General features: G+C 40.6%; 2 pseudogenes; both read left to right on the forward strand.

The window, feature by feature from the left end:
- Positions 1 to 47,852: 47,852 nt before the first annotated feature.
- Positions 47,853 to 50,524, forward strand: LOC147003236 (E3 ubiquitin-protein ligase RBBP6 pseudogene; annotated as a pseudogene).
- A 7,547-nt stretch (positions 50,525 to 58,071) lies between these two features.
- LOC147003237 (E3 ubiquitin-protein ligase RBBP6 pseudogene) lies at positions 58,072 to 60,743 on the forward strand (annotated as a pseudogene).
- Positions 60,744 to 60,948: the final 205 nt, after the last annotated feature.

The following is a 60,948-nucleotide window of genomic DNA, read 5'->3' on the forward strand; positions in this document are numbered from 1 at the left end:
GAAGCAATCCCTCTAAAATCAGGGACTAGACAAGGCTGTCCACTTTCTCCATACCTATTCAACATTGTACTTGAAGTCCTAGCCAGAGCAATTCGACAACAAAAGGAGATCAAAGGGATACAAATTGGAAAAGATGAAGTCAAAATATCACTTTTTGCAGATGATATGATAGTATATATAAGTGACCCTAAAAATTCCACCAGAGAACTCCTAAGCCTGATAAACAGCTTCGGTGAAGTAGCTGGATATAAAATTAACTCAAACAAATCAATGGCCTTTCTCTACACAAAGAATAAACAGGCTGAGAAAGAAATTAGGGAAACAACACCCTTCTCAATAGTCACAAATAATATAAAATATCTTGGCGTGACTCTAACTAAGGAAGTGAAAGATCTGTATAATAAAAACTTCAAGTCTCTGAAGAAAGAAATTATAGAAGATCTCAGAAGATGGAAAGATCTCCCATGCTCATGGATTGGCAGGATCAACATTGTAAAAATGGCTATCTTGCCAAAAGCAATCTACAGATTCAATGCAATCCCCATCAAAATTCCAACTCAATTCTTCAACGAATTAGAAAGTGCAATCTGCAAATTCATCTGGAATAACAAAAAACCTAGGATAGCAAAAACTCTTCTCAAGGATAAAAGAACCTCTGGTGGAATCACCATGCCGGACCTAAAGCTCTACTACAGAGCAATTGTGATAAAAACTGCATGGTACTGGTATAGTGACAGACAAATAGACCAATGGAATAGAATTGAAGACCCAGAAATGAACCCACACACCTATGGTCACTTGATCTTCGACAAGGGAGCTAAAAACATCCAGTGGAAGAAAGACAGCATTTTCAACAAATGGTGCTGGCACAACTGGTTGTTAACATGTAGAAGAATGCGAATCAATCCATTCCTCTCTCCTTGTACTAAGGTCAAGTCTAAGTGGATCAAGGAACTTCACATAAAACCAGAGACACTGAAACTTATAGAGGAGAAAGTGGGGAAAAGCCTTGAAGATATGGGCACAGGGGAAAAATTCCTGAATAGAACAGTAATGGCTTGTGCTGTAAGATCGAGAATTGACAAGTGGGACCTCATGAAACTACAAAGCTTCTGCAAGGCTAAAGACACCATCAATAAGACAAAAAAACCACCAACAGATTGGGAAAGGATCTTCACCTATCCTAAATCAGATAAGGGACTAATATCCAATATATATAAAGAACTCAAGAAGGTGGACTCCAGAAAGTCAAATAACCCCATTAAAAAATGGGGCTCAGAACTGAACAAAGAATTCTCACCTGAGGAATACCGAATGGCAGAGAAGCACCTGAAAAAATGTTCAACATCCTTAATCATCAGGGAAATGCAAATCAAAACAACCCTGAGATTTCACCTCACACCAGTCAGAATGGCTAAGATAAAAAATTCAGGTGACAGCAGATGCTGGCGAGGATGTGGAGAAAGAGGAACACTCCTCCATTGTTGGTGGGATTGCAAGCTTGTACAACCACTCTGGAAATCAGTCTGGCGGTTCCTCAGAAAATTGGACATAGTACTACCGGAGGATCCAGCAATACCTCTCCTGGGCATATATCCAGAAGATGTCCCAACCGGTAAAAAGGACACATGCTCCACTATGTTCATAGCAGCCCTATTTATAATAGCCAGAAGCTGGAAAGAACCCAGATGTCCCTCAACAGAGGAATGGATACAGAAATTATGGTACATTTACACAATGGAGTACTACTCAGCTATTAAAAAGAATGAATTTATGAAATTCCTAGCCAAATGGATGGACCTGGAGGGCATCATCTTGAGTGAAGTAACACAATCACAAAAGAACTCACACAATATGTATTCATTGATAAGTGGATATTAGCCCAAAACTTAGGATACCCAAGATATAAGATACAATTTGATAAACGCATGAAACTCAAGAAGAATGAAGACCAAAGTGTGGACACTGTGCACCTTCTTAGAATTGGGAACAAAACACCCAGGGAAGGAGTTACAGAGACAAAGTTCGTAGCTGTGATGAAAGGATGGACCATTTAGAGACTGCTGTATCCAGGGATCCGTCCCATAATCAGCTTCTAAACGCTGACACCATTGCATACACTAGCAAGATTTTGCTGAAAGGACCCAAATATAGCTGTCTCTTGTGAGATGATGCCGGGGCCTAGCAAACACAGGAGTGGATGTTCACAGTCAGCTATTGGATGTATCACAGGGCTCCCAATGGAGAAGCTAGAGAAAGTACCCAAGGAGCTAAAGGGATCTGCAACCCTATTGTTGGAACAACATAATGTACTAACCAGAACCCTGGAGCTCTTGTCTCTAGCTGCATATGTATCGAAAGATGGCCTAGTCGGCCATCAATGGAAAGAGAGGCCCATTGGACTTGCAAACTTTATATGCCCCAATATAGGGGAATGCCAGGGCCAAAAGAATGGGAATGGGTGGGTAGGGAAGTGGGGGGCGCTATGGGGGACTTTTGGGATAGTATTGGAAATGTAATTGAGGAAAATATGTAATAAAAAAAAAATTAAAAAAAAAAAAAAAAAAAACAGAAAAGTGGAGCAAACACTACAGAAGATGAAAACAACATACAGCCGGGCGTGGTGGCACATGCCTTTAATCCCAGCACTTGGGAGGCAGAGGCAGGCAGATTTCTGAGTTTGAAGCCAGCCTGGTCTACAAAGTGAGTGCCAGGACAGCCAGGGCTACACAGAGAAACCCTGTCTCGAAAAACCAAAAAAAAAAAAAAAAAAAAGAAAGAAAAAAAAAGAAAACAACATGCACTGAAGCAGAAAGTCTCAACCTTCCTAATTCTGTGACCCTTTAATTCAGTTCTTGTGTTGTGGTGACCCCCCCAACCATTAAATTATTTTTTTCCTACTTGATAACTATAATTTTGCTACTGATGAGAATCATAATGTAAATAAATGTATTGTTCAATGGTCGTAGGAGAGTCCTGTGAAGGGATTGTTTGACCATTGGTTGAGATCCAGTGCTCTAAAGACTTATCCAGATTAATATTGCTGGGATGCTTCTCATCATTTTACATTTAGATGATTAGGACTAGAAATTAATTGTTGTTGTTAGATGTGTGTGTGTGCTTGCAAGCATGTGGGAGGGAGGTGCATGCATGCATACGTGTGTGCCACAGGCTAGATTCCACCAGACTACTGGAGCCAGAGTTATAGGCAATTGTGAGACACCTAAATAGATTCCTGGAGTCAAACTCAGGTCTTCTGCAAGGTAGTACCATCTCTTAACCACTGAGTCACATCTCCAGCCCCTGAAAATAAGATTTGAAGTTACTACTTTAACTATAGTACTTTCTGGAAATTTCCCTAAGCTTCACCTCTTCTGAAGTGACAGTGACCAATAACACAACTGTCAATAATTGTGCTATTGAGGGCTAGGCAGATTTCTGAATGACACCTTCCAAAATGTGGCTGTCCATGTAGGCTGCATGTGAGCAGCAGGAGCCGGGAGAAAAGGGGAAGAGCAACGAACGTGAAATTAACCAGAAAGCCTACACCAGTCAGTCAGTCAGTCAGTCAGTCAGTCAGGTCTGATTATTCATACAGGAGGAGCTCAGGGCTCTTCAGTCCCATGAGTTAAATGGGGTCACTGGCAAACAGAATAGCTTCTTTATTCATGGACACAAATCAGAAACAAGAAAGTGCTGCAGATGGCTCTAGAGATGAGCTGGCACTAGAGACAGGCAGATATCTTAACATAAATCTTTTCCACCATAGTAGACTGCAAGAAGGTCTAACTTCCAAGCATCACCTATAAGTTACATGTCTTCGCAGTGGAGGCCAGCACTTCTCATGTCCAATGGCATAGATGCCTGGGATCAGAAAGAAATCTCTATCACTTGTGAAGGCCTACTTGTTAATGGACAGAAAGAGAACATGATCAGCACAAATTTTAAAAGTTCTCAGTGAAATGTACTGATGTGCAAATAGGGAGACTACAGGAGATGTCATCTGAGATCTCTTTTGTATAGCAAAGAGAATATTTTTATTAATATTTATTTATATCTGTTTACTGCATGTGGCATGGCATATTGATGGTAAACCAAGTCTCAAGAGACAGGGAAACTAATATGGCCCTTTGCTTTTGACCTTCCCCTGTTTTTTCTTGGTCTTTTGAGACAGCATCTCATATAGCTTATGCTAGCTCTACCTTTAGTCTTCTTGCCTCCAACAACAGCCAGCTAATGTTTCAAATGTGTACCACCACAACCAGCTGACGTTAAGTTGTTCCCCTGCTTTGTAGTAATTATCTTACCAATGACAGCTTCTTTGTGAAAGGGGGCAGGGGGGCTTTGTTCTAGATGGGAGTTCCACAGCACAGAATAAAGGATAAGAACATCAGGTACCTTTAGGTCCCAATATCTTACTGCTTTACCAAATATTACTGGGGAATGGTAGTTTTATTTACAAATTTGACATAATAGTGAATCTCCTTGGAAGACTCTGCCACTGAACAAGTGATGTCTAAATCAGGTTAAACCATGGGCTTGTCTGTACAGAATTGTCTTGACTGAGCTAATTGAATAGGAAGCGTGAATTCCCCACATTTGTGTCCTAGACTATACAAGTATACAGAGGGGTTGAATATTAGTAAGCATACACACATTCATTTTTCTCTCTCCTCTTAACTATGGACATGATGCAGCCAGAAGCTTTAAAGACCCAGCCATGACTTCATTGTACTGGGTTATTATCTGCAATGCTTTATTAGCATTGTGTGTCATGTGTAATGATCAAGTCACTGCTGTGGATCTTTCAGCCTTCTGACCATGAATAGTAATCAGAAACTTTGAGCTGAAGTGAATCTCCTTGCCCCCTCCCCACTTTCCCTTTATCAAGATATTTTATCACAGCAACAGGCATGAAGCTAAATACTTCTTAAAGAACTTTGTCTATTATGCAAGGATCTGTAAAATGGACATTATCTCACAGTATTGCTGTGAGGGTTAGATAATTCATCCTATGTTAAGAGCTCAAAATGATTCCCAGCTAGCATTGCTTTTAATGTACAAGATCTAATAGCTTATACATTCATAGATTATGAGCACGTACTTGGGAGTAAACCACTGCAGTGCACATGAGCTACAATAACATTCCTCCCCCTGCCATCAGCCTAACTTAATCTGATAAATTCAACAAGGTTGTGCAATTTTAACAGCTAACATAAATAAAATAACTACTGGAGAAAAAGCAAAAGATGCTGAATAATCAGGCTTAATAAAGCAAATGAATGACACTTGTGGTATTATTATTAATAGCCTGACAGAGTGGATAAACACTGCAGGTTGCAGAAGATTTACATGCCACATCAAAGCAGGCAGCTAGGGGACTGATGCGCACATTTACCCATGTGATCCTGAGCTTTAGTCTATTGACCTCAAGGTGGATAATTTTAAATCTCAATAAGCAAATTTAGCCAGTGCCATCAGTTATCCAAATTGTGTCTAATTGTTTTAAGAACACTAGATGACAGTTCTTAGATCCTCCAAAACTATCATGCTTATGCAGAGTGATCCCTCTGAGCAGTTTTAAGCACAGTCAGATTATTTGTTAGAAAGAATTTGGGGTGTTCCTCTTTCTCCACATACTCATCAGCATCTGCTGTCACCTGACTTTTGGATCTTAGCCATTCTAACTGGGGTGAGGTGGAATCTCAGGGTTGTTTTGCTTTGCATTTTTCTGGTGACTAAGGATGTTCAATATTTTGTTAGGTGCTTCCCAGCCATTCAGTATTCCTCTGTTGAGAGTTCTTTCTTTAGCTCTGTACCCCATTTTAAAAATAAGGTTATTTGGTTCTCTGGAGTCTAACTTCTTGAGTTCTTTGTATATATTGGACATTAGCCCTCTATGGGATTTAGGATTGGTAAAGATCTTGTGATTACAAGCTGGTACACCCATTCTGGAAATCAGCTTGGCAGTTCCTCAGAAAATTGGACATAGTACTACCAGAGGACCCAGCCATACCACTCCTGGGCATATACCCAGAAGATGCTCCAACATGAAATAAGGACACATGCTCCACCATGTTCATAGCAACCGTATTTATAATAGCCAGAGCTGAAAAGAACTCAGATGTCACACAACAGAGGAATCGATACAGAAAATTTGGTATATTTACACAATGGAGTACTACATAGTTATTAGAAATAATGAATTTATGAAATTCTTAGGCAACTGGATGGATCTGGAGGATATCATCCTGAGTGAGATAACCAAATCACAAAAGAACACACATGATATGCACTCACTGATAAGTGAATATTAGCCCAGAAACTCAGAATACCCATAATACAATTTGCAAAACACATGAAACTCAAGAAGAAGGAAGATTAAAGTGTGGATACTTTGATCCTTTTTAGAAGGGAGAACAAAAATGGAAGTAGTTACAGATACAAAGTGTGGAGCAGAGACTGAAGGAAAGGCCATCCAGAGACTGTCCCACCTGGGGATCCATCCCATATACAACCACCAAACCCAGACACTGTTGTGGATGCCAACAAGTGCTTGCTGACAGGAGCCTGACATAGCTGTCTCCTGTGAGGCTCTGTCAGTGCCTGACAAATACAGAAGTGGATGCTCACAGTCACCTATTAGATGGAGCTCAAGGTCTCTAATGAAGGAACTAGAAAAAGTACTCAAGGAGCTGAAGGGTTTTGTAACCTGTAGGAGGAACAGTAATATGAACTAACCAGTACCCCCAGAGCTCCCAGGGACTAAACCACTGTACTGCCTAATTTTGTGTCAACTTGACACAGCTGGAGTTATCACAGAGAAAGGAGCTTCAGTTGAGGAAATGCCTCCATGAGATCCAGCTGTAAGGCATTTTCTCAATTAGTGATCGAGGGGGAAAGGCCCCTTGTGGGTGGGACCATCTCTGGGCTGGTAGTCTTGGGTTCTAATAAGAGAGCAGGCTAAGCAAGCCAGTAAAGAACATCCCTCCATGGCCTCTGCATCAGCTCCTGCTTTCTTATCTGTTTGAGTTCCAGTCCTGACATCCTTGGTGATGAACAGCAGTATGGAAGTGTAAGCCAAATAAACCCTTTCCTCCCCAATTGCTTCTTGGTCATGATGTTTGTGCAGGAATAGAAACCCTAAGACAACCACCAACCAAAGAAAACACATGGTGAGACTCATGACTCCAGCTGCAAATGTAGCAGAGTGTGTAGTCTGTCATCAACGGGAGGAGAGGCCCTTGGTCCTGTGAAGGGTCTATGCCCCAGTATAGGCCAGGAAGGTGGAGTGGGTGGGTTGGGGAGCAGGGAGAGTGCGGAGGAGGAGCCAGGAAAGGGGATAACATTTGATGTGTAAATAAAGAAAATATCTAATTTAAAAATTGGGGGGCCTTCTTTACAGATTTTCTTAATAAGGAACCCCAGGGTTACTTCACTGAGCTCTGCAGAAGCTCTGGTGTACTTTCAACCAAAGAGTCCCTGCTGAAGCAGAAAGAGATTAAATCCAGTTTGTTGACCTTTTTGAGTTCTGTGAACTGTATATCCAAGTGAGGATACCTCAGTCCCACTTGGAAGAGAGAAGAAAGCAACCACAAGTAGGGAAGGAGGATGGGACCTGGGAGGGAAAGTTGAAGGGGGCTGGTGGAGGGGGAACCTGATCTGGTATTGGGTGAGGGAAAAGAAATGAAGCCCTGAGGGCTGGCAGAAAGAATGCAAACAGGCAACCCCAGGAGATAGGAGGTTGGAGGGTGGGGTACTCTAGAATGCACTAGAAACCTAAGATGTAAGAGACTCAGGACTCAAAAAGGAGGAGCCCTAAATGAAATTCCAGACAGTAGGGAGATTGAATTTATAGAGCCTAACTCCAGCAGGAATACAGGGCATCAAATGAGGGAGGGGGGACATCCCACAATCACAGCTCTGACACATAATTGTTCCTGTCTGAAAAAATTACAGGGATGGAAATTAAGAGGATCCTAAGGAAAAGAAGGTCCAGCAACAGGCCCAAATAGGGATCCAACTCAAGGAAAAGTCCCAAGGCCTGACACTATTACTGAGGCTATGGAGCACTCATAAAAAGGGACCCATCATGACTGCCCTCCAAAAGACCCAACAAGCAGTCGAAAGAGTCAGATGCAGACATTTGTACCCAACCAATGGACAGAAGCAGCTGACACATGTTGTTGAATTAGGGAAGGCTGAAAGAAGCTGAGAAGGGTGACCCTGTAGGAGGACAAGCAGACTCAATTAACCTGGACTCCCAAGATCTCTCAAACACTGAACCACCAAACAGATAGCATATACCAGCTGATATGATGCCCCCAAAACACATGTAATAGAGGACTTCCAGGTCTGTGTTCATTCAGAGATGATGTACCTAACCCTCGAGAGACTGGAGGCCCCAGGGAGTTTAGAGGTCATGTGGCATGGGGGGGGATGGGGACATACACATGGAGACAGGGGAGTAGAGAGGAGGTATGGAATGTGGAACAGTCAGAGGGTGGATAGCAGAGAGGAATAAAATATGGAGTGTAAAAAATAAATAATTCATAAAAAAGAAAAAGAAAAAAGAAAAAGATTTAAATCCTTATACCATAGCCCACTAGCAGTGCAACTTCCATCCAGTCTGCCAACTTGAGGTCAGCTATGATTCAATATATAACATAGGCAGGCCTACTGAAAGATTGACAGCAGTGACTCCATCATTGTGTGTGGCACACAAGTGCTGATAAAACACACTGCAGATCATAAAGCTGCACAATGGAAACAACCTTAAAATTATATCCTGTGTGCAGAATAAATACTACTCCCCTTTTAATATTGGACTCCTCTTTTCTGTTTCCATGGATATTCTCAATATTTCTTCCTGTTCCTCCTTTACTTATAGGAGAATGATTCTGTGATTTAAATTGTTGAAATGCAGCATTCTAGTCTAGTGGTTCAATTCCACTGCATTCCATTCTTACATGATGGAGCAGCTCTAAAAGAGAAAGTACAATCTCTGTGGAAACTCTCAGTGTCGCAGAGCAGAAAAGTGGAGGAACCTTGGCCTCATGCCACACTCAATTTTATAGTGGGCTTCCTTTCATCTGTAATCTGTCGTTATTGTCTTTTCTCTTGTTCTACAAAGTGCTTTTCCATTTCCTTGCTGTAACTCTCAGGCATTTTTTTTGTTTGTTTGCTGGTTTTGTTTACAAATACCAAAGTGGAAATCCAGTGTACCCATTAGTGAATTATTTGGATTTGTATAATTGATCCATTAAGAACCATGGACACAAAGTAGTGTGGGGGCATCCCAGGCTTCATGATGGTAGGAGAATGTGCAGATCACATGTGTGCCCTTTCCAGCTCTGGACTCCATGGTATCCTATGCCTGGGAGAAAATTCATACAATAAATGGGAGTAGGGTAGGGTGGGGAGGCAGACAAGAACTGGCACAAGGAAGCCAGGTGCTTAGGATTTTAAACATGTGTTAATTGTCTAGTCCCATTACCCCAAAACATAAACACAGTATCAAAACAGTTAAGAAAAAAAACGTCTTATTAAGATATGTATTCCAGGGCTGGAGAGATGGCTCAGTACTTGAGAGTGCTTGCTGCTCTTTCTGAATACTATTTTCATTTCCAAATCCAAGCTGAGCAGTTCAAAACTGCCTGTAGCTACTCCTAAAGGAAGCCAATGCCCTCTTCTGGTCTACTGTGGGAACTCACACATGCATGGCATACACACGCACACACACACACACACACACACACACAAAGAGGTGTGCATGCACACATGCATGCAAGCTGCTAAAAGTATTACAAATTATTTTTTTTAATACAGATTTCTGGACTGGAGAGATGGCTCAGCAGTAAAGAGCACTGAGTATTCTTCCAGAGGTCCTGAGTACAATTCCCAGCAACCACATGGTGGCTTGTAACCATCTGTAATGGGATCTGATGCCCTCTCCTGGTCTCTCTGAAGACAGTGACAGTGTACTCACATACATGAAATAAATAAATAAATAAGTCTTTTAAAATAATAGAGGTACCTGGCTAGAGAGAACACTCAGTCTGATAAACTGCTTCCCTCATACAAGCTTGAGAACCTGAGTCTGAGCCTCAGCATCCATATATTAACATGTATAGGTGTGTGTCTCTAGAGTGAGCTCTAAGAAGTCTGAGCAAGGTACGTTCTTGTGGCTGTTTGTCCACCCAATTAGTACATCCTGCTGGATAGGTACAAGTGGAAGCCACTGTTTCAGAAAATAAGGTGGAGACTGAAAATACATTGACCTCTCATGTACATCTTTCTGTGCAGGTGTGTGCACATGCACATGCACACACACACACACACACACAGAGAGAGAGAGAGAGAGAGAGAGAGACAGAGACAGAGACAGAGACAGAGACAGAGAGACAGAAAGAGAGAGAGAGAGAGAGAGAGAGAGAGAGAGAGAGAGAGAGAGAGAGAGCTACATAAAGAACAGCTTTGTAGGCCAGGTGTGATAGTACATGCCTATAATCCCGGAGGAGGAAGAAGCAGGAGGAAGACCACCAGCCTGGGCTACATAGCAAGATCTCCATTGATCAACAAAGAAGCAAAACAAAAAGTGTTATTTCAGTGATCTGGTATAATGAACTCTGGTTTGGAAACCCCTAACCTAGCTTTTCCTATTTATCTAAAGCTTGGGCTCTACCAAGAAGTCCCTCATCCCACTTGTTAGTTTCAGAGAGAGCGGCCTCACTACCAGGAGAAGCATGTGGTCCTATGTTCATGAATGTGGACCCTAGGCCAGACTGCCTCCTCCTCCTCCTTGTTCCTATTCCTGGCTCTCCTAGTAACAATCTATTGTTTTATTGCTTTACTCCCATTCTCTCTCTCTCTCTCTCTCTCTCTCTCTCTCTCTCTCTCTCTCTCTCTCTCTCTGTGTGTGTGTGTGTGTGTGTGTGTGTGTGTGTGCTTATCTGATCGTCTTTACATTTCATGCAAAGCCCAAAGAGGCAGAACTCTGTCTGCCCCCCCCCCCCACTGTAATCTCTTAAGAATGCTTCTTATACTCCAGTCCCTAAGTGGCAGATACCACAGTCTTTAGTGACCAGTTACAGACTCTGCATGAAATTGGCAATCTAAAAGTTTCAGGGATTGCTACACCCTGAGGGGACAAGAGGGTAGTCAGAGCTCTGATCTCAAGACTACTCAGGAAGCTTACTGCGCTGGCTGCCCTTCTCTGTCAAGCTCCATTTCCCACCCTCTCTTATCTCCAAGAAACCTTTGTGTTAGCCATGCCTTTTCATAACTGTCTTCCAGCTTAAGTTGTCTAGGATTACAAAGTCAGTCTGTCCTTGGAAAATAATAAATTAAAATTATTAGTAACAAAGACAACCAAAAACAGGTCTCTGATTTAACTCTTTTATGATTCAGAACAAAAAAATAGAAATATTTAGACAATATTCCATCAGCAACAGTCCTCTCACCGGGACTGTACATACAAAGGGAGTTCCAAGAAAGCCTTCTCTAACATGTGACTAGGAAGAAAGAGACTTCATTAAAAATGGATCCCTGCTAACCCAGTGGCCCATTTTAAGTAGTTTAAGGTTGGAGGACAGTTCTGAATTCTTACTCAGCTCTGTGTTATCTCTTGAGTCCCCTGTACTTTGACATAGGATTTGAGCCTTGGCTGTTTAATCTGTGGTGAAGGCTTTCCAGTGGCAGAACACACAGTGAAGACTGCAAATATTCCACCATCTATAGAAGACGGGGAAGACAGCACAGCAAAATTCCTGCACATGTTGGGATTCATGTGGAAGGGAACCAACCCTCCCATGTCCTGTGGCTAGCTGTATATGTGAGAAAGTTGTAGCATCCACACTCAGAAGGTAAAACCAGAAAGAAAAATGAGTTCACTGGGATAGACAGAGAGTGCTTGTTCCCTGAAGGAATGAATTACCATGACATCTCTTCATATTCTCCTTTACATGTCTCTGGTGATCAATGGAAACACAGCCTACTTACTGCCGCTTTTCTTAATTCACTGAGCAGATTCAAGGTCATTGCTGAGCTTATGGGAAATATTTATGTTTACTGACAAGACAGCACTGAATAACTTCTTTACCAGACAGTGCTTGAACTCTTTAGAAATAGCTTCATGTTGGGCATCAGGGCTGGGGTGCTAAGCCTCATTAACAGAGTCAGGAATTGTTCTGGCAGTTCAGTGAAACAGTGAGATCTAAAGCATGGTGGGCATGGGCCCTGCTGAGCGAACAGCAAGCGGGACCAATGGAGCTTTATGCAAGAAATCCTTTTGTAAAATTGAAGGTACAAGAAAGGAGCAATCTGGCCTTTCAGCACAGGCCTTCAAATGGGGTTGGAAGTCAGAGGAAGTCGAGGGAAGAAGGCTCATTATAAAAATCTATACCCCTTGGGTGATGTTTCTATACACAACATCAGATGCATACAAAATTTAATTAAATGTGTTATCTCACCTCTAGCTATTTTTACACTAAATTCAAACTGCAGTAGGACAGGAAAAATTGTAGAATCAATTTAGAGGTGTTCTGCACTGAAGTGTGTGTTATGTAATGCTAACTATCAGTAACAGGCTGGCCCAGAAAACTCTTGTCATATAGTGTCGCTTATGGGTGGTACAGGCTTCAGGAAGCTGAAAGGCAGGTTGGGTTACTAGAGATCATCAGCTAGAAAGTGATAACAGTGTCCATGCCACAGGTAAGGAGAGGTCCTAAGGTTGGGTGAAGTGTCATAACAAAACACCATCACAAAAATATCCTTGGTCTTACTCTTTCTACACATGAAAATGTAGGGTCCATACCTACGTTGAGCTGTGCAGCATGTTATTGCTGTAAAAAACCTTCCTTAGCAAGTTGTTTTTCCCCTGTAATGCACAATAATTTTTATTTAAGAATTTCAAGGCTGGGAATGTAGCTCTGTTGTAGCATGTATAAGTCCCTGGGTTCAGTAGCCAGCATTACAGGTAGTAGGACCTGAGATCTCTGGAGAGAAGCTAAATACTGCATGAACTTGGCTCTTGGAGTCCAGGTGCTTATCACTAGTCTTTTCTCATAAGATGCTCAAATAATTACAATGAAGTGGAAATGGAATGATAAAAGGAAGGAAAGAATGGAGGGAGAGAGGGGAAGAGAGAAGGAAGCAGGCTGGGAGAGAGGGAGGCAGACATATTAGCACATTGAGATCTCGAATCAGCATCAGAAAGATGTAGGAGTCAGTGGAGTTTGAAGAGGCATCTAGATTCATGAGCCTGTAGACGAGGAGAAGCAACAGCACGAATAACATAGTTACTTGGCTACTGAGCATGACCATGAAAAAGATTGAGGAAAAGTCATTCTAGAGCCTGTCATAGCCATTGTAAGAGCACATCACTCCTCAGAATGGGACGAGCCCCACCTGTGAGTGAAACTAAGACTGTGAAAGAAGAATGACACTTTTAACAAGGACACATAGGATAAGAACCAAGTCCAAGGATGGTTCATAATTCTATTCTATTAATGAATATCCTGTAGATACACATCTCTCTTCCTTCTCTAGTATTTGAGAAAACATCACTTTCTCAATAAAGTTCCCTGAACTTTAGAAGCTTCTACTATTTAAAATATCCTCAATATAAGTCAAGTGTAAGAGAACTTACCTAAAAGGCACTCATCTGGTCAAAAGATCTGGTGTTTTGAAATATGTAGATATTTCCCCTAATCCAATGATTAAAAAAAAAAAAAAAGCTAACTTAAAAATGGTCAAAATTTGAATAAACGTGCCTTTAAAGAAACTATGTCAATGTTTAAGATGTGAGGATGCTAAGTATTCTTCTTACAATTAAATGTAGAAAACTACTTTCTAGGCTGTCTGCACCGAGTCAATAAATAATGTAAAGCATTTTTTTTGGTGCCGGTGCGCATGTAATATAGTCTACATATGTTCTCCTGTGTGTAAGCAAGTGCACATGTATATACATGTGTATGAGTTCACATTGAGGTCAGAGATGGATACCAGGTATCTTTCCTGGTTGTTCTCCGCTTATCTTTTATATCTTTTGAAATAGATTCTTTAGCTGAACCCAGTGATTAGGGATTGGCTAGCCTACCTGTCCATCCAACTCCTGGGAGTCAACTACTCCCTTCCAGTGCTGTGATTACAGAAGTATGCTACCACTCCCAGGTATTTAACTTGTGTTGGGGATTCACTGAATCAAGTCCCTTCCCTTAGGTGGCAGGCTCTTGGCTTACTAAGCCATTTCCCAGCTTCAATGCCAACAATTGACCAGACATAGAAATGAGTGTCATTTTCATATTTGCTATGTAATATACTAAATTTTGAAAAGCTCTGTGTGTGGTGGTGGTGGTGATTGTTCTAAAAACTTAAAAAATAAGCATCCTTTCTGTAAGAAATGAATCTGTACGTCAGTCACTGGTTGTTGTGTCCATAATTGCTAAATACTGGGGAAAATATCCATTAAGTATAGAATGATAAGCATGTACTGATTAGTCTGTGTGAATATATATTATCCAGTAACACAGTGAACCATTGACCCAATGATGCAGCTACATCTCAAAAGCATAGCACCACACAGATCAAGACTACTGTTTCTGTTTGTTATCTCACTTACATAAGACCCTAGCAGGTACACAGGGGTAAAGCATCACAAAGATGTTTGTCTGAGAAGAGGGAGAAGGAGAAGTCTGGGAGGAAGATTATGTCTAGGACATTTTGAAGAGACAGACAGTGCTTACTGTGTTGTACCCATAGTTTAATGGAGGAGGGGTTTTTGTGTGAGGGTTGAACTTTACCAATATTCTACTTAAATCTTTCTATTTTTCAAGTATCAATCCCATTCTTACAGAACATGGATTGGAAAGTAAACAGGAAACAAACTAAGGAAAAAATATATTAAGTAGTAAGTTTATTATTTGCCATCATTACTGAGTGGTAGAATGATGGTTTAAATTATTGTCTAGCCGGTGTTTGAAACATTGCATGTGGCTTTGGTTGTGGGATTTGTATAGCATCTCAGTTAACACCAGTCATTTCTCTGCTACTGTTTATGGCAATGCTGCCTGCCTGCCTGACATGCCAGGTATCTACCTATTTGAAGGTTTTTTTTTGTTGTTGTTGTTGTTTTTTTTTTTTACAATATTTACCATTAGTTTGTTTCAAATGCAGAATTCAGAATGCAAAACCATCTTTGGTGCTGATCACAAGAATAAATATTTGCAGGTCTTTGAGGAAAATGAAGCCATATTCAACATACACCAAGTATCAGCCCCTTTTCTGTTAAAGAAACAGCTTCATTTATCCACAATTAAAAGTTGTCAGTAAAAGACTCTCTAGTTAACAACATGTGGCAGGTACTATTTGGGATCTTGAAAGAGAAATAGACGTGTTAATGAATTCTGATAAATACAGAAGCTATTAGCTGCCAGCTTTTGTACATTGAGATGCGTGAGGAGCTAAGAGCCTGGAGGTAAGGACAGTTGTGTCAGCTCCAAGTTGGGAACTCTGTAAATCTATCCAACTCTCCTCCATGCTGTTAGTCTGATGACAACTGTAGTTTAAGGGATAATGAGAGAAAGTTTGCCTTTTGTGCTGACTTGGACTTGTTAACTTTGCCTTGACTCTTGGTCCCACTGTATAGGCCTGCAATAGTGAGAGAAATGTAAACACATTAATGCTTCCCCCTAAGCAAGGAAAAGAGCTACACAAAAGCAATAAGCAAGAAAAAGGCCATGGATAGATTAGATGGACGACCACTGGGGAGGAACTGAGGGCACGATTTGTATCAATTCAATTTGTAACAGAGACCAATAGAGAGTTGAAGGTCAGCCTCTGGATTCAATCCCCTATGCAGGTACAGGTAGTTTGGGTGTGAGCTCCCTGGCCACTTAACCTTTCATGTCTAAAATACCTCATTTATAAAATGATGCTAATAATATCCCTAGCTCCTTGTGGTAAATGAAAATAAATTATACAACTTATCGTTCTTTTATTTAAAACTCACACATAGGTAGATATGATAGCCTGCCTTCTTCACTCTCCCAAAGTGTGGGTTCATTTAATCTATCTACTATCATCTACTTATGTATTTATCTAATTCTTTGAGATTTTCATACATGTTTGGATCATATACTCTGTGTTTTCCCAACTCTTCCAAGATCCACCCCCTTTCTATGCCTACCCAACTTTATGTCAATTTTTTTTTCTCCAAGACTAGTTTGTGGTCTTGATGGACACCATCTTGGATGTGTGGCCTTCTGCTAGAGTCCAGTGGCTAACAATTGCTCCTCTCTCCATGCTGGAATCTCATCTGGCTTCATCTTTACATGTATTTTGTGCATGTTTGTGCTGACACTGTGAGTTCCTGTGTGCAGCAGCCCTACTGATCCCAGAAGGTGCTGTTCCTTTGTCATCATCAGGCTCCCCGGCTCTCATAGTACTTCTATCTCCTCTTCTGCAATAAATCTTGATCCTTAGGAAGAGGCTTTCATTTAATCTTGTGGAAGCTTTTAAACTCTTAAATAGTGTCTGACACAAAATGATCAGTAAATAGAACATTTGTTATCCATGTATTTCTTATTTGCATTTTAAGAGGGTCTCCTATAGCCCAGGTTGGTCTCAAGCTCACAGTAGAGCAAGAAATGACCTTGAACTTCTCATCTTTCTGGCTCTATCTCAGGATTACAGGTGTGGGCCATTACAGGTGTGGGCCACCATGGTTAGCAAATATTCTTTTCTGACTGTTATGGTATTAGAAATTGAATTTTAAATTTTATATTATGAGTGTTTTGCTTGCATATATATTTGTGCACCAACTGTATGCCTGATGCCTTCGAAGAGCAGAAGTATCAGAGCCTCAGGCACTTGAGCTACAGATGGTTGTAAATCACCATTTGGGTGCTGGGAATTCAACCTGGTTCCTCTGGGAGAGCAGCCAATGTTCTTAACCACTGAAGCACCTCTTCAGCCCTCATGGCTTTCACCTTTCCATTTAGAATGCAATAAAGTGATTTCAAGTTCACAGAAAGTCTCAGCAAAAGAAAAAATATTTTCTCAAGGTCTCTGCCCCTAAACTTGTGCATCATTGGTACCCACACCAAGGTACATATCAAGATGGTTTTCAGATATGATTTTGACATACATTTCTCTCCAGTCTGTGTATTATCTATTCTCTTCTCAATATTTTCTTTTCCTTTCTTTCCTATTTCTTTTTTCTTCCTCCCTTCCTTCCTCTCTCCCTCCCTTCCTCCCTCCATCCCTTCCTTTTTTCTTCCTTCCCCCTCTCCCTTTCTTTCTTTCTTTCTTTCTTTCTTTCTTTCTTTCTTTCTTTCTTTCTTTCTTTCTTTCTGCCTGTCTGCCATTCTGTCTTTGTTTCCCCTTACATTTTTTTTCAAAGTAAAACCTCTCAACTATAATTACGTTCAGATATTGATTATTATTGGGGAGCAGCTCTTGATGTCACATCTAAAATGTCATACCCATCCCATTGCCACTCAAGCTTGCTCTTGTTATCTGTGGATTGTATAGTTTCTCACTGTGTATTTAGAACTGTGATTCTGCTTTTGTGGAGTGTAAAGTCTGTGTTCAGAATTGTCTCTTCTTCACCTTGATATTGAACTGCTTTGGATCCCTGAGAGAAATGGGTTTAGTTCTCCAGTGAAGATCTTGTCGGGCTGCCTGTGCATGTTCACTCTCACAACCTTGCTTACTTTCCAGTAGGGCATGTAGTTGGGCAGGCATGGTGGCATGACAGTAGTTCTCTGTCTTCTGTCTTTTCCATATCATGCTGGTTATACTCTCTTATTCTTTCCATCTAAATTTAAAACCATCCAGTTTATAACCACAGAATACCTTGCTGAGGATTTCCTAGGACATCACTGAACCTGTAGATCATGATACACTAGCATCAAAAACACTGTGTAGCCACTCAATGCTGTAGCATGTCTCCTTGGATTCAGTTCTCAACTCTTTCCTTCAGACTATTGTATTATTTCTCATGTAGATCTTATAACCCAATATCTAAAAGATTTGACCCTAATATTTTAGTTTCTAAAGATTTATTTATTTATTATATGTAAGTACACTGTAGCTGTCTTCAGACACTCCAGAAGAGGGAGCCAGATCTTGTTACAGATGGTTGTGAGCCACCATGTGGTTGAACTCTGGACCTTTGGAAGAGCAGTCAGGTGCTCTTATCCACTGAGCCATCTCTCCAGCCCCCCCTTTTTAAAAATATTTATTCATTTATTATATGTAAGTACACTGTAGCTGTCTTCAGACACTCCAGAAGAGAGTATCAGATTTCGTTACAGATGGTTATGAGCTACCATGTGGTTGCTGGGATTTGAACTCAGGACCTTTGGAAGAGCAGTCAGCAATCTTAACCACTGAGCCATCTCACCAGCAATATTTTAGTTTCTAAAGTACAATACAATTATACTCTTAGCTTCAAATTCTACTTGTTGGTTTTTTATTATATACAAAAGCAGCTGACATATGCATAATAACCTTGCTCCCTGTGACTTTGTTAAGTTGATTATTGGTTCTTAAATTGTTGATTCTTTTGGGTTTATGACATGGTCTATTAATTCACAACAAACAGAGCTTTTGTGTATGTATGTGTGTAATTTATGTGCTAAACATATTCATGCATGTTTTGTTAATTCCGACCGTAGTTCCTAGACTGTAAGATTGATCAAAGAGGCTGGTGAGAAAGAACAGTTCTAAATGGTCTTATCTAGAAGCTTCTAGATTCTCAGAATATTAAGTGATGCTAGCTGTGGGGTTTCACTTGGGTTCCTTATCAAGTTGAAGAATTACTCTCCTTTCCAAAGTCTACAGAGTCTACCACCAATAGATGTCAAAGTTTGCTTTAGTGTGTCTCTGTGTGTCTGTATGTGTATGTGTGTGCATACAAGTAGTGTGTGTGTGTGTGTGTGTGTGTGTGTGTAGGGTGTGGGGCTGTGAGTAGTCACATACTTATATGATATTTCTGTTTTAGGCTTTTTCTATTTTATATACTGAATACACAAGTTAACAGATGACATGTAATAATATACAGTGTCAATAATGCAGAGATTATATACAATAATAATAATCTACAAATATATAGGGCCACAGTGAAAGCTATCATAGGACACATGTAGACTTAAAAATGAACTTTGAGTGTGCTTGCTAGAATCTTTAGCAAATGAATCATTGTTGTCTTTATTGTCTTGTGTGGCAGTTCTAACACGTTTCTCATATCGGAGTCATTTTTTCTCTTTTTGTGTCTCGAAGGCTCTGTATTGGTTGTTTGTATCCTGATTTTGTTAGTTAAGTCCCTGTCGTTTAGACTGAGTAAGTTGTGTTTTATTTATCTGTCATTTGTTCTTCCCACACTGTTACTGAAACACCACATTGTAGTTTGATTGGGTGTTCATATTTTTCACCTGTAATATTTCATTTAGCCTATTCAAGTATCTTCCATATGCTCTCTAATTTTTTGATGAGACCTCTGCATTTTATTGTTGTTATTGTAGCCCCATTCTCTATTATCTATCTCAAATATGGGTGTGGTTTTCATTAAAGTGTTTCTTTTTAAAGCAATGGCTGCTGTAAAACATTAAATAATTCTGACATCTTGGTGTTGGATTTATTGATTGCCTTATTTATTCAGAGTCAGGTTTCCTGGTTATTGATGTGAGTGATCCCCTCCTAAACTTTGGGTTTCTAGGTATTATATTATGAAAGTTTCAGTCTTATATAAATGTTGTCCTTTCTCTGTATGCTTTGACTGATCATGACAGGAATGGAAGAATACCCTTTGTTGCTGCCAAATGGTATCTAGGTAGAAGTCTCTTACACACCATTTATCCACACCTAGGGAATGTGGGAATTCTGGTTCATCACAGTGCCTTAGATGATGTGACTGTACATAAAAAGGTTAATTGATGCTGCTGCCTGTGTCACTTATGCTGACGCCATCACAGGAGTGATCTTGCCACAGTGGGTTTTGGTAGTCTCAGCATTTCTTTATGGCTTCCCTCATACTTCCCAGATGAAGTGGGTAAAGTCTTCCAATCATGAGGTAACAACAGAAATCTGTGGTCCCCACATCACTTTTGCAAATATTATAAGACAAAGGGGGCTTTGTCTTTGCTTTGAATCTGGCGCACTTCATGATGGCCTTGCAAGGATAGAGAAGTCTGCAATCTCAATGTTCAATCTGGGGTCAAGATCATTTAGAACTGTATTTTGCTTTCCTTAACAATAATGACACGAAATGATTGCATATGTAAAAATATATTTAAAAACCAACACATAATACTATCACCCTAAAACAACATAGCCTATTTTCACATTCTTTTCTGACTATTTCTCTTTATATGCATGTTTCCATATCGTTTTTAAAAGTGGATGAGATTCTGATGCTATTAATCCAAAATTATAGTACCTTGGATCAACTACTAGGGCACAACAAAGTGAAGCATCATTGCAAACTTAAGCTAACACTGCTAAAGATGTCTGTGTATGAACAGGAGGGCAGGAGGAAGGATATGGCTAGTTATGCAGGAGAAAAACACCTTCAGTCTCATAGTCCAGTATGGAACCAGGAGTTTATTCAGAGTTGTTTATCTAGGTTTGTGCTATGTTTTCCAACAGAACAGACCATTCACACTTTTACAAACTTGTCTACAGTTTTCACATAATTTTCTGACTTCTGTGTCATACAAAATTACAGATCTTTATATCTCATTGATTTTGTTATGAGATTTATTTAGTACATATGGCAGTATTATAAATATAATTATCATTAAATATTTTCTCAAGGTTTGGGATTATTAGACTAGTGGTTTAAAACTGTCATTGCCAGGCAAGAAGGTGGTTACAAATGTCTAAAAATTTGTCAACTTTTAGAAATACTACATTACACATTCTTATAAATTACATGTGAGAACATCTTTATCATTATCTGTAAATTCAAACAGATGGATGGGTATATAGAAAAATAGACAGACAGGAAGCTTATGATGGATAGATATCTTCAAAACTAAGTATTGCCTTTTAAAATAACAATGTTTATTAGAAAAGTATAAATGTATCAAATCTATTTTTATTTGATAGTTTCTTTATTTACATTTCAAATGTTTTCCCCTTCCCAGGTCTCACCTTCGGAACCTTCCTGATCTCATCCACATCCCCCTGCCTCTATGAGGGTGCTCCCCCACCAACTCCCTTATTCTCACCCTGGTATTCCATTACCCTACACTGAGGCACTGAACTCCATCGGGCCCAAGGGCCACTCCTCCTACTGATGTCCAACAAGGCCATCCTCTGCCACATATGCGGCCAGAGCCATGAGTCCCTCCATGTGTACTCTTTGGTTGGTGGTCCAGTCCCTGGGAGCTCTGAGGGAGGGGTCTGTTTGGTTGACACTGTTGGTCCCCCTATGAGGCTGCAAAACCCCTCAGTTCCTTCAGTCCCTTCTCCAACTCCTTCATTGGGTTCCCTGTGCTCAGTCCAATGGTTGGCTGAGAGTATGTGCCTCTGTATTTGTCAGGCTCTGGCAGAACCTCTCAGGAGACAGTCATATCAGGCTCCTGTCAGCAAGCACTTCCTGGCATCCACAATAGAGTCCAACAGTTGCTGGTGAGGATATGGAGAAAGAAGAACACTCCTCCATTGCTGCTGGAATTAAAAGCTGGTATAATCACTCTGGAAATCAGTATGGTAGTTCCTCAGAAAATTGGACATGGTACTACCTAAGGACCCAGCTCTACCACTCCTGGACATATACTCAGAAGATGCTTCAACATGTAATAAGGACACATGCTACACTGTGTTCATAGCATCCATATTTATAATAGCCAGAAGCTAGAAAGAACCCAGATGTCCCTCAACAGAGGGATGGATACAGAAAGTAGGATACATTTACACAATGGAATGCTATTCAGCTATTAAAAACAATGACTTCATGAAATTCGCAGGCAAATAGGTGGAACTTGAAAATATCATCCTGAATGAGGCAACCCAGTAATAAAAGAACACTCATGGTATGCACTAACTGATAAGTGGAAATTAGCCCAATAGTTCAGAATACCCAAGATTCAATTCACAGACCACATGAAGTCCAAAAAAAGGAAGACCAAAGTGTGGATGATTCAGTACTTCTTAGAAGGGGATACAAAACACTCTCAGGAGGAATATGGAGACAAAGTGAGGAACAGAGACTGAAGGAAAGGCTATCCAGAGACTGCCTCACCCGGGGATCCATCTCAAATGTATCATATATCTTTACGAGTTTATCTCTGTGAGTGTTTGCATGCATGTATGTCTGTGTATCATATGGATGTCTGGGACTTGTGGAAGCCAAAACTGGGCATTAGTTTGCCTGGTTATGAGCTGCTATGTGAGTGCTGGCAATGCAACTTAGGTCCTCTGGAAGAGCAGCCAGACTCTTAATTACTGAGCTATCTGTCCAGTGCTCCTTAATTATTTAGTTACTAGGTTACAAACAAGATCCAGAGGGCATGAGAGCATCCACCTAAACACTCCTTTTTCAAGTTACTTTTCATTGATACCCACATAATGCTAATCTCTTTCTGTGTTTATTTGATGCATACAGGATCTTTATCTGAAAAAAAAAATCAATCTTTTTAACATTTTTTTAATTTATTTTTTATTTTTTTTAATTTTTTAATTTTTAATTTTTTTTTGAAACAGGGTTTCTTTGTATAACTCTGGCTGTCCTGGAACTCACTTTGTAGACCAGGCTGGCCTCTAACTCAGAAATCCACCTGCCTCTGCCTCCCAAGTGCTGGGATTAAAGGCGTGTGCCACCACCACCCTGCAAAAAAACCATCAATCTTAACTAAATCTTGGGTAAACAGCAGCTGCTACTATGAGTTCCTTCCATGGGACTTGAAGCTTTTAAAGGTATCTTTATATGTATATGATTTTTATAATGTTATCTCTTTCCACTTCTGGACATGACAACACAGATCGGCAAGCAATCAAGTACCGTCACTACATTGTCAGCCTCTTTTAACTTTTATTTTGGGATAAGGACTCACTGACTTTCCCAGGCTGGCCCGGAACTCCCTCTCACTGGGCAGACCTTGACCTGTGAGCCTTCTGATTCAGCCTCCAGAGTAGCAGAGGCCTTAGGCCTGGCTTCCTGTCATATTTTATTAATACTATAGGACTTATTCATTCATCGAGTTGAAAATACTTTTTTTTCATGTACTGTATTGTGATCACAGTTTCCCTTCCTCCTACTCCTCCCATTTCTCCCATTCTTCTGTCCCATCAGGATCCACATCCTTTTTTGTCTCTCCTTAGAAAGTAAACAAGTATCTAAGAAATAATAAGAAAATAAATGAAATAAAAATCAAATAAATCAAAATATGACAGAACAACAAAACGACCAAATCAAAACCAAAAAAGGCACAAAAAATGTATAGATGCCAACATGCATCACATACACACACACACACACACACATACACACAGAGGAACCTGATAAAATTCCCAAATAGGAAACCAGAATAAACTCACAAAGGGCTTGTAAGCTGGCGGGGCTATTCTGACTGAATATCATGATACATAGATCTTCCAAAGATGCTGTTGAGATAATTTTGTGTTGGTCATCTACTGCTGAGCATGGGACCTTAAGAGTGGTTCATTTCCTGAGTAGGTTCCCTTGGAGAAAACTAATTTTTTTATATGCTTGTCTCCATGTGAACTGAACACACACAGAGAAAGTAAACAGTTACTGATGTTTTCATGAGTTTTATGGTTGCATTGCTAAATTAAATATTTTACAAAACTATTCTTTGGTAAATCATGATCTGAGTCTCTCTATACTTTTAAAAAATGATTGTGCATATTAGGTGGCATTTGTTAATCTGGGTTACACCTTGTCAAGGATTCGGAGCTTAAATTACAGGTTTTACAAATGTTTATTACCAAATTATTTTAAATAATTTTAAAATAGTAATACCACTTTGATAATTTTTTTTTTAGAGAAAAACTAACAGATTTAAAAAATAGGGGAGAATAACAATATCTTATATTTGCAAGTTAGTTTATGTGCTAGTCAAAGGATTATTTTCAGGATGCTTCTTTTTCAACCTGTCACAATGCAAGCTTTTGATCAAATATATGGAACATATATGGCATCCCAAACATACTACTTGAGAAAATGTGGACTGTATTCCAAAGCTTTGGGAAAGTAATTGGATATATATTTTTTTCATGTTTCATTAAACTCAGCAAACCAGTTCCCTAAAACCAGTTTTTATATGAATCAGAAACCAGATAAATTTACTCTCTGTTTTTAGTATATTTAGAACTGGTAGTGGATCTAAGAGATCTTTCCCTTGGTATGAGCCATAGGGGAGAATGAGACATTTATTCAGTTATTTTGATTGATCCATCTCTCATGGTCTCCCAGTCTTGACACACTTAGTCTGATAATAGCAAAAGGTTGGCTGACTTTGACTATCCTCGATTTCAAATATCTTCATTATTTAATAATCTAATAAAATTCATTTCAATGAAGTAATTTTAATATTTAACATCTGGACACCATTGGCCTCATGGAAGTGGAGGTGAGTTTTCCAAAATTCTAATTTTTACTTCAAATTTTAATATAGGAAATCAGCAAAACATGAGACAGGCTGTCCCTTGAGTTACCGCAGCTCTGTTTGGTACTTCACACCTCTTTCATCTGTTCTTTCAGGTAAAAATGGCGTCCTACTGAAAAATTAAGTCAGCTAATTGCAGTTTCAGTTAAAATCACAGAGACAATTTTCTTCAAAGCCGCCACCGTGCTTTCACACGGGGCAGAATGTCTTATATTTCCATTTGATCACACCTGGTATGAAAATGACTTACCAGGATATTGATACTAAGCAAAATTAAATATTTTATTAGTTCATACCAGCCAGTCTTGGGTGAACATAGCTGTCAGACTTAAGCACTGGGCAGTGAGGGTGGCTAGGACTCCTAAGGTGCCAATGCAACTTTATCTACACTGCCTGGAACAGCTTTACCAACACCGTGTTTCATCTCATGAGCACACAGTCAAGTCCTGTGGGCCTCTGGCATTACAAGGACCATGTCTTAGTCAGGGTTTCTATTCCTGCACAAACATCAGGACCAAGAGGCATGTTGGGGAGGAAAGGGTTTATTCAGCTTACACTTCCATACTGCTGTTCATTACCAAGGAAGTCAAGAGGGGAACTCTCTGAGATAACTTTAGCTTGTGTCAAGTTGACTCAAAACCAGCCAGTACAATTTATCCCTTGTCAACTTGGCATACAAACACATCACTAGTAAGCCTCAACCCTTACTTTCTTATTCATCCCCAAAATCTAAATAACTTTAAAAGTCCCACAGTCTTTACATATTAAAAGTTCAATCCTTTTAAAATGTCCAATATCTTTTAAAATTCAAAGTCTCTTAAATGTGGGCTCCACTAAAATACTTTCTTCCTTCAAGAGAGAAAAAAAATGTCAGGGCACAGTCACAATCAAAAGCAAAAATCAATCTCCAACCATCCAATGTCTGGGATCCAACTCACGATCTTCTGGGCTCCTCCAAGGGCTTGGGTCACTTCTCCAGCCTTGCCCTTTGTAGCACACAGGTTATATTCTAGGCTCCAGCTGCCTGTACTCCACTGTTGCTGCTGTTCTTGGTGGTCATCTCATGGTACTGGCATCTCCAAAACACTGCATGACCCCTTCATTCTGAAAGAAAGATGAAATTTTAAGAACTGTAAGTCATATAATGTACTCAGAAATTGCTGGTTGTTTGTGAGCCTAGAGGCTGCCTGGGGCTGAGAACAAAGAAAAACAAACCCAGATATGCCCCGTAGTTAAAACATTCCTGGGAACAGCTTAAACTTAAAGATAAAGAGGAATGTGAGGACATAACAGGGCTATCTAAACTGAGTCAACAACTCACAGAACTCTGACACCCTGCACGTACATGTAATTTTTCTGCTGCTGTTTGAATAAGCCAATAGTGTGCTGAATTCCACACCCCTAAGCCCCTTACCCCATAAAAACCCCTAGCTTCCGAGCCTCGTGGCCGACATCCATTATCTCCTGTGTGGGATGCATGTTGGTCCAGAGCTCCATCATTAAACTACCTCCTGTAATTACATCAAGGCCTTTTCGTGATTCTTTGGGTGCCCACCGAATCGGGAATTGAGTGGGGGTTTCCCCACTAGGTTCTATCAATTCCTGGGGTCATCAATTGCAACTGAGGCTGCACCTTTACCAATGGCTTTCCATGGCCTCTCACAGTGCCAAGCCTCAGCTCCTCTGAATGACCCCTTCATGCCTTCAAAACCATTACCACCTGGGTGACTCTTACACATTACCAAGTCCTCCTGTTGCACGAGGTACAACTTTGGCTATCTCTGGAACACAGCCTCTTTGTGATCTCAGAAAACACTTCCCAGAAGATGTCACCTCAATGATGCTGATCTCTTCTTAATCACAGCTAATTTCTTAGCTCCAGCTAACCAGCATCAATAGTCCCAGTAATGCAAAGATTTCACTTTAGTAGTTCTGGTATCTTATTAATCACAGCTGATCTTCAGCCCCAGCTAACCAGAACCACAGAATCTTCACAATCAAAATTGCAATGACCCTGATAAGAGTCTTTAATCTTCCCTTTGAAATTTCACAAGCCAGGCCTCCATCTTCTGCACTGTTCTCAACATTATATTCCAAGCTCCTATACAACATCTGACAGAGCTCTTAACACCGAATGGACCTTCTAGCACAAAATTCCAAAGTCCTTCCAACAGTCCTCCCCAAAACATGGTCAGGTTGTCACAGGAACACCCCACTATGCTGGTACCAATTTGTCTTTGCCAGGGTTTCTATTCCTGCACAAACATCATGACCAAGAAACAGTTGGGGAGGAAATCGCTTATTCAGCTTACATTTTCACACTGGTTTTGATCACCAAAGGAAGTCAGGACTGGAACTCAAGCAGGTCAGGAAGCAGGAGCTGATGCAGAGGCCATGGAGGGATGTTTCTTACTCGCTTGCTTCCCCTGGTTTGCTCAGCTTGTTCTCTTATAGAACCCAAGACTACCAGCCCAGAGATGGTCCCACCCACAGAATCCTAAGACAATTTCATATATATATATATATATATATATATATATATATATATACATACATATATCACAGACACGTTTATACACAGAGAGGAAGAGAGAGGCATACAGAGTGTGCCATTTTAGTCCCATATCAATTGATTTGTTTACTATTCTATTTACACCTTTGATCATTTAGTTTCTAATGTTTTACATTCTAGAGGTGCAAGAAAAATTTTTCAAGTCTTTTTCTTATAATACAAGTAGTATTTTAAAATTTGATATCCCAAGAAAAATGTCTAATATCCTTAAAATAACAAGGACAAGCTGTTAAGCAAGAAGCAAATGACAATTGCCTAAAAACTGTCTCCCTGAAACTCCATGAACTAGAAGAATTAAGGATAAAAGTAGACCTTCGTGCTAAATGTTAATGAACTTTAAGTACAATTTGAAAATAATAATAATTCTGCAATAGCCAATAGCCAGTGATTGCATCAAACACAGGTGTGCTCCCCACCCCCCTACACACACTACTTCCACTACGATATAATACTGCTCTGCTCTTGTTATATGGAAACCATGATGCTTTTATTTGTTTTGCTTTGTTTGGGGGTTAAAGTTAGGGTTCACCCCTTTGAACCTTGTTTTCTGTTGCCATGTGATAGTTTTTTTTGTTTTGTTTGTGTGTATAAGTTTGGACATTTTTTCATCATAAAATTCAGCAATCTTTTTTTTTTTTTTTTTGCTTTTCTTATCGATAAGGAGACAATTAAGTTTACAACTGTTGCTGGCAAGCAGTCAGGTTCCTTTTTCCTCCCCCAAATAAAGAATTAAAAGGCAGCCTAGAGCAGAGTGACTTTTTTTTTTACATCATTGCAGTCATATTTGGTAGAGAAGCGCCCCCCAGATCTGGCAGACTACAGACCCTCTGAGGGCCGGGGTCTTTATTTGAGTTTAAAGTGTCCCACCTTATGATTCCCTCATTTCTCTATTGGTCTAAAGGTATCTCCATGACTCTCCTATGGCAGTGGTTGTGTCTCTGACTTTAATGTGAATAGCTGGAGTAGGAGCCTTGGTGTTCCAGCACATATTCACCTGCAGTAGGGTCCCTGGCTGCCAAGCAGCAGTAATGAATTCATGTTGGTTGCTCAAGGTAAGAGTGGACTCTGCATATCCCCCCACTCCTTTCAGTGCAATGGCGAGAGGGATCCAGTTCATGTGAGATGAAATGGACTATTTTCCAGGGATATGGAAACTTATTGCTGGGAAGAAAAAGCAACAACAACAAAAAGGAAACTAATTGTATATTTCTGGAGTGGGGGAGCAATAAGAAAAACTAAAAACTGAGTTATTGTGTTCTCCCTTCTTATATCCTGGGGGCCCATTGCCCAACAACCAATAATTATGTTGTTTAAGAAAATTATTATAGAATAAAATAATCTACTTGTTTTATGCATCACTTTTAAAGACTCCAATAGTTCTGAGTAAAATGATATTTTTTGTGATTGTACTGGAAACAGTTACAAACTTTTATTAATAAATATGAAATGATAGGTAATTTGAGAAAGGAAATCTTTATTTCACAGTAGAAAAATCTTTATTCTCATTAAATAAATTTATATTATGTTAAATGGTAAATAATAAAATGATATAGGGTTTATTTCTTAATAGAGCCTGCATTAATTTTCATACTTTTAAAATGAATTTCCCAACACACAATTAATAACTAGGGTGCTGGTTGGTGGATTTCAGATGTTTCCTACACAAGCAATTTTAGAAGAAAGCTTCATCACAAAACTAAAAAACTATATCTAGCTAAATATGTGAAATATTTTATGTTTATCTTCTTTGTGAAGATGTTTGACTTTTTAATTTCGTGAAATAAACATTTTTCGGTTAACATGACTTCTTTGCAATTTGAGAGACGAGTCTTTGAACTTCAGATTCTTTCATGTTTCTGGAATCCTTCTTGCTTCTGTGTAGATCTGTTTGCTGTGCAGTGGTTTATAGAGAAGAAGCAGAATTCCTGATTTGTAGAAAGTCTACTAAAAGCACTCACCGATCAGATCCAGATCAAATGGGTGAGTTAGTCTATTATTAATATGGAAGACCAGGAGTAGAAAATGCAAACAATTCCAAAAAAGAACCTTGTCCTCACACCAGGTCCTTCTCTTCACGGGATGGCTATTTACAGCTAAGCAAAGGCTTTCCAGTGACTGGGTAGTATCCCACTGCTGGTTCACACTGAGCCAAGGTGAAATCTGTGACATGAGAGAGGTGCAGAAATACAACCTGCTTTTAACAACCCTGTATAAAGGGGATGTCTCACCACAACAGCTGTGACCTCTATCACATCCATCCTAGACACATACCTGCCTTGAGACAAATATCACTGGCAGTACCAGGGGAATCCTTTAGTGTTGCTGCTAAAATAGCATCTACTGTTATGAATGAACTCCACTACTCTCTAAATGCTAGCTGTCATGTTAGACCGTTTACTTCACATACCGGTCTTGATAGCTTAGTTGACTGAATATGTGACCTAGGAGACCTTAGGGGAAACTCTTGAGTCTAAATTTGTCTTATTGTTCTGAAACTCTGTTTTTTCTGCATTGTAAAAGTCTTTGCATATATCATTCCATTGTATCTTAAATTGCTTGTTAGATATCAAGAGATATGTACCTCAATTTGCTATTTTGAGTTTTATCATAAACTGAAAAGAAACAGAAGTCCTACATAGAGAAAAAAAATCTTTAATTTTTTTTTGTTTTGTTTTGTTTTTTGTTTTGTTTTGTTTTTTCGAGACAGGATTTCTCTGTGTAGCCCTGGCTGTCCTAGAACTCACTCTGTAGACCAGGCTGGCCTCAAACTCACTCTGTAGACCAGGCTGGCCTCGAACTCAGAAATCTGCCTGCCTCTGCCTCCCAAGTGCTGGGATTAAAGTAAAATTTTTTAAAATTAAAATATAATTACATCATTTCTCTCTTCCCTTTTCTTCCTCTCATCTCTCCCCAAATCATACCTAAACATATAAATACAACTTGTTCAGTCAGTCTACTGGTACTTATATATGTATGCATTCAGAGATGACCCCTCGGTATTCCTTAATGTTGGGAGACTCATCCCTGGGGAGGACTATTTCTCTTGTTATCAGCATTCCTTACCTGCCTTTAGTTCCTTGACTATGGGGAATTTGTCCCCTTGTCTTGTGGGGCACCTGTGGTATTCCCCTTTCCATTTTTGTCTGGTGGTGGGGTACATCTACAGGTATTTTTTTAGGCATCTTAAAATGATTACTCATCAATAGGAACTCCTCAAAAACAGGTTGAATGGTGTCTTGGCTTGATTTGTTTTTTAGGTGGTCGCCATTTTAATTAATAAAATGTTGAAGATTCATCCACGCAACCCTGTGTTCTCTGGATTTAGAGTTATGAATCTCCAAATGGACATAAGAGTTGTACTCCTATGTAAGCAATGGCTTCTGATTGCACCTTCTGTGTCCTTTTCTCCATAAATGACAAGAAGGAAGACTAATTGTTACTTGAGAAACCCTTGGTGCCACCTATCCAACAATGAAGGGGTGAAGGAAACGAATATGATATCAGAAGATGCCAGGCAGTTCTCTTGGCTGCTTTGAGGTATTCTGTGAGCTGATTTTGATCATAAACTCACAGGAGACTTCAGCTGAGAGACATGTGATTACAGATCAAACCACACAAAGATAAGGAATGTGATCCACCCACGAACAGATATTTACTGAGAGTGACATGCATGCAATAAAAACAATATAAGAAGAAGATGAGAGCATCAGCTGTGCTTCTGAAAAGTCCAAAGTTCTTAGGCATCCTGGAGGAACCAGTTCTCCAAATAGATAGGAAGAAATATATCTGAACAAGGCGAAAGTGGATGACCATGCTTAGTGGATGAAGGGTAAGAGGTGTCATCAAGATCTCTCTTTAAAGAGGACACAGCTTCATGATCTAGCAACTCTGAGCAGCAGGCAGCCTTCACCTGCCAGCTCCTGCTGCTGGAGTGTAGAGTGTGATAACCTTTTCTGGAGTAGCTCACACAGTGTGACTGCTGGAAACCCTCAATGAGCCAACTCTGTCCAGAGGATTCATTCCCACTGTACACAGTGCTGACCCAGGCTCTTCAGCTTCTCTACTTGTTTCATGCTCGTTCCATCCATTTCCTTTCATGAGTATAGATTCCTAGTGAGTATTTGTTAGCCAGCTTCATCTTAGCTGATTCAAATTAAGAGTCTAACATCAGCAGTCAAAGGCGTTACCTGCTAGCAGCAGCCCGACTCTCTGTGCAAGGGTGAATGGCCATTGAAAAGCAGTGCCACTGATAAAGATACCAAATCCTCTTCCAGATTAACTACTTTTAAATCCTTTTATTTTTTTGTTTTATATCAGAATAAAAAGTCACGTTGTTCTGCTAAGACAGAATGAATAATAGTAGTCATCCACCAATGGTGTTTAATAAGTTAAATGAGTTTATGCAGGAGATAGACAACTTAACACTCAGAAGTTGTAAGTTGCAGCAACATGTCCTTTCTGACTTTCACTTTAGATGCATTAGGTCATTAGTTTAGAAAATATCATCAGACTATCTGGTATTCGTAAACTAATATTATGAGTTCTGATTGATAATTTGGCTGGATTTGAAATCACAACTATCTTCCCATAAGTTTAATATTTTCTATTGTACCATGGATAGGCAAGCTTCTATAAAGAACATGTTATGAACTGTTTTAGGCTTCACTAACCAAAGGTCCATATCTCAATTTCTCTACTCAGCAGTTGGAAGGAGAAGACACATTGCCAGCATTCACCTCTGTTTACGCAGCAGGTAGCTGGTGGATCTGCTTCTCACTCTAATTCTTCAGTAGGTACTTAAGAACCTTGAGGGACTCAGCCAGCCACAGGAGAATATCTTCATAAGTAGAGCCTGCACTCTGCTCAGGCAGGGACAAGATACAACAATGGGCTAAGAAATGAATATCCCAGTACTGATTAATGTTTGCTTGTTTCCAGCTCTGTCAGAGCTCTCAGAAGCAATTGATTCATGTATAAGAGTCATTACTGATGAGATGGGTTAGTGGGGCTCAGAAATAGATATTGAATTAGGGTGACAGCATAGGATATACTGTAAGTTGATTCCAAGACATAGATTACACTCTTGCTCTTCTCTCTGCTAGCTGCGTGACATTGGGAACTGAATTGCTTACTTGTAATTGTGTACAAATGCATAAAACCACATAAGGAAAGGCACAGAAGCTGGGGCTACAGGACATCACAGTAGGAAAGACCTAGTGGCAGAAGTGTGAGTCACAGGGATCATCACCTCTACAGCCAGGCAGCAGGTGGACACATTGCTTCCACGATTAGGTAGTAGGTGGGCACGGAGCTCCTGTAGTCATAGGCATATAGTTTCCACAATCAGGGAGGAGGTGGGTACAAAGCTTCTGCAGTCAGAGAGCTGATGGGCACATAGCTTCCTTAGTCAGGGCACAGGTGGACACATTGCTTATATAGTCAGAGAGCAGGTAGATATAGTATTTCTACAGTCGAAGAGCTTCCACAGTTAGAATGTAGGTGGGTGTGTAGGTTCTTCAGTCATAGGCACATAGTCTTCATAGACAGAGAGCTGGTGAGCACATATCTGAAGGCAAAATTTTTCTCAACCTACTTTATTAAGTGTTCAACCTCTCCTATAGCCCACCTCCCACCAGAGGTGATGGAAGAGAAAAGTTAGTAGAACACAGGGCAAGTAGGCCTGTTTAGAAATAGTGATTTGGGGGTGGGGGTGGGGATGGGGGTGAGTACAATCTTCATTGTCAGGATATCAGCACTGCAGTCCAGTAGCAAGCACCAAAACATAACCAGCAGGCTTCAGTTCAGTTTTCTTGACAGACACCACACACAAACTAGCAAGGGCAAATCAATCCAGAAGAAAGTTCAAGGCTCACCAATGAGCCTGTGACCACTGTAAAAGCAGCAATAAGACACAGGAAAAACACAAGAAGTTCTTTAGCGAGCTTCTTTGGTGTCACCACAAGTAGAACTCAGCAATGCAATGTAAGAGAACCCAATAGATGCAAGTCATTAGTGAAGAATAATGAGGTGGAGCAAAGGAAACCAATGCTTGAGCTCTCACTGTCTGTAAGGGATATTTATATTAGAACTGAACACTGTTTATCCTTTCATGTGTTTGTTACTGCAAAATATCCTATCACCTGTGTCTGCTTTATCAAAACATCCTTTCACCTGTGTGCTCCAGCAAACCATCATTTGCTTAACTGACTGTCCTAGTGAGGGTTTCTATTCCTACACAAACATCATGAGCAAGAAGGAGTTGGGGAGGAAAGGGTTTATTCAGCTTATACTTCCATAATGCTGTTCATCACCAAAGAAAGTCAGGACTGGAATTCAAGCAGGGCAGGGAGCAGGAGCTGATGCAGAGGCCATGGAGGGATGTTCTTACTGGCTTTCTTTCCCTGGCTTGCTCAGCCTGTTCTCTTATAAAACCAGGACTACCAGCCCAGAGATGGTCCCACCCACAAGAGGCCTTTCCCCCTTAATCACTAACTGAGAAAATGCCTTACACTTGGGTCTCATGGAGGCATTTCCTCAACTGAAGCTCCTTTCTCTGTGATAACTCCAGCCTGTGTCAAGTTGACACACAAAACCAGCCAGTACAATTGACCCCTTGTCAACTTGACACACAAACACATCACTATTGAGCCTCATCCCTTACTTTCGTATTCATCCCCAAGATCTAAATAACTTTAAATGTCCCACAGTCTTTACATATTAAAAGTTCAATCCCTTTAAAATATCCAATATCTTTTAAAATTCAAAGTGTTCAAAGTCTCTTAAATGTGGGCTCCACTAAAATACTTTCTTCCTTCAAGAGGGAAATATATCAGGACAGAGTCACAATCAAAAGCAAACATCGATCTCCAAACATCCAATGTCTGGGATCCAACTCACGATCTTCTGGACTCCTCCAAGGGCTTGGGTCACTTCTCCAGCCTTGCCCTTTGTAGCAACACAGGTTATATTCTAGGCTCCAGCTGCCTGTATTCCACTGCTGCTGCTGTTTTTGGTGGTCATCTCATGGTACTGGCATCTCCAAAACACTGCATGACTCCTTCATTCCTGGGCCATCAATTGCAACTGAGGCTACACCTTCACCAATGGCCTTCCATGGCCTCTCACAGTGCCAAGCCTCATCTGCTCTGCATAACCCCTTCATTCCTTCAAAACTAGTACCACCTGGGTGACTCTTACACATTACCAAGTTTTGCTGCAGCACAAGATAGAACTTTGGCTATCTCTGGAACACAGCCTCTTTGTGCTCTCAGAAAACACTTCCCAGAAGATGTCACTTCAATGATGCTGGTCTCTTTTTAATCACAGCTAATTTCTTAACTTGAGTTAACCAGCATCAATAGTCCCAGTAATGCAAAGATTTCACTTTAGTAGTTCTGGTATCGTGTTAATCACAGCTGATCTTCAGCCCCAGCTAACCAGAACCACAGAATCTTCTCAATCAAATAGCAATGGCCCTGAAAAGAGTCTTTAATTTTCCATCTGAAATTTCAGAAGCAAGGCCTCCATCTTCTGCACTGTTCTCAACATTATCTTCCAAGCTCCTACACAACATCCCACAGAGCTCTTAACACCGACATCCCACAGAGCTCTTAACACCGAGTGGATCTTCTAGCCCAAAGTTCCAAAGTCTTTCCACAGTTCTCCCCAAAACATGGACTACCCCACTCCTGGTACCAATTTGTCTTAGGGTTTCTATTCCTGCGCAAACATCATGACCAAGAAGAAGGGAAACAAAGAGTTTATTCAGCTTATACTTCCATACTGTTGTTCATCACCAAAGGAAATCAAGACTGGAACTCAAGCAGTACACTGACTTTCTAGTGAAACTAGAAGTTTCCATTTTACATAGCTTCTGCAGTCAAGGTGCTAGTGGACACATAGTTTTCATAGTCAGTGGGCAGGCAGGTGACTGCTTCTACTCCACTTCATTAGTCCTGGTCCATGGAATTGTGAAGCACACAGTTAAGGCAGACCTTCCCTCCTCATTAAGCTTCTCTGGAAACATGCTCACAGATGCATCCAAGGAGTTCTTATTTGAAACCTGTCCCTTGAAGCCCCCAAAGCTCTTTAGTGATATCATCCAAAGAGCTTCTATAGAACATTCAACTCATATGATAGATACATAGATAGATAAATATTTATGTATTTATGTTAATTTCATCTTATTTCCCAGTCTATGGAGCACCTTACACAATTTTGTTAGAAGACCTTGAACATCTTTCAGCCTTGAACAGTAATTTGTTTAGGCTTTTATCTGTTACCTGTATGTATGTATATATATATATACATATATATATATATATATATATATATATGCCAGTATCTTGACATTTTTGTTTTCAGCCCTAAAATATAATTTCTTCAAGAGTAGAAATTTATTATAAATCCTATAAAACATGGAAATACATGAAGATAAATGTCTTTCAATAGGAACAAATAATGTTGGCTAGAACAAACTGCATAAAGGGGTTTATCGCATATATGCCTTTAAGCTATGTAGTTAACAAAAGGTTAGTAGAATGGACAGAGGGTCTTTAAAGATGTTTCAGAGGTAGCACTGTACTTGGCAAAATAGGTTGATATGGGAGACTTAATCATCATCTATCATACAGAGTTTGACCTGAATCACAGAAACTCAAAGATCACTGGTTACAGCAATCTGTATAATGCTTTTGCTACTTTGCACATTGTAAAATTTTGCTGAAGAACTTAAAAAGACATAAGTAAATTAAGCAATATCTCATGTTTGTGCATTGTGAAAATCATAAATGTAAAATATACCTTCTTCAAAAACAGCCTGTATGTAAACAAAATCCAATTCTGATGAAAATCTTTATAGAATATGTTTAGATCAACAGAATAAAAATCTTAAAATTGATATGGACCCACAAAAGGTCCCATGTAGGAAAAACAATTTCAAGGGGAAAAAAAGCAGGAAGTATCATGCTCTCTAGTTGCTAAACATATGAAACAGAAAAAGGAAATAGAGAAGCATCACACTGCTGAAGATATGACGGAAAGAGAACGCATATGTGAATGAGTGATATGAATGGGTACTGTATAGTCACTAAGGAAGAAACATGAGCATCTCATAAGATAATTAAAACATTCTCATTTGATTCAATAACTCCTTTTCTGACTATATCTACAGAAATTCAAAATAGAGCTGTTAACTCACCTATATCTATGTGCTTATTGGAGCATAGTTCACATGTGTCAAGGTATGGGAAAAGCGTGTCAATAATCAAATTGAGAAATGTATACATACTGAAATACTGAGCTTTCACAAAAAGCACTCTCTGTTCTGAATGACATGTGCATGATACTACACAAAGTAGCCATGTCCCAAAACAGTACAGCTTCATCTGACTTATAAAAGGAAGATTTAAAAGTAAAAAACTTAAAAACAGTATCTGTGGTTGGGAGATCAGAAGGGGTGGGCCCAGAGGAATATGTTTCAGTTGTGTTAGATACATTCCAGGGATGATCTATGCCACACAGAGCAAAGCATACATGGCCAAATGTAATACATCCTTTTCTAGGATGCACGGAAGGTCATAGAAATCTGAGTGGAACGCCTATCTATGAGAACGTTACAATGTCAAAGGCCTTTATGATCCACACTGGTGAGAAGAGAGCACCTGTCTGAGTTAAGGACGGGGTGGGGGGGGGAGCATACAAACAACTGTCCAACATTCAATGAGACATGTTCTTAACAGTATTTCATTTTTCTGTGTTAAACTCACCTCGGTTTTTTAAATCTTAAAATAAATGGTAGAGATGATAAATGAAATTTAAAAATCAGTCCACACAAAAGAGAATTAGAAGATATAGGAGGAACACTAGGTAGCACAGAGTTGAGATCACTGGGCCCTAGGCTTTGTGTTACCAAACTAAGTCCCAGATTATCTTGGAGCTGAGTTCACATTTTCACTGTCCTGCTTGGGATACCATGTCATAACTTGCAGATGTGAGTGAAGAATACCAATGTTTGTTGGTATTCTAATGGCCATCCTGTGATCCTGATGGGTGTATTTCCATTTCTGTCACATTCTAAGTCTAGGGGCATCTCTCATCAGGATGGCCTTTCTTTTTCACCCTATATACACTTCAATCACTTCTCCAAGGATCTCTGTATTGACTTATATGTGGTTCATTTTCCTTTTCTGATGATCTAGCTATTTTGTGGAAGTTACAATAAAACAACTTAATAACAGCAGCACTTCAATATATTTTCTTCAGTCTAGTTTTTACTGTGGTTTCAAGGAAGACAATACACAGAGTGGATCAAAGGTGGCAGGAAAGAGTGTGAATAAATGGGGTGGAGAACAGACGGTACCTCCTGCAAACTCAATTTTCCCCAGTGATAGAGGCCAGAGAGGCAATATTAATGGTGTTCTCCTGGGTATCATGTACCACTCTGACATATTTTAAATCTCTGCAGTATATATTTTACATCAGGCCTTAGAGTCCCCTCCATTCACATTGGCAAAAGAAAAATCACTGGTTCAGTGCACCATACAAGCAAAAACCAGGTCACATGCTTGTAGTCTTGATAGATGACTTGGGGAATATTTACATTTCTTTTAAGTTGACCTTGGATATAAGCCTGTAGCATGTGTCTAAAATACCCAATCTAGACAGCATTCAAGACTTTGAGAAGGCTCAAATCTATTAGGAATACAGCATATTCCATGCTTATAAGGCCCTAATTTCTTTATTTTTGAAAAATATTTTCTTTATTTACATTTCAAATGCTATCCTGAAAGTTCCCTATACCCTCCCCCCGCCCTGCTTCCCTACCCACCCACTCCCACTTCTTGGCCCTGGCATTTACCTATACTGGGGCATATAAAGTTTGCAATACTAAGGGGCCTCTCTTTCCAGTGATGGCTAAATAGGCCATCTTCTGCTACATATGCAACTAGAGACACGAGCTCTGGGGGTACTGGTTAGTCCATATTGTTGTTCCACCTACAGGGTTGCAGACCCCTTCAGCTCCTTGGCTGCTTTCTCTAGCTTCTCCATTGGGGGCCCTGTGTTCCATTCTATAGATGGCTGTGAGCATCCACTTAATAAAGAGTAACTCAGAGGCTTTGAGGAGAGTCACAAGGAGTACCCATCCAAAGATAAATAGTTATGTTTATGTTAGAATTTTATGTTAATTTTGTCTTGTTTCCCAGTCTATGGAGTGCTGTAATTGTTCAAATAATTCTGTGAGAAGACCTTGAACATTTCACTTCAGCCTTGAGCAGTGATATGTTTAGGCTTTTATCTGTTACCTATTTTCCAACTGATCCCTTAATTCAAAAGAGCTGGGTGATGAATTCTGAGAATATTTGCTGTTGATGCCTTTCCTACTCAACTATAATATCAACTTGACACAGCCTAAAATTTTCAAAAGAGGGTATCAATTGAATAATTGTCTCATTTGGTTCATCTGTGAGTGTGGCTGAGGGACTATGCTGGCTTGATTGACATGGTATACATGAAACCACTCTGGGCAACACAAGCCCCTAGGCAGGTGCCTTTGCACTGTATAAGGAAGCTAAGTGAGAACCTGTGAGTTAGCCATCAAGCAGAGTTTCTCAGGCTTTCTACTATTTTTTTCTGTCTTCTAGATCCAGAGTGGAAGGTCAGCCATCCTGGAATATGAAACAGTTCATCCCTCTGTTTCTGACTCTGATTCTGCCCTGACATCAGTCAATGATATACTGTGAACTAGAAGTATAAGATGATATAAACCCTTGCTTCCCCTATGGTAGTTTTTGTCCTGGTGTTTGTGACAGCAACAAAATGACACTAGAACAGAGTCCCACCAACAAGAGTAGAAGTATGCGATTTTTAAGTGAAAATTGGAGCTTCACTCTTGAGAGTAGAAATTAATTACTTTATTTTTGAGTAAGTGATATTTGTTTCCTTCATGCATAATTGGAGAGGAAATCAAATAGTATGTTACATAGTAAACAACTTTGAAATTTTTATTTAATATAATTCCTATGTGGCAAAAGCCAGACTCCAGTGTTTTTTCTTAGTAACAAGCTTTTATCCACACCTGAAATAAAAATCCAATTATTTCTAATATTTTTCCCTTTAATATTGGTAGTTGGTTTTACTAGAATATTCTGAATAGAGACTACTTCTAGTTTTATGTAATGAACAAAAACTTCTCTTGGAACCTACTGTCAGCATCGTGTGAAATTCTCATACCAACAATCTCTGAGTTTCCAAATCAGCTGATGTCATCATGAGATGAAGTAAAACTTAGAAGGAATTGGAACAAACCTAGGGTCTTGATGATAGAAGAAAAACCGAGAGCTGGACTCAAACATCAGATGATATGCTTAGCTCACAGCCATGCCACAAATGTCTGCTTAAGCAGCCTCCCTCTGTGTTTATTTCCTCATCCAGTGAACAAGTGGACTAGAACTAATTTCATATAATCTCAGGTCTAAGATTGAAGCCAGAGTCTTTCTTCTGACTTCATGGCAGGAAGCTAGGAGCATGGCATAAAGCCATTCTTCATTAACTTAGACTTAGGGGCATGTGGTGTTCCTATTCTCAGCCCCAGATGCCAATGGCTTTCCTGAAGGGAGCAGGCCTACCTGAAGACAATTGCTGAAGGCAAGTACACATACTGCCTATATTTTGTTGTCTTCTTCCCTGTTAGAATTGATTTTTCTCTATTTTACACTTCCACTGATCCCTCTTTGTTTCCTTGTTTATCAGAGTTTTGTACCAACCACCAACTTGGATTGATCATCTTCTGCAAGCTGAGACATACTCAACCAACAGTTACATCAGATATAGCAGTATCAGATGTCTGTTGGTCATGTGATGTTTTTGAGATATAATTATAACATTTCTCCTTTCGTATTCCTGCCTTCAACCATTCTCCCCCCCCCCCCCCATATATCCCTCCTTTATTTTTTTTCAAACTCATGGCCTCTTTTTTAAAAATTTATTTATTCATTTATTTTGCACTCCATATTTTGTCTCCCCCTCCCCCATCCACCCTCCTACTGCTCCTCATCCCATACCTCCTCCCCACCCCCTGTCTCCATGTGAATTTCCCCATCCCCACCCCCCAGGCCATATGACCTTTGAACTCCCTGGAGTCTCCAGTCTTTTGAGGGTTAGGTTCATCATCTCAGAGTGAATCACAATCCTCTGCTGTATATGTGTTCATGGCCTCATATCAGCTGGTGTACTTTGCCTGTTTGGTGGTCCAGTGTTTGAGAGATCTTGGGGGTCCAGATTAATTGAGACTGTGCTGTAACCCCGAATTACCTAATATTAAAGAGACTTCAGTGTTGTAGAGAAAGTTCACCTCTGTGTTCCCCGCCAGAGGCTCCCATCCTCCCTCCCCCTCCCCGAGAGTTAGAATGGCTCACAACATCCTGCTGATGAGCAGCAAAACTCCAGGTGCCTGTCCTTGAGACCTTAGAGAAATAACAAGCTCATGGGGGAAAAAAGGAAACCTAGGTCAGGTCACAGACAGTTACTACTGACCATAAAATTAGTCCTTGAACAGACACCCATTAACCCCCCTCCCATTTCAGTACTATTCCACCCTCTACTCCCCATTTCTGTGAATATTTACACTATTTCTATGTAAATAAACCAATGTTTTCTGGACTCAGGGTTGCATGCCAGCATTCACACAGTGAGTGCTAGGGGGGGCAAACTGAGTTTGAACTCGAAAATAAAAGACTCTTTTGTAAGTTGCAGTGAACTTTGCAATTCTTGGGCTCCTCTGGGTTTTCAGTGAACTCAGGACACAACAACTGCTGGTCCTCCTACAAGGTGGCCCTCCTCCTCAGCTTCTTTCAGTCTTTCCTTAATTCAACAACAGGGCCAGCTCCTTTTGTCCATTGCTTGGGTACAACTTTCTGCCTCTGACTCTTTCAGCTTATTGTTGGGTCTTCCAGAGTGCAGTCATGCTAGGTCCATTTTTGTGAGTGCTCCATAGCCTCAGTAATAGTATCAGGCCTTGGGACATGTCCTTGAGCTAGATCCCACTTTGAGCCTGTTGCTGGCCTTTCTTTTCCTCAGGCCCCTCTCCATTTCCATCCTGTAACTTTTTAAGACAGGAACAATTTTGGGACAGAGTTTTGAAGATGGGGTACTCCCTCCCTCATTTGATGCCATGTCTTCCTGCTGGAGGTAGACTCTATAAGTTTCTAATGTGGGCATTTTATCTAAGGTCCCTCCCTTTGAGTCCTGAGAGTCTCTAACCTCCCAGGTCTCTGGTGAATTCTGGAGGGTCCCCCCAACCTCCTTTCTTTCTTAACTTGTTTATCAGTTGTATAAAGGAAGGGTACTGATTTATTTGAATTAATTTTACAACTAGCCTCTTTGATAAAGGTATTTATCAGCTGGAGAAATTCTCTGGTAGAAATTTTGGGGTCGCTTATGTATACTATCATATCATCTGCAAATAGTGATACCTTTAATTCTTCTTTACAAATTTGTATCCCCTTGATCTCTTTTCGATGTTGATGTCTCATTGTTCTAGCTAACACTTCAAGTACTATATCGAATAGATATGGGGAGAGTGGGCATCCTTGCCTTGTCCCTGATTTCAGTGGTATGGCTTCAAGTATGTCTCCATTTAATTTGATATTCACTGTTGATTTGTTGTAAATTGCTTTTATTATGTTTAGATTTGGGCCTTTAGTTCCTCATCTTTCCAATACATTTAACATGTAGGGGTGTTGTATTTTGTCAAATGCTTTTTCTGCATTTAAGGAAATCATTGTGTGGTGTTTTTCTTTGTGTTTGTTTATATAGTGGATTATCTTAATGGGTTTTCCTATATTGAATCAATTTTGCACACCTGTGGGGACTTCCAACTGGGGACTCTATGCAGGGACAGAGAAGCTGTTGATCTGTTGCCCTGGCTGCAGTAGATCTCCTGGGAGGTCTTCAGACTTATGGGTATTCAGTGGAGCAGTCAAGCTGTTATCTAACTGTTCTGAGTGCTGCTGATGCTCAACTGTTCTGAGTGCAGATGATGCTCAGCAGTTCAACTGCTCTGAGTTTAGCAGGGCCTCTAGGATGGGTCTGTATACAGTGTCTTCACAAGAGTAGACTATAAACAATGCTTATAGGATCCCATGTGAGTTCTTGGAACCAAACAGGTCCTTAGCAAGAGTGGTAAGTGTGCTTACTGCTGAGCCATCTTAGCCCCAGGGTTCAATGAAGAGCCACTGGAAGGACCAGCACAGAAGAGAACACAGTAAGTCACAGAGCAGCAAAGCTAGTGAGTCTATTCGGTGAGCAGGAAAGCAAAATTCACTGTGTGAGAAGGATTATGGGAAGGATCTTACCTAAGAGCCACAGGAATTTATGTGAGGCTGATATATGACCTGGATGACTTATGCTGATACCCATGGATGTCAGCTGCTAAGTGACAGAAACCAATCAAAACAACTAGAAGGGGCCAATTCTCTTTTCTGGAACCCTTTATTCCTTAACTAGCTATCCTGTTTCAATGCAGTGTCAATTTATGACTTTAGCTTTTAGTATGCCGACCTTTCTGTCTTCCCTTTTCTATTCTGAGACACTCTCATGTAGCAGGCTAGACTCAACGTGGCTAGCTGAGGCTGATAGAGGGTGCCTAGGGTGACTACTCTTGGTTATCAACTTGATTACATCAACTCCATTAACTAAATTGAAGGCACTCCAGGGAGGAATTTTTACATTGAACTTCAAGTAGGAAAATTTACTTCTAAATTTTTTTTGTAATTTACTTTTATTTTAATATTTTTTAATTATGTATTTATTTTCCTCAATTACATTTCCAATGGTATCCCAAAAGTCCCCTCTACCTTGCCCCTCCCCCATCCCCCTACCCACCTATACCCATTTTTGGCCCTAGCTTTCCCTGTACTGGGGCATATAAAGTTTACATGTCCAATGGGCCTTTCTTTCCAGTGATGGCGGCCTAGGCCATCTTTTGATACATATGCAGCTAGAGTCAAGAGCTCTAGGGTACTGGTTTGTTCATAATGTTGTTGCACCTACAGGGTTGCAGAACTCTTTAGCACCTTGGACACTTTCTCTAGCTCCTTCATTGGGGGCCCTGTGATCCATCCAATAGCTGACTGTGAGCATCCACTTATGTGTTTGCTAGGCCCCAGCCTAGTCTCACAAGAGACAGCTATATCAGGGTCACCTGAATTTTTGATCTTAGCCATTCTTACTGGTGTGAGATGGAATCTCAGGATTGTTTTGATTTGCATTTCTCTGAAGATTAAGGATGCTGAAACATTTTTCAGGTGCTTCTCAGCCATTCGGTATTCCTCAGGTGAGAATTCTTTGTTTAGCTCTGAGCCCAATTTTTTAATGGGGTTATTAGATTTTCCGCAGTCCACCTTCTTGTGTTCTTTATATATATTGGATATTAGTTCCCTATCTGATTTAGGATTGCTAAAGATCCTTTCCCAATCTGTCTGTGGCCTTTTTGACTTATTGACAGTGTCTTTTGACTTGCAGAAGCTTTGCAGATTCATGAGGTCCTATTTGTCAATACTCGATCTTACAGCACAAGCCATTGCTGTTCTATTCAGGAATTTTTCCCCTGTGCCCATATCTTCGAAGCTTTTCCCCCACTTTCTCCTCTATAAGTTTCAGTGTCTCTGGTTTTATGTGGAGTTCCTTGATCCACTAAGATTTGACCTTAGTACAAGGAGATAGGGACGGATCCATTCACATTCCTCTACCTGTTAACCACCAGTTGTGCCAGCACCATTTGTTGAAAATGCTGTCTTTTTTCCACCGGATGGTTTTAGCGCCCTTGTGGAAGATCAAGTGACCATAAGTGTGTGGCTTCATTTCTGGGTCTTCAATTCTATTCCATTGTTCTACTTGTCTGTCACTATAACAGTACCATGCTGTTTTTATCACAATTGCTCTGTAGTAAACCTTTAGGTCAGGCATGGTGATTCTTTTGTAGAAGGATCTGATGGTGTTTTGGATTTCTTCAGGATCTGTTGTTATGTCTCCCTTTTCATTTCTGATTTTGTTAATTAGCATGCTGTCCCTGTGCCCGCTAGTGAGTCTAGCTAAGGGTTTATCTATCTTGTTGATTTTCTCAAAGAACCAGCTCCTCCTTTGGTTGATTCTTTGAACAGTTCTTCTTGTTTCCACTTGGTTGATTTCACCCCTGAGTTTGATTATTTCCTGCCTTCTACTCCTCTTGGGTGAATTTGCATCCTTTTTTTCTAGAGCTATTAGGTGTGTTGTCAAGCTGCTAGTATGTGCTCCTCTCTCTAGTTTCTTTTGGGAGGCACTCAGAGCTTTGAGTTTCCCTCTTAGAAATGCTTTCATTGTGTCCCATAGGTTTGGGCATGTTGTGGCTTCATTTTCATTAAACTCTAATAAGCCTTTAATTTCTTTCTTTATTCCTTCCTTGACCAAGGTATCACTGAGAAGAGTGTTGTTCATTTTCCACGTGAATGTTGGCTTTCTACTATTTATGTTGTTATTGAAGATCATCCTTAGTCCATGGTGGTCTGATAGGATTCATGGGACAATTTCAATATTTCTGTATCTGTTGTGGCCTGTTTTGTGACCAATTATATGGTCAATTTTGGAGAAGGTCCCGTGAGGTGCTGAGTAGAAGGTATATCCTTTGGTTTTAGGACAAAATGTTCTGTAGATATCTGTTAAGTCCATTTGTTTCATCACTTCTGTTAGTTTCACCGTGTCCCTGTTTAGTTTCTGTTTCCACGATGTGTCCATTGATGAAAGTGGTGTGTTGAAGTCTCCCACCATTATTGTGTGCGGTACAATGTGTGCTTGGAGCTTTACTAAAGTGTCTCTAATGAATGTGGTTGCCCTTGCATTTGGAGCATAGATATTCAGAATTGAGAGTTCCTCTTGGAGGATTTTGTAATTTTCATTTTATTTATTTCATGTGCATTGGTGATTTGCCTGTATCAATGTCTGTTGTGAGAGTGTCTGATTCTTCTGGAATTGAAGATATAGAGGGTTGATGATTGTGAGCTGCCTTGTAGTTGCTGGGAATTGAAGCCAGGCCCGCTGGAAGAACAGTCAAGTGATTTAACTACAGAGTCGTGTCTTCCATGCATTTAATCCTCATCTTGAGATAAGAAGACACACCCTTATTTTAGGCCACACCCTCTGCACGTAACCTAAATAAATAGGACATGGAAGAAGGAAACTTTTGCATTTTGCTCTTGGTTGGCTGGCAAGTGTGTTCCTTCTCTGGCATCAGAGCCTATTTCTTCGGGATTACAGCTTTTACTGAAGACCAGCTGAGATACTGACAGAGAAACTTTGGATTCTTGGACTTTCCATTCAGACATCTCTGGATTAGCTGGAGAATATCCTGTAAGTAATTCTAAAAAATGCTGTGCTCATGTGTGTATGTGTGTGTTGGTGGGGTGGCTGTGGGTGGAGAGAGAGACAGAGAGAGAGGGAGAGAGAGAGAGAGAGAGAGAGAGAGAGAGAGAGAGAGAGAGAGAGAGAGAGAGAAAGAGAGAGAAAGATTCATAATATAAGTTCTGTTACTCTAGAGAACCCTCACTCATACAATGACTTTTACCTTGCATTGAATTTCCACTGGGAAGTACTTATATTTGATACCATGTCCAATGTATTAGGGGTCAGGTGGGAATATGCCCATGGTTTCTTCCATGCTAAACAAGCAATCTACCAATGGAAGGAATTACACAGAAAGCCCTAAATTAGTGTTTAGTGTTTCTAAAAATGTGAAAATGAACATCGTCTTTATTTTATATAAATCATAAAATATAGATACTAAGACAATTCAAGTCTAGAGTCATTGAGATGGCTCTGCATGTTGGCACTTGTTGCTAAGTTTGATACCCATGGTATAAAGCTAGAACCAGGTCGACCTATGAAACCAGAATATCCTACTGAATGCATGCTTCCCAGAGACACAAATTCTTCCTCTGATTAGATTGTGACAGCATCAGGGTGGGGCTCATGGATCAGCTGTTGGATTTGGTAAAGGAATTAACTCTGGTATGTAGAGAGAGGATTGAATCAGCCATGTAGCTGAGTGAATCTGCCATCTAGTTGAGTGAATCTCAGCTTTTCCTTTAAGAGTTTCATAGATACTTTTACCAAAGACTCCTCCATCTTACCAAAGATGAACTACTTCCTTCCTCTGCAACTCTACTGTCCTGTTTAAATCAAAGGTTTTGGTTTTGGGGTTTTTTGCTTGTTGGTGTTGGTTTGGTTTGCTTTGCTTTGCTTTGCTTTGGTTTGGTTTTGTTGAGACAGGGTCTCACTCTGTAGCTATGGTTGGTCAAAAAGGCTAAAAGAATGCTCTGGAATTCACCAAGATCAGCCTGCCTATGCCTCTCAAGTACATACCTGACATTCACCCAAGTTTTTAAGAAAAAACCCTGAAGTGGATGATAGAGCAAGAAATTTTGAATTACCAAAGAAAAGAAGGAGAAATTAGTCACTTATAAAAATTAATCTATAAGTGACTAAAGCTGTGTTTCTGTCTCTGGGGTTATGCCTGATGGTTACTTAACATTGCCACAGTATTACTATAGATCAAAATGTACCTACAATGTCAAGATACTCTTTAAGAATTAGGAATGTCAGGGGATAGAGAGATGGATCAGCAGTTAAGAGCACTGATTGCTCTTCCAAAGGTCCTGAGTTTGATTCCCAGCAATCACACGGTTGCTCACAACCATCTTTAATAGGATCTGATGCTCTCTTCTCATGTGTCTGAATACACCTACAATGTACTCATATAAATGAAATAAGTAAATCTTAAAAGACTTAGGGATGTGGTAAAAAAATGGTCTAAATTCCATGTTCTTAACTGAGAAAATGGGAAAGACCAATTAAACAACAACAACAAAAAAAAACCTAGCAACACCACCTGGCACCCTAGAAATTGAGGCAAGAAGATTCTGAGTTCAAGGCTAGTCTGGGCTGGAGAATGAGACCTCAGAGTAAGCAAGTTTAAAAAAATTAATAATAAAGAAATACCAAAATAATAAACAGGTATATCCCTTCGCAACTAAGACCAAAATAAAGTTCATATTGTTGTTCCACCTATAGGGTTGCAGATCCCTTCAGCTCCTTGGGTACTTTCTCTAGCTCTTCCATTGGGGGCCCTGTGATCCATCCAATAGCTGACTGTGAGCATCCACTTCTGTGTTTGCTAGGCCCTGGCATAAAAAGTTTGGAGCTGAGACGAAAGGATGGACCATCTAGAGACTGCTATACCAGGGGATCCATCCCATAATCAGCCTCCAAACAATGACACCATTGCATACACTAGCAAGATTTTGCTGAAAGGACCCTGATATAGCTGTCTCTTGTGAGGCTTTAGGATTCTATTCTCTAAGTTGGAGAATTTTTTTTTATTATTTTTTATTTTTTTTGCTGTTGTTAATTTATTCAGCCCCATGAATTGAGGCACAGATATGACAAGTGTGGTCTTGGATATGGACATATATTTATGGATTTGACTCAACAAATCCTTTATTCTCTTACAGAATCTTTGGGAGACCTGAGCTACTTCCAACCCAAAGGACTGGGCTCCAGGATTTGCAAACATCAGCTGTCAGCTCCTTGCCTAGCCCAAGGAATCCTTTGCCACAATGTCCTGTGTGCACTATAAATTTTCCTCTAAACTCAGCTACAACACCATCACCTTTGATGGGCTCCATATCTCCCTCTTCTACTTAAAGAAGCAGATTATGGGGAGAGAAAAGCTGAAAACTGCCAATAGTGATCTGCAGATCACCAATGCAGAGACGGAAGAAGAATATACTGATGATAATGCGCTCATCCCTAAGAATTCATCTGTGATTGTCAGAAGAATTCCTGTTGTAGGTGTGAAGTCTAAAAGCAAGACATATCAAATGAGTCACACTAAACCAGTAATGGGAACTACAAAAGCAGTTAATGACTCTTCTGCATCTATTTCTCTGGCCCAGCTTATAAAGACTGCCAATCTGACTGAGGCCAATGCTTCTGAGGAAGACAAAATTAAAGCAATGATGATACAATCTGGCCGTTTATATAACCCAATCGATGACATGAAGAAAACTCCAGTAGGCTTACCACCTCCATCTTACACCTGCTTTCGTTGTGGTAAACCTGGTCATTATATTAATAATTGCCCAACAAATGGGAATAAGAACTTTGAATCTCGTCCTAGGATCAGAAAGAGCACTGGAATTCCTACAAGTTTTATGATGGAAGTGAAAGATCCTAATATGAAAGGTGCAATGCTTACAAAAACTGGGCAATATGCAATACCGACTATAAATGCAGAGGCCTATGCAATTGGGAAGAAAGAGAAACCACCCTTCTTACCAGAGGAACCATCATCATCATCTTCAGAAGAAGCTGATCCTGTCCCAGATGAGCTCTTGTGCCTCATCTGCAAAGACACTATGACTGATGCTGCTATCATCCCCTGCTGTGGAAACAGTTACTGTGATGACTGTATAAGAACAGCACTTCTGGAGTCAGATGAACATACATGTCCAACATGTCATCAAAATGATGTTTCTCCTGATGCTTTAGTTGCCAACAAGGTTTTACGACAGGCTGTTAATAACTTTAAAAATCAAACTGACTATACAAAGAGACTCGGAAAACAGGTAACTCCGTCCCCACCCCCACCATCTCCACCAAGTGCACTCATTCAGCAGAACCTGCAGCCTCCTATGAAATCTCCCACATCAAGACAGCAGGATCCTCTGAAGATTCCAGTGACATCGTCCTCAGCTCACCCAACTACTTCTGTAACCTCATTAGCTTCAAAGTCATCTTCCTTGGCTCCTTCTGTGCCTGGAAAGCCATCTTCTGCCCCAGCTCCCGTGCCTGATACAACTGCAAGAGTATCTATATCAGACCATTCAGAAAAATCAGATGGACCCTTTCGGGATTCAGATAACAAATTATTACCAGCTGCCACCCTTACATCAGAACATTCAAAGGAAGCCTCTTCAATTGCTGTTACTGCTCTTGTGGAAGAAAAGCGTGGCCAGGTGCCAGTCCTTGAAACTCCACCTTTGTTGGGACAGTCATTATTACATGAACAGTTTATCCCCACAACTGGTCCAGTAAGAATAAATGCTGCTCATCCAAGTGGTGGTCAACCAGGTTGGGAACATTCCAACAAGCTTGGGAAGCTAGTTTCTCCACCACAGCAAATGAGAAGTGAAGAGAGACGCTGTTACCGAGGAATAAAACGTGGGCGAGGCTACACTGAACCATCACAGAGCAGTCAAGGCCCACCACGACCAGCAACTCCAGTCTTTATGTCTATTCCACCACCTCTTTTGCAACCGTCTCCTCCACATATGCTTCCTCTTCCTCCAGGTGTACCTGCCCCACGGTTTCCTCCTCGGTTTCCTCCTGGCCAGCCTCCACCAGCAGGATATAGTGTCTCTCCTCCAGGATTCCCACCAGCTCCTGCCAATATATCAACAGCTTGGGTTCCATCAGGAGTTCACACTGCCCATTCAAATACCATCCCCACAACACAAGCACCTCTTTTATCCAGGGAAGAATTCTATAGAGAGCAAAAACGACTAAAGGAAGAGTCTAAATTTCCCTATAGTGGGTCATCTTATTCAAGAAGTTCATACACTGACTCAAAGTCAAGGTCTGGCTCAACACATTCAAGCTCTTACTCTCAGTCCTTCAGCAGCTCACACTCTCACTCTTCTTCACAATCATCCCCATCTTCCAGAAGAGGCAGAGGCAAGATCTGCAGTGACCGTTCATGGTCCAGATCTCATGGATATCACAGATCTATGTCAAAGTCCTCTCCCTATAGAGGATATCACTCAAGGTCCAGATCTCCTCCAGCATTTAGGGGACAGTCTCCCACTAAACTCGATGTACCTCAAGAAGAGATAGAACGCTACCAGGAATGGGAGAGGAAATACTACCAGTGGTATGAGACTAGGCAAAGGGCAAGAAGTAGGAACACAACCTAGACCCTAGGCCAATAGAGAGGACTTTTCTTCAGAGACTCTTACCTCCTAATATCAGTAATTCACCCTTCACAGGAGGGCACAGAGACTATGCTGCTGGACAAAGTCATAGAAATAGAAATCTAGGTGGCAACTATCCAGTAAAGCTTTCAACAAGAGACAGTCACATTCCAAAAGATAATCCAAAATCGACAGAGAAGAAGAGTCAAAATGTTCCTGTAGACAGCAAAGGAAACAAGAATATGTTGGACATCAGTGGGAGGAGAGGCCCTTGGGGCTGTACTGTCATAGAGACAGGAGGAGGGGTGGTAAGATAGTGGGTTCCTGGAGGGGAGACCTGGAAAGGGGAATGCATTTGAAATGTAAATAAAGTAAATACCCAATTCCAGCACCTGTTTTCCTGTGTTTGTCTGTATTTCTTTCCATGAGTTATTGATAATCCTCCTAAAGCACTCTACTATATACATGAGATAGGATTTTTAGACAGATTCTGGTTTTCCAGGTGTGTGGATGTATTCAGGGCTTGCTGTGGTGGGAGAACTGTGTTCTGATGATGCCCATGTATGTATTTTGGCTTCTGTTGCTTACTTTCTTGACCTTGCCTTTTACCACATGGATATCCCTGGTGTTTGTTGGTCTGTGTGACTGTCTGGGGTCCACCTCTTTTGTCCCTGGGTTGCTTCAGGTCTCCTGGTTGGACCACAACCCTGGCTGTAGCAGACCACTTGTGGGGCCTTCCAACTGGGGACTCCACACAGGGACAGAGAAGCTGTTGATCTGTTGCCCTGGCTGCAGTAGATCTCCTGGGAGGTCTTCAGACTATTGGGTCTTCAGTGGAGCAGTCAAGCTGTTGTCCAACTGCTGTGAATTCAGCTAATCCTCAACTGCTCTGAGTGCAGGGGGTCCTCAGCAGTTCAACTGCTCTGAGGTCCCTCTAGGATGGGTCTGTATATGGTGTCTTCACAAGAGTAGACTATAGTCAATGCTTATAGGATCCCATGTGAGTTCTTGGAACCAAACAGGTCCTTAGCAAGAGTGGTAAGTGTGCTTACTGCTGAGCCATCTCAGCCCCAGGGTTCAATGAAGAGCCACTGGAAGGACCAGCACAGAAGAGAACACAGTAAGTCACAGATCAGCAAAGCTAGTGAGTCTATTCGGTGAGCAGAAAAGCGTATTGCAATGTGTGAGAAGGATTATGGGAAGGATCTTACCTAAGAGCCACAGGAATTTATGTGAGGCTGATATATGACCTGGGTGACTTATGCTGATACCCATGGATGTCAGCTGCTAAGTGACAGAAACCAATCCAAACAACTAGAAGGGGCCAATTCTCTTTTCTGGAACCCTTTATTCCTTAACTAGCTATCCTGTTTCAATGCAGTGTCAATTTATGACTTTAGCTTTTAGTATGCCGAGCTTCCTGTCTTCCCTTTTCTCCTCTGAGACACTCTCATGTAGCAGGCTAGACTCAACTTAGCTAGCTGAGGCTGATAGAGGGTGCCTAGGATGACTACTCTTGGTTATCAACTTGATTACATCAACTCCATTAACTAAATTGAGGGCACACCTGGGAGGAATTTTTACATTGAACTTGAAGTAGGAAAATACACTTCAATTTTTTTTTTTGTAATTTTATTTTAATATTTTTTGAATTACGTATTTATTTTCCTCAATTACATTTCCAATGGTATCCCAAAAGTCCCCCCTACCCTACCCACCTATTCCCACTTTTTGGCCCTGGCGTTCCCTGTACTGGGGCATATAAAGTTTGTGTGTCCAATGGGCCTCTCTTTCCAGTGATGGCCGACTAGGCCATCTTTTGATACATATGCAGCTAGACTCAAGAGCTCTGGGGTACTGGTTCGTTCATAATGTTGTTGCCCCTACGGGGTGGCAGATCTCCTTAGCACCTTGGACATTTTCTCTAGCTCCTCCATTGGGGGCCCTGTGATCCATCCAATAGCTGACTGTGAGCATCCAATTATGTGTTTGCCTGGCCCCGGCCTAGTCTCACAAGAGACACCTGTATCAGGGTCACCTGAATTGTTGATCTTAGCCATTCTTACTGGTGTGAGATGGAATCTCAGGGTTGTTTTGATTTGCATTTCTCTGATGATTAAGGATGCTGAAACATTTTTCAGGTGCTTCTCAGCCATTCGGTATTCCTCCGGTGAGAATTCTTTGTTTAGCTCTGAGCCCCATTTTTTAAATGGGGTTATTTGATTTTCTGCAGTCCACCTTCTTGTGTTCTTTATATATATTGGATATTAGTCCCCTATCTGATTTAGGATTGGTAAAGATCCTTTCCCAATCTGTCTGTGGCCTTTTTGTCTTGTTGAGAGTGTCTTTTGACTAGCTGAAGCTTTGCAGTTTCATGAGGTCCTATTTGTCAATACTCGATCTTACAGCACAAGCCATTGCTGTTCTATTCAGGAATTTTTCCCCTGTGCCCATATCTTCGAAGCTTTTCCCCACTTTCTCCTCTATAAGTTTCAGTGTCTCTGGTTTTATGTGGAGTTCCTTGATCCACTTAGATTTGACCTTAGTACAAGGAGATAGGGATGGATCCATTCACATTCTTCTACATGATAACCACCAGTTGTGCCAGCACCATTTGTTGAAAATGCTGTCTTTCTTCCACCGGATGGTTTTAGCTCCCTGGTCGAAGATCAAGTGACCTTAGGTGTGTGGGTTCATCTCTGGGTCTTCAATTCTATTCCATTGGTCTACTTGTCTGTCGCTATAACAGTACCATGCAGTTTTTCTCACAATTGCTCTGTAGTACAGCTTTAGGTCAGGCATGGTGATTCCACCAGAGGTTCTTTTATCCTTGAGAAGAGTTTTTTGCTATCCTTGGTTTTTTGTTATTCCAGATGAATCTGCCGATTGCTCTTTCTAGATCGTTGAAGAATTGAGTTGGAATTTTGACGGGGATTACATTGAATCTGTAGATTGCTTTTGGCAAGATAGCCATTTTTACAATATTGATCCTGCCAATCCATGAGCATGGGAGATCTTTCCATCTTCTTAGATCTTCTTTGATTTCTTTCATCAGAGACTTGAAGTTCTTATCATACAGATCTTTCACTTCCTTAGTTAGAGTCACGCCCTGATATTTTATATTATTTGTGACTATTGAGAAGGGTGTTGTTTCCCTAATTTCTTCCTCAGCCTGTTTGTTCTTTGTGTAGAGAAAGGCCATTGACTTGTTTGAGTTAATTTTATATCCAGCTACTTCACCGAAGCTGTTTATCAGGTTTAGGAGTTCTCTGGTGGAAATTTTAGGGTCACTGATATATACTATCATATCATCTGCAAAAAGTGATATTTTGACTTCATCTTTTCCAATTTGTATCCCCTTGACCTCCTTTTGTTGTCGAATTGCTCTGGCTAGGACTTTGAGTACAATGTTGAAGAGGTAGGGAGAAAGTGGGATGCCTTGTCTAGTCCCTGATTTTAGTGGGATTGCTTCCAGCTTCTCACCATTTACTTTGATGTTGGCTACTGGTTTGCTCTAGATTGCTTTTATCATGTTTAGGTAAGGGCCTTGACTTCCTGATCTTTCCAAGACTTTTATCATGAATGGGTGTTGGATCTTGTCTAATGCTTTTTCCGCATCTAAGGAGATGATCCTGTGGTTTTTGATTTTGAGTTTGCTTATATAATGGATTACGTGGATGGATTTCCGTATATTAAACCATCCCTGCATCCCTGGAATAAAACCTACTTGGTCAGGATGGATGATGGTTTTAATGTGTTCTTGGATTCGGTTAGCTAGAATTTTATTGAGTATTTCTGCATCGATATTCATAAGGGAAATTGGTCTGAAGTTCTCTATCTCTGTTGGAACTTTCTGTGGTTTAGGTATCAGAGTAATTGTGGCTTCATAGAATGAGTTGGGTAGAGTACCTTCTACTTCTATTTTGTGGACTAGATTGTGCAGAACTGGAATTAGGTCTTCTTTGAAGGTCTGATAGAACTCTGCACTAAACCCATCTGGTCCTGGGCTTTTTTTGGCTGGGAGACTATTAATGACTGCTTCTATTTCTTTAGGGGATATGGGACTGTTTAGATCGTTAACTTGATCCTGATTTAACTTTGGTACCTGGTATCTGTCTAGAAATTTGTCCATTTCGTCCAGGTTTTCCAGTTTTCTTGAGTTTAGCCTTTTGTAGAAGGATCTGATGGTGTTTTGGATTTCTTCAGGATCTGTTGTTATGTCTCCCTTTTCATTTCTGATTTTGTTAATTAGGATGCTGTCCCTGTGCCCGCTAGTGAGTCTAGCTAAGGGTTTATCTATCTTGTTGATTTTCTCAAAGAACCAGCTCCTCCTTTGGTTGATTCTTTGAACAGTTCTTCTTGTTTCCACTTGGTTGATTTCACCCCTGAGTTTGATTATTTCCTGCCTTCTACTCCTCTTGGGTGAATTTGCATCCTTTTTTTCTAGAGCTATTAGGTGTGTTGTCAAGCTGCTAGTATGTGCTCCTCTCTCTAGTTTCTTTTGGGAGGCACTCAGAGCTTTGAGTTTCCCTCTTAGAAATGCTTTCATTGTGTCCCATAGGTTTGGGCATGTTGTGGCTTCATTTTCATTAAACTCTAATAAGCCTTTAATTTCTTTCTTTATTCCTTCCTTGACCAAGGTATCACTGAGAAGAGTGTTGTTCATTTTCCACGTGAATGTTGGCTTTCTACTATTTATGTTGTTATTGAAGATCATCCTTAGTCCATGGTGGTCTGATAGGATTCATGGGACAATTTCAATATTTCTGTATCTGTTGTGGCCTGTTTTGTGACCAATTATATGGTCAATTTTGGAGAAGGTCCCGTGAGGTGCTGAGTAGAAGGTATATCCTTTGGTTTTAGGACAAAATGTTCTGTAGATATCTGTTAAGTCCATTTGTTTCATCACTTCTGTTAGTTTCACCGTGTCCCTGTTTAGTTTCTGTTTCCACGATGTGTCCATTGATGAAAGTGGTGTGTTGAAGTCTCCCACCATTATTGTGTGCGGTACAATGTGTGCTTGGAGCTTTACTAAAGTGTCTCTAATGAATGTGGTTGCCCTTGCATTTGGAGCATAGATATTCAGAATTGAGAGTTCCTCTTGGAGGATTTTGTAATTTTCATTTTATTTATTTCATGTGCATTGGTGATTTGCCTGTATCAATGTCTGTTGTGAGAGTGTCTGATTCTTCTGGAATTGAAGATATAGAGGGTTGATGATTGTGAGCTGCCTTGTAGTTCCTGGGAATTGAAGCCAGGCCCGCTGGAAGAACAGTCAAGTGATTTAACTACAGAGTCGTGTCTTCCATGCAATTAATCCTCATCTTGAGATAAGAAGACACACCCTTATTTTAGGCCACACCCTCTGCACGTAACCTAAATAAATAGGACATGGAAGAAGGAAACTTTTGCATTTTGCTCTTGGTTGGCTGGCAAGTGTGTTCCTTCTCTGGCATCAGAGCCTATTTCTTCGGGATTACAGCTTTTACTGAAGACCAGCTGAGATACTGACGGAGAAACTTTGGATTCTTGGACTTTCCATTCAGACATCTCTGGATTAGCTGGAGAATATCCTGTAAGTAATTCTAAAAAATGCTGTGCTCATGTGTGTATGTGTGTGTTGGTGGGGTGGCTGTGGGTGGAGAGAGAGACAAAGAGACAGGGAGAGAGAGAGAGAGAGAGAGAGAGAGAGAGAGAGAGAGAGAGAGAGAGAGAGAGAGAGAGAGATTCATAATATAAGTTCTGTTACTCTAGAGAACCCTCACTCATACAATGACTTTTACCTTGCATTGAATTTCCACTGGGAAGTACTTATATTTGATACCATGTCCAATGTATTAGGGGTCAGGTGGGAATATGCCCATGGTTTCTTCCATGCTAAACAAGCAATCTACCAATGGAAGGAATTACACAGAAAGCCCTAAATTAGTGTTTAGTGTTTCTAAAAATGTGAAAATGAACATCGTCTTTATTTTATATAAATCATAAAATATAGATACTAAGACAATTCAAGTCTAGAGTCATTGAGATGGCTCTGCATGTTGGCACTTGTTGCTAAGTTTGATACCCATGGTATAAAGCTAGAACCAGGTCGACCTATGAAACCAGAATATCCTACTGAATGCATGCTTCCCAGAGACACAAATTCTTCCTCTGATTAGATTGTGACAGCATCAGGGTGGGGCTCATGGATCAGCTGTTGGATTTGGTAAAGGAATTAACTCTGGTATGTAGAGAGAGGATTGAATCAGCCATGTAGCTGAGTGAATCTGCCATCTAGTTGAGTGAATCTCAGCTTTTCCTTTAAGAGTTTCATAGATACTTTTACCAAAGACTCCTCCATCTTACCAAAGATGAACTACTTCCTTCCTCTGCAACTCTACTGTCCTGTTTAAATCAAAGGTCTTGGTTTTGGGGTTTTTTGCTTGTTGGTGTTGGTTTGGTTTGGTTTGGTTTGGTTTGGTTTGGTTTGGTTTGGTTTGCTTTGGTTTGGTTTTGTTGAGACAGGGTCTCACTCTGTAGCTATGGTTGGTCAAAAAGGCTAAAAGAATGCTCTGGAATTCACCAAGATCAGCCTGCCTATGCCTCTCAAGTACATACCTGACATTCACCCAAGTTTTTAAGAAAAAACCCTGAAGTGGATGATAGAGCAAGAAATTTTGAATTACCAAAGAAAAGAAGGAGAAATTAGTCACTTATAAAAATTAATCTATAAGTGACTAAAGCTGTGTTTCTGTCTCTGGGGTTATGCCTGATGGTTACTTAACATTGCCACAGTATTACTATAGATCAAAATGTACCTACAATGTCAAGATACTCTTTAAGAATTAGGAATGTCAGGGGATGGAGAGATGGATCAGCAGTTAAGAGCACTGATTGCTCTTCCAAAGGTCCTGAGTTTGATTCCCAGCAATCACACGGTTGCTCACAACCATCTTTAATAGGATCTGATGCTCTCTTCTCATGTGTCTGAATACACCTACAATGTACTCATATAAATGAAATAAGTAAATCTTAAAAGACTTAGGGATGTGGTAAAAAAAATGGTCTAAATTCCATGTTCTTAACTGAGAAAATGGGAAAGACCAATTAAACAAACAAACAAAAAAAAAACCTAGCAACACCACCTGGCACCCTAGAAATTGAGGCAAGAAGATTCTGAGTTCAAGGCTAGTCTGGGCTGGAGAATGAGACCTCAGAATAAGCAAGTTTAAAAAAATTAATAATAAAGAAATACCAAAATAATAAACAGGTATATCCCTTCGCAACTAAGACCAAAATAAAGTTCATATTGTTGTTCCACCTATAGGGTTGCAGATCCCTTCAGCTCCTTGGGTACTTTCTCTAGCTCTTCCATTGGGGGCCCTGTGATCCATCCAATAGCTGACTGTGAGCATCCACTTCTGTGTTTGCTAGGCCCTGGCATAAAAAGTTTGGAGCTGAGACGAAAGGATGGACCATCTAGAGACTGCCATACCAGGGGATCCATCCCATAATCAGCCTCCAAACGATGACACCATTGCATACACTAGCAAGATTTTGCTGAAAGGACCCTGATATAGCTGTCTCTTGTGAGGCTTTAGGATTCTATTCTCTAAGTTGGAGAATTTTTTTTTATTATTTTTTATTTTTTTTGCTGTTGTTAATTTATTCAGCCCCATGAATTGAGGCACAGATATGACAAGTGTGGTCTTGGATATGGACATATATTTATGGATTTAATCTACAATGACTCAACAAATCCTTTATTCTCTTACAGAATCTTTGGGAGACCTGAGCTACTTCCAACCCAAAGGACTGGGCTCCAGGATTTGCAAACATCAGCTGTCAGCTCCTTGCCTAGCCCAAGGAATCCTTTGCCACAATGTCCTGTGTGCACTATAAATTTTCCTCTAAACTCAGCTACAACACCATCACCTTTGATGGGCTCCATATCTCCCTCTTCTACTTAAAGAAGCAGATTATGGGGAGAGAAAAGCTGAAAACTGCCAATAGTGATCTGCAGATCACCAATGCAGAGACGGAAGAAGAATATACTGATGATAATGCACTCATCCCTAAGAATTCATCTGTGATTGTCAGAAGAATTCCTGTTGTAGGTGTGAAGTCTAAAAGCAAGACATATCAAATGAGTCACACTAAACCAGTAATGGGAACTACAAAAGCAGTTAATGACTCTTCTGCATCTATTTCTCTGGCCCAGCTTATAAAGACTGCCAATCTGACTGAGGCCAATGCTTCTGAGGAAGACAAAATTAAAGCAATGATGATACAATCTGGCCGTTTATATAACCCAATCGATGACATGAAGAAAACTCCAGTAGGCTTACCACCTCCATCTTACACCTGCTTTCGTTGTGGTAAACCTGGTCATTATATTAATAATTGCCCAACAAATGGGAATAAGAACTTTGAATCTCGTCCTAGGATCAGAAAGAGCACTGGAATTCCTACAAGTTTTATGATGGAAGTGAAAGATCCTAATATGAAAGGTGCAATGCTTACAAAAACTGGGCAATATGCAATACCGACTATAAATGCAGAGGCCTATGCAATTGGGAAGAAAGAGAAACCACCCTTCTTACCAGAGGAACCATCATCATCATCTTCAGAAGAAGCTGATCCTGTCCCAGATGAGCTCTTGTGCCTCATCTGCAAAGACACTATGACTGATGCTGCTATCATCCCCTGCTGTGGAAACAGTTACTGTGATGACTGTATAAGAACAGCACTTCTGGAGTCAGATGAACATACATGTCCAACATGTCATCAAAATGATGTTTCTCCTGATGCTTTAGTTGCCAACAAGGTTTTACGACAGGCTGTTAATAACTTTAAAAATCAAACTGACTATACAAAGAGACTCGGAAAACAGGTAACTCCGTCCCCACCCCCACCATCTCCACCAAGTGCACTCATTCAGCAGAACCTGCAGCCTCCTATGAAATCTCCCACATCAAGACAGCAGGATCCTCTGAAGATTCCAGTGACATCGTCCTCAGCTCACCCAACTACTTCTGTAACCTCATTAGCTTCAAAGTCATCTTCCTTGGCTCCTTCTGTGCCTGGAAAGCCATCTTCTGCCCCAGCTCCCGTGCCTGATACAACTGCAAGAGTATCTATATCAGACCATTCAGAAAAATCAGATGGACCCTTTCGGGATTCAGATAACAAATTATTACCAGCTGCCACCCTTACATCAGAACATTCAAAGGAAGCCTCTTCAATTGCTGTTACTGCTCTTGTGGAAGAAAAGCGTGGCCAGGTGCCAGTCCTTGAAACTCCACCTTTGTTGGGACAGTCATTATTACATGAACAGTTTATCCCCACAACTGGTCCAGTAAGAATAAATGCTGCTCATCCAAGTGGTGGTCAACCAGGTTGGGAACATTCCAACAAGCTTGGGAAGCTAGTTTCTCCACCACAGCAAATGAGAAGTGAAGAGAGACGCTGTTACCGAGGAATAAAACGTGGGCGAGGTTACACTGAACCATCACAGAGCAGTCAAGGCCCACCACGACCAGCAACTCCAGTCTTTATGTCTATTCCACCACCTCTTTTGCAACCGTCTCCTCCACATATGCTTCCTCTTCCTCCAGGTGTACCTGCCCCACGGTTTCCTCCTCGGTTTCCTCCTGGCCAGCCTCCACCAGCAGGATATAGTGTCTCTCCTCCAGGATTCCCACCAGCTCCTGCCAATATATCAACAGCTTGGGTTCCATCAGGAGTTCACACTGCCCATTCAAATACCATCCCCACAACACAAGCACCTCTTTTATCCAGGGAAGAATTCTATAGAGAGCAAAAACGACTAAAGGAAGAGTCTAAATTTCCCTATAGTGGGTCATCTTATTCAAGAAGTTCATACACTGACTCAAAGTCAAGGTCTGGCTCAACACATTCAAGCTCTTACTCTCAGTCCTTCAGCAGCTCACACTCTCACTCTTCTTCACAATCATCCCCATCTTCCAGAAGAGGCAGAGGCAAGATCTGCAGTGACCGTTCATGGTCCAGATCTCATGGATATCACAGATCTATGTCAAAGTCCTCTCCCTATAGAGGATATCACTCAAGGTCCAGATCTCCTCCAGCATTTAGGGGACAGTCTCCCACTAAACTCGATGTACCTCAAGAAGAGATAGAACACTACCAGGAATGGGAGAGGAAATACTACCAGTGGTATGAGACTAGGCAAAGGGCAAGAAGTAGGAACACAACCTAGACCCTAGGCCAATAGAGAGGACTTTTCTTCAGAGACTCTTACCTCCTAATATCAGTAATTCACCCTTCACAGGAGGGCACAGAGACTATGCTGCTGGACAAAGTCATAGAAATAGAAATCTAGGTGGCAACTATCCAGTAAAGCTTTCAACAAGAGACAGTCACATTCCAAAAGATAATCCAAAATCGACAGAGAAGAAGAGTCAAAATGTTCCTGTAGACAGCAAAGGAAACAAGAATATGTTGGACATCAGTGGGAGGAGAGGCCCTTGGGGCTGTACTGTCATAGAGACAGGAGGAGGGGTGGTAAGATAGTGGGTTCCTGGAGGGGAGACCTGGAAAGGGGAATGCATTTGAAATGTAAATAAAGTAAATACCCAATTCCAGCACCTGTTTTCCTGTGTTTGTCTGTATTTCTTTCCATGAGTTATTGATAATCCTCCTAAAGCACTCTACTATATACATGAGATAGGATTTTTAGACAGATTCTGGTTTTCCAGGTGTGTGGATGTATTCAGGG

The sequence above is a fragment of the Mus caroli genome, unplaced genomic scaffold (genome assembly GCF_978045245.1).
Source record: "Mus caroli unplaced genomic scaffold, Mus_caroli_1 scaffold_8, whole genome shotgun sequence".
Taxonomy (NCBI): domain Eukaryota; kingdom Metazoa; phylum Chordata; class Mammalia; order Rodentia; family Muridae; genus Mus; species Mus caroli.